General features: G+C 40.3%; 2 protein-coding genes across 4 annotated transcripts; one reads left to right on the forward strand and one right to left on the reverse strand.

Moving 5' to 3' along the window:
- Positions 1-16,770: 16,770 nt before the first annotated feature.
- LOC135749407 (uncharacterized) lies at positions 16,771-20,774 on the forward strand. Its single transcript, XM_065267995.2, has 4 exons — positions 16,771-16,924; positions 17,642-17,890; positions 18,000-18,267; positions 19,939-20,774. The coding sequence occupies exons 1-4, from the start codon at positions 16,827-16,829 to the stop codon at positions 20,140-20,142; spliced, it is 819 nt and encodes a 272-aa protein (XP_065124067.1). The 5' UTR covers positions 16,771-16,826; the 3' UTR covers positions 20,143-20,774.
- A 693-nt stretch (positions 20,775-21,467) lies between these two features.
- LOC135749408 (uncharacterized) lies at positions 21,468-25,251 on the reverse strand. Of its 3 annotated transcripts, none has more exons than XM_065267997.2 (10): positions 24,993-25,251; positions 24,681-24,880; positions 24,465-24,571; positions 23,679-23,923; positions 23,401-23,596; positions 23,124-23,210; positions 22,707-22,960; positions 22,448-22,576; positions 22,132-22,272; positions 21,468-21,533 (listed from the first exon to the last, which is right to left on the reverse strand). In XM_065267997.2, coding segments are annotated over exons 1-7 (885 nt in total). In that variant the 5' UTR covers positions 25,042-25,251; the 3' UTR covers positions 21,468-21,533; positions 22,132-22,272; positions 22,448-22,576; positions 22,707-22,959. The 3 variants fall into 3 exon arrangements, with proteins under 3 accessions (XP_065124069.1, XP_065124068.1, XP_065124070.1); XM_065267996.2 differs by having other exon boundaries at positions 24,651-24,880; positions 24,993-25,250; XM_065267998.2 differs by lacking the exon at positions 23,124-23,210 and having other exon boundaries at positions 24,651-24,880; positions 24,993-25,250.
- Between the last annotated feature and the right edge of the window lie 26,827 nt (positions 25,252-52,078).

Genomic DNA, 52,078 nt, shown 5'->3' on the forward strand with positions numbered 1-52,078 from the left:
AATCTGACTCAGAGACAACTAAATATTATTTCTTTTGTATCCATACTGGCTCGCAGACAGGTGTTATTACATTGGAAATCCACAAATCCACCTAAAGCATCGCACTGGCTTCAGGATCTGATGCTATATTTGCATTTGGAAAATATTAAATATTCAATTAGACGCTCCAATAAATTCTCATATGTTTGGCAACCCTTGCTATCCCATTTTTCTACCATAAATGTACTTCCTGGGGAGTTGTGGGATCTACATTGATACTATAGAATTATTATTTTTTATTATTATGTTTTATCTCTTTAACACACACTTATTTATATGACAAACTCATGGTCTTTGATGCTTTGGCACAAGTTCTCCAGATGTTTTTTTAAGGTTTTTACATGTGTAAAGATGAAGGGTTTGCATTGCTATAGCAGCTTATATAAATAGTAAAATTGATCTAAATATAATTTACAAATAATTGTGTAACACTTTACAACAAGGTTCATTAGCTAACATTAGTTTATTACATTAGTTAACATCACATTAATTTAATTAGTTAAAAGATATATATTTTTAATATTTTTAATATTGATTTAATAAAATCTTGGTGCAGTTTCCCGAACAAGGTTTAGATGAATCCAGGACTATATTAGGTAATTTAAGTGGTTTTTACAAACAAATTAGACTAGTCCTAGACTAAAACATTTTTAAGAGCTGTCCAAACTGAAAACAACTTGCACTTACATATCTTAAAATACATCAGTGCCCTTTGTTTTGCCTCAAAATGCAAACAGGTAATGTTTTTAGTAAGGCATGTTTGTTAAAACTAGTTATATCCTAATTAAACTAAGGCCTAGTCCTGGATTAAGCTAATCCCTGTCTGGGAAACTGCCCCAAAATGAAGTACCTAGGCCTATATTATGCTTTAATTGCCTATAATAACCAAAATGCTATATGTAAACTGAATAAATAATCACACAAAAAAAAAATAAAAAAATAAAATAGCTTAGCTTGCTACATTTCCCAGGGATGTAGCTACAGTGTAGTTGTAACATCCGTCAGGTGCAGTGCCCTCATGCTCCACCTGAGGGCCCTCCCTCTTGGACATTCTACCACATATACTACAGGTGTGTTCCACATCGGCTGCGGCTGGATGTAACCGATCTGTGAGATTAGCCGCGTGTAGGCGGGGAGGAGCTGAAAACGGAGACGTGAGGTCGGACACGCTGTGGTTCCTGTAGTTTGCTGCATTAACGTCAGGCATGGCTGATCACGTGGCGTTTGCTTGATTTATCGCAGTAAACATGATTTGTAAGATGTAAACAACATAAAAAGTGACTTATACTGTTTTGAATGTCCGTGTATGAGCATGAGTGGAACTGAAGAGGCTTACAGCATCTGTTTTTAAAGGAATAAAGTTTAACATAAGCATATATTATTTAAATACCAATGTATTGGGGTCTACGTTTTTTATCCATTTTATTTTGATGAACATGACACAAATAACATTGCGACTGTTATGGAAAAGAGGGACTCAAATGCTGGGATAGCAGAAAATGTACACAGTTTATTAAAGCTGACCACAGGCAAAAATAAACGACATCCACCAAGGACTCAGACGAACAGAAAATATCCATATGGCTGGTAAATGTCAACTAAATAGTCCTCTGTGGCAGAGCAGAACAAAAGTGGCAGCAAGGCTTCACAAGGCAGCCCGTTTAGGGGTTGGCGAGGCAGGAGGCAGACGGAGACCCCTCACAGGTACATCTTAAGCACCACACACACCAGAGTTCTGTAACAGTATATAATAAAGAGTGCAGGGTAATTCCAGTGGTAAATGCAGGCAGCACAAATGACAGTTCACTACGGACAGGACACGACACGACAGGACAGGAAACAATACTTGGTATAATAGCTCAGCTTGGTATACGTGTTCACACGGATTTAACAATCTGACAATAGGACAAAGGCAGGGCACGATAGATAAAGCCAAAGTTAATGAGAGAAGATGAGAGACAGGTGGAGAGAGGAGAGAGTGGAAACAGCTGCGGCTGAGAGTAAAGAGAGCGGCTAATGAGTGTGTGTGTGTGTGTGTGTATGAATGTAGAGAAAGAGAGAGAGAGAGAGAAAGAAACTAAGTCATGACAGTGCTCCCAAGGGGGAAGCCCGACGAGACCGGAGGAAATCATCAATGAGCGAAGGATCCAAGACGTCCCGGGGGGAAACCCAACTCCTCTCCTCAGGACCATATCCCTCCCAATCGACCAAGTACTGATGCCCACGCCCCCGACGACGCATGTCCAAAATTCTGCGGACTCTGTAAACAGGTGACCCCTCAATACGAATGGCGGAAAGCGCGGATCGAGGGGACGAGCGGGTGGCAGGCTTAATGCAAGACACATGAAACACGGGATGAACCCGGTGAAGACTGGATGGGAGACGGAGCTTGACAGCGACAGGATTAATAATCTTAGTGATGGGGAAAGGTCCTATAAATCGAGGAGCCAATTTACGAGATTCAGACTGGAGAGGTAAATTTGCTGTGGATAACCACACTCTCTGACCCGGCGAATACCGGGGGCTTTTAATCCGACACTTATTGGCTGTAATGCACATGCGTTTACGAGAGCGACAAAGAGCGGAACTCACCCTTCTCCAGGTTTGTTTACACCGAGAAATAAATGTCTGAACGCTCGGGCATCTAGAATCAACCTCTTGTGAAGTGAATAAAGGAGGCTGGTACCCGAGGCAACAATGAAACGGAAATAGTCCCGTGGCAGAGGACGGGAGCGAATTATGCACATACTCTGCCCAAGGGAGCTGCTCGGACCAAGACGAAGGATTACGAAATGCAAGACTACGTAAGAGGCGGACAATCATCTGGTTGGCTCGCTCAGCTTGACCACAGGTTTGGTGGTGAAAGCCTGACGAGAGGTTGGTAGTGGCCCCAATGAGGCGACAAAACTCTCTCCAGAATAGAGAGGTAAATTGAGGTCCTCTGTCAGAAACTTCTTCAGAGGGTAGACCATGTAACTTGAATACATGATTGACGACAATCTGGGCGGTCTCCTTGGCAGAGGGGAGTTTAGTGAGCGGGATAAAGTGTGCAGACTTAGAAAACCGATCAACCACCGTCAAAATGACCGTGTTACCATTTGACGGGGGAAGACTGGTGATAAAATCGAGCGCGATGTGAGACCATGGGCGAGTAGGAACAGGTAATGGACGAAGCAGACCTGCTGGCGGGGCATTACCAGCCTTAGTTTGTGCGCAAACAGCACATGAAGCAATAAAACAGCGAGCGTCACGATCTAAGGTGGGCCACCAAAAACGCTGGCGGATAGCCGGCCAATCTGCCACCGCCTGAACCTTTGAAGGGTACATACTAATCCCCTCTGCCGAGATTACTGAACCCAGAAACGTAACCGAAGATACGTAAAACGAACAATTCTCTGCTTTGACAAATAGCCGGTTCTCATGTAAGCGTTGAAGCACACGGCGTACATGCTGGACATGAACCTGGAGAGACGGGGAGAAAATTAGTATGTCGTCAATATAGACAAACACAAAATTATTGAGCATGTCACGGAGAACATCATTGACAAGAGCCTGAAACACGGAGGGGGCGTTGACTAGCCCGAAGGGGAGGACCCGGTATTCAAAATGACCGAGGGGAGTGTTAAAGGCGGTCTTCCACTCGTCTCCTTCTTTAATACGCACTAAATGGTATGCATTGCGGAGATCGAGCTTGGTAAAAACCGTAGCTCCCTGCAAGATCTCGAAGGCTGAAGACATCAATGGCAAGAGGCGTGGTCCCCAGTAAGAGATCGATAGCGCAGTCATATGGACGATGAGGAGGGAGAGAGGTGGCCCGTGAACGACTGAAGACCTCCCGCAGATCGTGATACTCCTCCGGAACTCCAGACAAATCACCAGCCTCTTCCTGAAAAACAGGAGGGACAGCAGATACCAAACACTCAACATGACAAGACAATCCCCAAGACACAACAGAACCCTTAGACCAATCAATATGAGGACTATGACGTTTAAGCCAAGCATGACCCAGAACTATAGGGGTAAATGAAGAATGAAAAATCAAAAAAGAAATTGTCTCTCTGTGGTTACCAGAAACGGTAAGAGTCAATGGAAAAGTCTCCTTCTGTACTTTTGGTAGAGAACTACCATCTAAGGCAAAAAGAGGGGTGGAGTCTTTTAAGTGTGTGAGAGGAATACCTTGTAGTAGAGCCCAATCCTTGTCAATAAAATTTCCCTCTGCCCCAGAGTCGATTAAGGCAGAACTGGCAACCGATGAAGCGGACCAATGAAGCATGATTGGAAGTGAAGTGCAAGACCTGGAAGGAGTTTTCCGTGTGATGGCGCTCGCCAGTAACCCTCCACCTACCGACAAGCACTGGCTTTTACTGGGCACGTAGAAACAAAGTGATTAGCGGCTGCAGAGTACATGCACAAACGGTTAGCGATCCTTCTCTCTCGCTCCTTAGGAGAGATGCGTAGGCCTCCCAACTGCATGGGCTCGGACTCTGCTTCAGCGGAAACGGGGACAGCCGCGACAGAGGAAGTGGAGGGGAAAGTCGTATCCATGCGACGGGCTCTGCGTCATAGATCAAAACGCTTCTCGACCCGAATAGCAAGGGCGATGAGGTCATCAAGTGAAGCGGGAACCTCCCGGATGAAAATATCCTCCCTGATCTCAGGATTAAGACCCTCCAGGAATCGGGCAATGAGAGCTGGCTCATTCCAGCCGCAGGTGGTAGAGAGAGTGCGAAACTCTATGGAGAAATCCGGAACAGAGCTCCTGCCCTGACGAAGGACGGACAGCTGACGCGAAGCCTCGGCGCCATGAGCAGAATGGTCAAAGACCCGGATCATCTCCTCCTTGAACTGTGCGAAGCTGAGGACGCAGTCCAATTCCGCCTGCCAGTTTGCCGTGCCCCATTCACGAGCGCGGCCAGCGAGAAGGGAGATGACGTAGGCGACCCTCGCTTGTTCCCTGGCATAAGTCACCGGCTGAAGGGAGAAAACCACCTCACACTGAGTCAGAAAGGCACGGCACTGAGTGGGCTCACCCGAATAGACAGGAGGGTTGTTAATCCGCGGCTCCGGCGGAACATGAGTGTCCGGTGAAGAGGCCCGCGGCTGGCGGATATGATGAACCTGCTGCGAGAGGTCAGACATCTGGGCAGCAAGCGTCTCGACCGCATGTCTAGCAGCGGTTATGTCCTTCTCGTGCCGTCCTAGAAGAGCACCCTGCTGTTCGACGGCTGCCTGAAAGGGGCCGACTCCCTGGAAGGGGCTGCTACCCGCTGAGTCCATGTCTGGTCAGATTGTTCTGTTATGGAAAAGAGGGACTCAAATGCTGGGATAGCAGAAAATGTACACAGTTTATTAAAGCTGACCACAGGCAAAAATAAACAGCATCAACCAAGGACTCAGATGAACAGAAAATATCCAGATGGCTGGTAAATGTCAACTAAATAGTCTTCTGTGGCAGAGCAGAACAAAAGTGGCAGCAAGGCTTCACAAGGCAGCCCGTTTAGGGGTTGGCGAGGCAGGAGGCAGACGGAGACCCCTCACAGGTACCTCTTAAGCACCACACACGCCAGAGTTCTGTAACAGTATATAATAAAGGGTGCAGGGTAATTCCAGTGGTAAATGCAGGCAGCACAAATGACAGTTCACTACGGACAGGACACGACACGACAGGACAGGACAGGAAACAATACTTGGAATAATAGCTCAGCTTGGTATACGTGTTCACACGGATTTAACAATCTGACAATAGGACAACGGCAGGGCACGATAGATAAAGCCAAAGTTAATGAGAAAAGATGAGAGACAGGTGGAGAGAGGAGAGAGTGGAAACAGCTGCGGCTGAGAGTAATGTGAGCGGCTAATGAGTGTGTGTGTGTGTGTGTGTATGAATGTAGAGAAAGAGAGAGAAAGAAACTAGGTAATGACATGCGACTACATGAAAAGAGCTTTAACTGTAATAAAAATACAGATTTGTGAGCATTCATGGAACTGAGGGCGTGAAAATAAACATGAAACACATGTGTTTGTTGTCATGTAGTGAATCCGACCAATATTGAAACAGCTGTGTCGTCATTAAATGGTAAATGGACTGCATTTATATAGCGCTTTTAACAGACCTATGGCCATCCAAAGCGCTTTACAATTAGCCTCACATTCACCCATTCACTCCCACATTCATACACCGACGGCGGTGTCAGCCATGCAAGGCGCCAGCCAGCTCGTCGGGAGCAAGCTGGGGTTAGGTGTCTTGCTCAAGGACACCTCGACACTTGGTCCAGTGGAGCCGGGGATTGAACCACCAACCTTCCGGTTTGTAGACAACCTACATGAACCACTAGGCCACTGCCGCCCCGTCATTACAGCCCGTGCAGCGCCGCATGAAGTTGAACACACCTTACATCTCCCACAACCCTTTGCATAATGTCATTACCAATCATAAGGTGTGTTTGACTTCATGCGGCACTGCGCAGACCGATTGGTGGCTGAGTTAAAGCAGTGCATGCCGGCTAGTAATTTTGACCGACTTGAGCTGGCACTGAAGGCACGTGACTGTGTCATATGGTTCTAATGAACCGCGAGAACGATTTGAGAGTAGCCTGCTACCTCAGCCGATACAGCCTCTCCAGAGCGGCTGCACGGAGTTGTGATGATGACACAGCTCTTCGTGATTAGTCACCTCACTGATGCCAACGATCATGTGCGTTTCAAGTTTAATCCAACCTTCAGTTCCACTAATAAACATTATAAATTCATGTTTTTATAACAGGAAAAACACATTAATATGCAAAAATATGTTATATTGTGTCGTGTAATAAAATTTAAATTAAAATAACAAACTCTATTGGTATTTTAATAATGTAGGCTTGCTTCCCGTTATTTACAGGGATACAGTATAAGCAGCAATTAAAATATTCGATATAAAATGTTTTTTGGTTGCAACTTTTTATTAAAAGGTATGTTTTTATCAAATTTACCATCTAATTCACTTCATTCGTGAGTAAAAAAAAAGTAATCACAGCACACACATCACTACGGCAAGCAGCAGGGGCACGTTCAAGATCGAAACGGTGCGCAATGCTTCGCTACAGTTTCCGGGTTGAACGACATTTTTCCTGTAAACGGTGTGCACCGATGTGCAACAGGGTTTGAGATGCATTTTCTCTTGTTTGGTGGGTGTGTCAGAACCGCAGTCCAATCAGAAGCAATATGTGAATAAACCACGAGGTACTAAAGAGACAGCTCGCACAATGGGTTTAAGTTGGAATGTTCTCTTTCATTCTGGACGGCACGGACAGTGACTTTAACTTCGAGTGTGTTTTACAGTATTTAACACATATTCATATTGATTTCATTAGCTGCCGGAAACATTAAAAAAAATAACAAAAGTAATGGCCTCTCAGCTACCGTAGTTGCAACTCTTGCGTCTTCACAACAGGGTGTTCAACGCATCACTGTTACTGTTTAATTCGGCGCTGAACGCAGCCCAGGTGTTCGGCTTGACGGCTCCTTCTTCAGCTCCTCCCTCGAGTGCAAGCAGCAAACCTCGCTGATCGGTCTCCGCAGCACCGGATGATCTTGAACACACCTATTGTTTGCACCTGTGACTCATTATAATTGTTAGCTCATCCTATTTATACCCGGTTCATTAATCAGGGCTCAGTATTAGAGTTGTTTACCCTGAAGTCTGTCTATCTGGATCCAGTTCCCGCTCGAGTGGGTTATAAGGCTTCAGCTGGTTCAAAATGCCACTGCAAGAAGTACAATCATATAAACGCAATTTTGGCATCTTTACACTGTTTACCAGGTAAATACCGTATACATTTTAAAATATTACTAATTGACTATAAAGCCTTAAATGGCCTAGTGCCTTTGTACCTTCGGGAATTTCTATCAGAATTCAATCCATCGCGTACACTGCGGTCACAAAATCCTGGTCACTTAAATATCTCTAGAATATCAAAAGTGTCTAAATGTGGTAGATTATTTTCCTACTTAGCCCCTAAACTCTGAAATGATTTACAAAACAATGTTCGAGAATCAGACACACACAACAAAACATTCACATAATTCGTCTTGGAAATATACTTATGCTGCAAAAGTTAGCCTGTCTGGAACTCAGCAGATATTCTACCAATATACTATATGACACTTGCATTACATGCGAGCGGCCCCTACGCTTATAGGATTTTATTTCTCTTTATCTGTCTTGTCCTTTACCTAGTTCCTGCTGCCGTGAATATTTCCCATAAAATTGTATAATATAGTATATAATATAGTAGGTGCTTTTCAATTCTTATTTGTGCATCTTCGTTTCCTTTCCTTGCCTCCTTTCCTCATGTCTTAGCTCCACCCTCGGGGTGGACGGAGGAGACAAAGTATTAAGTGAAATGATATCCTCTTTCCTTACTCTCTTTATAAAGTTTATTCTCTGTTATCAAATTATCAAGTGCATTGAAAAAACCCAAATATTTAATAAAATAAATACATACTTGAGTTATAGTTCATATCCTTACTACATTAAAGTAAAGACATTCTTAAAAGTGTTGTAAAATTAATATATATGTCTATACCACTGATCATTTATATAGATCGGTGGTTTATACATACTGTCTGAAATGAGTCTACATTTACAATAATTTAATGATTAATAGCAAGATTTGTGTGTTTAATGACGTGACGATGTGATAGTGGGAGGAGATTTACAGTATACGTGCTTCAGGTTTAGTTGATAAAACAATTCTGCATAGGATACACTTGTGTATCCTCGCTCATGACTCCTCAGAAAGCCTCCTAACTCCTCGTTCCTCACCTCCTCGCGGTGCAATTAAGGAATTGAGATGTCCTACATCAGGGGTGTCCAAAGTCGGTCCTGGATGGCCGGTGTCCTGCAGAGTTTAGCTAAAACTTCCCTCAACACACCTGCCTCAAAGTGTCTAGTCTGCTAAGAAAGACCTTGATTAGCTTGATCAGGTGTCTTTGATTAGGGTTGGAATAAAACTCTGCAGAGACACTGGCCCTCCAGAAGCAGGATTGGACACCCCTGTCCTACATGATGGCGGAGCTCGATCAGTTTCCGGGTCGTAGGATGTAGGAGAAGCACCCATAGTATATCCTCTATAGAATCAGCTAGACTCTCTCTCAAAGATTTTTTTCTTGGATCTTTTCCCCCAAATAAAATAAAGTTTTTTTCTTCAGTCAGTTGAAATTGGCTTAACTTAGAACTCTCTTTTATACATTACATTATTACTAGGCTCGCTAGGTTTAATCTTAGCCACTGTACTCTGCAATTTTAGCTGTCCACCGATTTTTCTGTGTTTTCTCCTGATTTTGTTAATGTAAAACTGCTTTGAAACAATTAAACAATTGTGAAAAGAGCTTTATAAATAAAATGTACTTGACTTGTGTCACGGAATCACCAGGTTTAACACTCACTCTCCTCCAAAGCTGGTCACCGTCCAGTCTCATTAAGACATACAGTACTGTACAAAAGGCTTAGGCCACCATCCCCAGCTTTGTTGTATCAGCAAAGTTTTAATGTCCATCTATATTTCTTTTTCTTTTTTTTAAGATACAGACAGAAAATACAGGAAATATGTACAAAAAATTTAAAACAAAACAATTCTCAGAACTAAATGTCTTCTTCAGGCATCAGTCAGTATTTAGTGTGACCTCTCTTGGCACAAAACACATCTTGGGCTTTATTAGGAGACTGAAGTCATTGATTAAAATTAGAAATTAGGATCTATTTTTATTAAAGGTGCCCTTCCTCTGTCGTTTTTATTGCTTTATACTGTTATCTGAGGTCTACTCATGATGTTTGCATGGTTTTTACATCCAAAAACATCAAAAGCAATAAGTAATAGGCCATTTTGTACCCTGATTTTGAGCTGGTTAGAGAAATGATCCGTTTTAATGGGCGGGCTGCATTGACGACTTGGAAGTAAACGCCCACTGCTATGATTGGATAACAGTTTTTCGTTCAAACTAACTTTCAATTTAATCTCATGTGTAATCAGTTTAATGTTAAGTTAGTCTCTTAATTCAATTCAATTCAATTCAATTTTATTTATATAGCGCTTTTCACAAAAGTCAATTGTTTCAAAGCAGCTTTACATAAATAGAAGCAGTGGAAAGCACAGCAAACGACAGATAGCACAAAAAAATACATGATAGCATGAGCAGTTAAATTTGCTGCGGCTATGACTCAATATTATAATTGCACGTATTACTAAAGCAACGTATAGAAGAGGAAGCTAGGTAAAGCCCAAAAAGGCTGCCTCCCCGGGGTGAAAAACCCCCTAGGAGAAAAAAAAAACCCCGGGCTTTTATCCGAGGAAAAATAAGTCCTAGGAGGGAAAAACCCTTGGGAGAACGGAAATGGAGATTTAGCGGAGATTAAGCGGTTCTGCCGGTGATCGTTGGTCAGGTAACAGCTGGGCATAACGTTGAAGGACAGCCAGTAGATCAGAGGTGTGCCGACTTTCACATCTACCGGGACTGGGTCTGTTTGTCTCGTCCTCGGGTCGAGGACGAGACAGGGAGAGAAAAACAAAATCGTATTAGCGTAGCGGCCGTTCATATGTATTGAAGTGTCACACAGTGATGTGGTTTAACTCAGCTTAGTTCCAGACAGACTAAATATTGCGGCATAATTATGTTATCCACAGTTGAGGATTTAGCAAATTGGCGGGCCCAATGCGAGGGTATATATGATAAATAAGGGTCACCTTCCGATCTTTAAGAGAAAATGAAACCTGACGACCCGTTTGACTAAGGCCTAAAGCCCCACTGTCGTCGTTAATGCAGGTTCAGTGGCAAACGGGTCTATATTGTATACCATTTACAGGACCAGGAGAAAACGCCAAAAAAAAAAAAAAAAAAAAAAAACACAGTGATTAAGACAGTGTCTTTCTTACACACATAATCATAAACCCTTTTGACACACACACACACACACACACACACACACACACACACACACACACACACACACACACACACACACACGTGTCTTTTATCGTCAGTTTAATGTTAAGTGAGTGTCTTAAGACACAGTGGCTGCGTCCCAAAAAGCATACTTCCATACTATTTAGTAGGCAAAAAGCACTACTTCTCGTACTCTTTGCCTACTATATAGTATGGAAGTAGGCGGTTTGGGACGCAGCGAGTGTCTTTCTTACACACATTATCATAAACCCTTTTGACACACACACGCGTGTCTTTTATCGTAAACCCACGCACAAAAACACACACACAAACACACACACACACACACACACACGTGTCTTTTATCGTAAACCCACGCACAAAAAAACACACACAAACACACACACACAAACACAAGCGTATTTTACATAAACCCTTCGACGCACATGTAACGAACGCACAAACTTTTATTACATTCGATGCGTGTGCATCATGAATTCGCGTGAATCGCGTCCCTCTGAAGAGAAATCCTGGCCGCAACTGATAACACATAGTACTAAAGTGTTTTAGTTTTACTCACACAAACACGCTGACAGAGGAGGTGGAAGTTAATTTTCACATTCACGACACAACACAAACACATATGGACCTAAACACATATCAAAAAATACAAGTAAAAACGGTTTTATGTGGAAGGGCCTCTTTAAGGTTTAAGAGATCCTGCAGCTGCCTGCTGTTGCTCAAGTGTAGGGTAGTTATCCCTAAATACTTGATATTTCAGCTTAAACTTTTATATTGTTTTTAATACTACATACACATTTCATGTATTTTCTGGTTGTATTATAATAAAGAGACTGAGAAATAATTATATATATATGATCACTATACAATTGCAAAAACAATAAATCTAAGTGGCATGGTGGCCTAAGACTTTTGCCCAGTACTGTATATTTCATTTGAGTGTATCGTTGCTACTTACCTGACTCTCCTACCCTGTTGTGAAGTTCATCATTGTATTCTCTCCAGTTGTCTTTATCATCAGCATTGTCATTGTGGTCCTCGTCCTCTGTTACCTGTTCAGTTAAGGAAAGTGATTGTTTGTTATTCTGTGATTGTCAAGACGTTTTTGTGTTGAGTTGCTTGTTATACCGTCTCCTACCTGCTATCAATCATCCTATCTACTTGTGTTCTGTTGCTTGTTTAATAAATATCATATCTGTTTACTCCGTTGTCATCTCCCTCTGTCTACAATAACAATTTGGCTTGACTATAGCATCCGAGACGCATAATTTTCGGTATTATGATTGGTCTGATCGCCTGTCAATAAAACCTCCATGAAGGGTCAATTGACTTAATTTATATAATTGAGTAAATTTATGAAATTATAAAATTATAAATACCCTTTTCCTTATTTTATTTTACTGCATATACTGTATACTGTAATCTTGTTTTTAATAGATGTTCCTAATGTCTATCGTATTACGTCTATCACCTTAAAGGGAATTTAATGGAGAACATACATTGAAGAAGTTGCTGGTTTAATTGTCTTGCAGTATCTAATGGACACATTTTGTTATTGGACCCTCCTGCAATAGTACAATTGTAAGTGATTATTGTCTTTAGGTCTGAATGTTTCTGTTTGCAAGACCAAACATATTTACTTATGTGCACTGTAGGATGAAGATGAACAGATTACATCTGCTGTGACAGAAAATAAACATTTTAGGATGCCCACAGAGGTATGATGCATGTCATGTATTCCCTTTTAAACATAACTGAATAAAACATTTAATTTGGGGTTTCGTTTTGATGGTGGTCCATCTACCTCCACAGATAATCTTACCAGTGTAAGAAATTGTCTGCACTTGTCCTTCCTAATTAAAGTATTTAATGTGTATGTATGTTGAATCATCAATCTGTCATAGATGCCTGCAAAGGAACTGTATAAGGTTAATCTTCAAATATGACATGGAGATGGATCTTACAAAGCTTCAAATAGAGAAAAAAGGCTGAATTTAGGTGGTATACTAGATTTGCCTTGTGTCTGTAATGCCTACTTTACATTTAAATCAATAAATACAAATGTTTTTTTTACAGGAAATGAAAAAACACTTGACTGTGAAGTAATTTAAATAGTGATTATGGCATAATGGCTCATACCACCCTACCATCTCCTTGGTCTAGGGCAAACGAAGTACACTGTTGATAGCACAAATCTATTTGTAGCGGTCAATTTTGATTTTATGGCAGATCAACACTAATTTATATGTTCTCATGTTGTATTTGTTTGTTTCGCATTTATAATGATGTCATGGCAAACGCAGTGCAACTGTAACAAAAAATCTATTATCCCACCCATTCTGAAGCAATACTAAACTGTAGTGGAGGAGCAAACCAAAGCAAGCAGAGACGCATCTTCCCAAGCCACGTTGTACCACGCAATGGAAAAGCGCCATTACTTATTTTTAAACGTCACATAACCTGCTTTTTGGAATACCCTCAGGAGTTTGGCTTCATTGTTTTTGGAATGAATCAGAATTTGTCTTTTATAAATATGATTAGATGATAGACTCTTCAGTGATATAATGCAATACTACTCTTTAGGGCTTTTCACAATGGATATAGTTAACCGTGGTTTATTGTAAACCCCAGGTTAACTGAATCCTGGGTTATCTGTTTCAGGTTTTTACACTGTTCATCCTTAACCAGGGGTTAAAGATAACCCTGGGTATTCATAATCTGTCGTTTCACATTGTGCATTCCTAAACCCTGGGTCAGGAGTCTACCTGGCCCCGGCTCTGAAGCAAGGTTAGCACCGCTTTTTTTGTGGGGTTAACCCCGCATTATGGTGCCAAACAAAACGGAGTGTAGCTAACTCCTCCCATCCCCCTCCCTTCCGTGCTTTCTGAACGAGTCATGAACGCGCCCAACCCCCACTAATAAATCCTTCTTGTTGTTTATTGGCTGGAACACTTTTTTATTTTTAGTGGTGGTAGGTTTGACCACTATGTTTTTGTTGCAGTTTGCGAAACCTGGGCTGTCTGCAGAGACCACATTTTTTTTACAGTGTGTTCAGGGGACAGGCAGCTAGCAGATAGGGAGGAGATGTTTACTGTATGAAACAAAAAAAGTTTTATGGCCTAAAACGTGTGAATTCGCTTAGAGCACCTTTAACCCAGGGCTAAAAGTGGGGTTTACAACGAAGATCACCCAGGGTTAAGCGCAGTGTTAAAAGCCCTTTTAGGTACTTAAAATTAACATGAGATTGTTCAGTTCAGTTTTATTTGTCCCTGTAGAGAAAGTTTGTGGCATAGTCACATAGTCATTGATAGAAAGACTCAAGTGCAGACATCCCAACCTGCAAAAAGTCATTTTAGGGAGGTATCCCGAAGCCCCCTATACCCCCCCCCCCCCAAAAAAGTAGGACAAGGATACGACATTTCAAGATATAAAAGCATAATATTAATTTCTATAGGCCTATGCAATTATTTGTAACACTTTATTATAAGGTCTCGTTTGTTAATGTAAACGGCGTGCAGTCTATAACAGTTTATTTCAAGTCAAATGCACGTCCATTAACCCTTGTATATTCTGCGTTGTGTTCTTGTTGAGATTAATTGTAGAAAAGACCCAAACCACAACCGACTGCTGGTTACTCTTTTAATGAAGATGGAACAGCGGATTTGTCTGTACAAATCAACAAACAAAAATAAATAAATAAGGCTCTGTCACATGCAGTCTCCTCCACATAGCACACAGATCTCAAGCTCCTCCTCTCTATGGAAGGTTTTTTTGGTCTTTTTTAAATTAATTAATTAAATTATAAAATAATTAATTAAATTATAAAATAAAAAATAAAATCGCAAAATATGTCCCAAATTTGAAAATGAAATGCTAAAATAAAAATTAAAACATTATATTAAATTATTTCATTTTCATTTTTAACGTGATGAAGCATCATTCCGGCCAAATTGAAAAATTTAATTAAATTGATGATTTGACATTTCATTTTCAATATAATCTTGAGTCAAGACTGACAATATTAAAATAAAAAGGCAAGCTTGAAAAGGAATCTTTAAATACATTTTTTAAAAGGCTTTTTATTCATGCCCAAGCAATAATAGGGACAAAATTAAAATGTAAAGTTCATTTTTAATTTTATGTTCTTTTTCATTTATTGGTCGTCTTTTTCATTTTCATTTTCGTTTTCATTTTCAACTTGTATGCAAATTCAATGCTAAGCAGTGGGCGGGGCTGAACGACACTGGTTCAGCAATGGCGGTGATCAACGGTGTAGCAGCTGAATTAAATGAGCTAGCAAATATCACCGATAATGACGAGTTTATTTTGCTTCGAGTTGAAGCTATTTTGGATACTCTTGGAAACTTTGCGGCTGTCACAAACTCTGTTGTAGATCCAGTGGTTCTTAGTAAGTTGCAGGACGTTGTGGAGTGCATTCAGGCAGCAAACTGTCTAGGGGATCGCCTTGGCCCTGGTCGTCCAAAGTACGAGATACCCTTAGAGACGATACGGATGCATCTTTTGAGTGGTTTTACTGTTCAGGAGATAGCAGACTTATTTGAAGTAAGCAACAAAACCATCAGACGGAGGATGGAACAGCATCATATGAGGTAAGACAAAGTTAGTAGTGATTTGGGCTAAGTAAGCATGCACGTAGATTTACAATGAAACTTATTTACGTCAATCTATAACCATTGCCATTGTTAGTGTTGACGTATTGTATTATAACCGTTATTGTTATGTGCTTGTTCGCTGTGCATGATCTGGCAGTAAGTTGTGATCGTACCTAATTTTGTGATTTCATGCACCGTGAATAGAGAAGACATGTATGTATATTGTAGGTTATGTCATCAGAAACGAATGGATATGTGAATATGTGAAAAGGGTTATTATAGAAATGTCTTGGTGTTAATGTACTTTGAAAGAATGATATATGAAGGTAAGCATTCAAATTTATGAATGCTGAAATGAATTTACTAAAACCATGGTTACTACATTTATACATTGTAGTAATCAAAATAAGCTATGGTTTTGCTACAGTAACCATAACCGTAGACATTAGTGTATTAAATGGCAACATTTGTAATGTAAGATGTTTGATCACTTTAAATAGTCTTAACACCGTCTATCATTGTATCTAGGGTATCTGATCTGTATTCAACTATAAGTGATGCAGAACTTGACAGCACCATTGAAGACATACAAAGATTGTATCCAAACTCGGGGTACAGAATAATTCATGGTCATCTCCATTCACGAGGTCTCCATGTTCAAAGTAAGAACCCTTGCATTTTCAACAAGATTTTTACCATTCACAGTTATAAAAATATGTACTAGTATGAGGCTGTTGAGATGTTGTTTATAATTAGATTTGAAGAGTTTATATGCATTAAATGCCACCTCTGCCAAAAATTTGATCATGATTGTAATTGAATGCTCTGAACATGTTAGCCTACTACATGTTCATCAAATAATTTGATGCCAAATCCACTTTAGCCCCTAAGGTCATTCAGAAATACAGTTTTTTTTTTTAGGCAGGATCCATTAAGAGTATAATAAAAAGCCTCATTAACAAAAAATTATGCCAGACACGCACAGTTGGTTTTGCATCTGAGCTCTTTATTTACTTATAGCTTATCTATACAATATAAAGGTTGATGTTACCATGCCATGCCCTATAACTTACATTGCCATTGTAAGGATGATTCTAAATAAAAAATAGTTAAATATACAGTTTACCTTTCTAACCAGTATTTTATTTGATATTATACTCTTCTGTTTTTCCCTCACAAGCTTTGAGAGTACGAGAAGCAGTAGGGAGAGTAGATCCACATGGAACACTGATGCGAGCAATGTCGATGCGAACCATAAGGCGACGTCAGTATACTGTTCCTTGTCCCAATGCTATGTGGCATATTGACGGCAATCATAAACTCATCAGGTACATACAACAGAAAAGGTTCATATTGTTGGAGAAAAACCTGCACAAAGATATATATTTAATTCAAAAATGCTGAATATCCACAGGGTAAATTCCAAAAAAAGGAGTAACAATTAAACACAACATAACATGTACAAGACCAGACAACAGTGGGTTAAACAAAGTGAGTTTAAATTGAGTAGAGATGATGACATTGATTGCTAGCTTGATTGTAGACATGAAACAGCTGAGGGAGCGTGGAGGATGATAGGCAATACTGAGGCTGAATCCCAAACCGCCTACTTCCAAATATATAGTATGTAAAAAGCGCTACTTTGCGTACTATATAGTATGGAAGTAGGCGGTTTGGGATTCAGCCTGAGAGAGACAAATGGTGAAACAGACAGGCAGACAAACTGGGTGCATGGCATTATAACAAGCATATCATGTCCATGTGCAGACACTTATTTTTTTTTTTCAATTAAACACCTTAACTTAAGCAGATTTAGATTTTTTTAAGTTTATACTGCATTTTAATTAAACAGATGGTACTTTGATTAGTAATTATTACTAGACGTGTTAATATTATTACATTCACATGTGTGAAATATCTGGAAATATTCATCAAATGTTATTTTTCACTTTTATGGGTTCTATATGCTTTTGATGTGACGCATGTCCACATAATTCTAATATGATGTTTGAACTTATTTACAAATATTTTTGTTTATTCTGTAGATGGAGATTGGTGATTCACGGCGGTATTGATGGTTTCAGCCGACTAGTAGTTTATCTGTCTGCATCCTCAAATAACCGAGCATGCACTGTTCTCAGGAACTTCATGGCTGCTGTGAATGAGTATGGTTTACCATCAAGGGTCCGGTCTGATAAAGGTGGGGAGAATATTGCAGTTGCTGAGTACATGGTGGCACACAGAGGAGAAAACAGGAATTCTCACATTACAGGGAGAAGCGTACACAATCAGAGGTAAATATTATATAGCCTACATTATATAGGATAAATGCTATTATTACATCAGGCTTTATATAATCAACATAATTATGTTTTGTTTCTAATATTATTTCTCTCCCCTAAGAATTGAGAGGCTTTGGAGAGATGTGTATGAACATGTTTTAAGCATGTTTTATCACATCTTCTACAACATGGAGACAGAGGGAATACTCAATCCAGATTCAGAGACCGACATTTTTGCTCTTCACTGGAGTTTTGCGCCTCATTTGCAGAGGCATCTCGCTTTCTTTAAAGATGCCTGGAATAACCACCGCATCAGAACTGCTGGGAGCCAGTCACCCGTCCAGCTTTGGTTGAGATACAGTGCCAACAATACTGATGACCCAATTCAAGTAAGATATCAGATTATATACCCTTAAAGGTGCAGTAAACCAGTGGTTCTTAACGTTATTCCTGGAGGCCCACTGCCCTGCACATTTTGTATGTCTCCCTTATTTAACACACCTGATTCAAATCATCAGCTCATTAGAAGAGCTCTCCATGAACTGAACTGAGGCTGCGTCCGAAACCGCATACTGTATAGTAGGTACTGAATTAGATGAAGTGCCTACTTACTTGGCGTTAAAACAGTAGGTACTGTATAGTATGAATCCGGGTAGTATGAATGAGATTCGGACGTACTACATCCGCCATGTTGCTACATCACGTGACATACATCGTCATCACGTCATGTCATTTCAGCGCGAAAACAGCCGCGTGCCTCTTCTTCTTCGTTGGATAACTCCTCGTCCGGGGCATCATGGGATAGTGAAGCGTCCATCGTATGCACACTGCAAAATCTAACCGGAAGTAGTAGGTCATCCGGGTACTTTTCGCATACTGTTTTTCGAATACTATGTATTCGGACATACTACTCGCCTCGCCTACTGCTTTTCGCGTACTATATAGTATGTAGTAGGCGGTTTCGGACGCAGCATGAGTCTTTCAGATAAAAGAGACATACAAAATGTGCAGGGCAGTGGGCCTCCAGGAATAACGTTAAGGACCACTGCAGTAAACAATTTATGAGAAGCATTGTCGATATTTCAATTATTGATACTTCATTGATCTGCCAACCAGTAAAGGTAAAGACTGTTTGCAGCACAAGTATGAATGAATCAGATGTGAATTACAACAACATTGGACACTATTCAAGAGGAGTATGGTACATTTTTGCAAATTATTATTGCTGTGGTTAGTTCAGAATGGACAACTGGACAATTCACAGACAATTCACAGTTCAAAAAAGAACACTACATGATGACAGTTGCATTTGTATAAAACAGCGCTGCTAATGATGTGAATATACCGTCTATAAATTCAACTACTGACTAATCAGAGTTACGTTTAATAGAGAACCAATGCCATAAGTTGTTAATTTGATCATCATGCCTAATTTATTTTTCCACAGTCATAACCAGGGGTGTGACGAGACACTCCACGAGAACAAGATTTTTACACTTCAAAAAAATCCTCAATGATAAAATGAACGGGAAACAGAAATCACATAACTCTGAAATGCTGTAACTAATCTAGGACTGTCCATAACAATTATTTTGGTAATTGATAATATGTATTATGACAGATGCCTGCAGAGGGCACTAGCAGACCCACAGATGTTATCATTACTTTGGATTTTAACTCTAATCTAAAGTTATTTAAATCTTTAATATTTGTCCAATTACAGTAGAAATGCTACAGCCACTGTTATTGTTGAGCAAAAACATGCAGAGATTTAATCGTGTAAGTTAGACTCATGTAATTTAAGACTTTATACGAGTTCCCAAATGAACATTATTGGAAATCCAAACAAAAAACCACACGCTGTACAAGACAGACTATTGCATGCTCTGTACTCAACTTTATGCTGATATCAAGAGACAGATTTCATCTCCATGATAAATCTTGACATAATTAATCTTGTGACACATTTTAATCATATTGATCTCGTTGCACAAGATCTTGTCACACCCCTAGTCATAACTGTTATAACTACATCCACATTGACTGATTTTCATAAACAGGTGGATGAAAATTATGGGATTGACTGGGATGGTCCCCCAAGTCATGACAGCGATGGAGTGTCAGTTCCAGAAGTGGCTCTTCCTCGACAACTTACTGAACAGGAATTGAGTACCCTGCCAAATCCTAATGTGCCCTTTTCAGATGCCATTGACATATACTACAACACAGTTACTAAACTTCATCAACTACTGGACAACGTTTAAGCAGTACTGTATTTTACAGCATTTGAAATGTTGATATAAACTCTCCAGCCACGGTTTTTTAAGTTTATTCAAGAACCCAGGCAAAGCACTGTTTGCGTTTTATTAAACTTGAATAAGACACATTTGTCTAACATTGCTTACTTTTTTTTTTTAACAAAACAGTTAATGCAGTGAACTGTTGTAAACGAGACATAACCTCATATTTTCTATGTAATAAATGACTTTGACAAACTACGTTGCAAAACTGTTTTTCGTAATTGTGAACAAAATAGTGCAGAAACATGCACTAATGCTGTTGTTGAGTAATTGGCACATTCCAAAATGAGCTAACATGCGGTTTAAACTGTGACCTGTATGTAGTTTAACTTAAACTTTAGAATTGATTTGAAGTCACATGTTTGTTCACTGAACAGTAATTACACCAAACCAAACCCACTGTCTGTGGATGATACAGCAGCTTTCAGGTCCTTCTGGAAACTCTCATAAGTGCTGTATTTCACTGGGAGCTTGATTGTTTCTCTGCAAGTGGATGCAGTTGGCATTGCAACATCAGAGGACACCTCTACATATAGATTCTGAGGAAGAACACCCCAACCCACCCAGAACTGAATGAGTTGTATCAGCTCTTCTGGTGTGCCTGAAAATAAAAAATAAATGACCCTGAAGTAAAATAAAATGTCAAGTTGCATGCATAATTGAAAAGTGAATAATTAAAAGCCTGTTTACAAAAAAAAAACATGTATAGTTTCAGAAGACGTAAATATGGTGTACAAATTACATGTAATATTTTTATAGAGCTTAAATACTTTATAGACAAGTTTCCCGGGTGAAGTAGGCGGGCCGCCATTAGCCTTTCACTCTGCCAACGACTTCCAGTTGTGTCTGCCAAGCACTTCCGGTTAGCGTCTTTTACTGTCTTTGGTTAGCGTGCAGAAAAAAGTAAACAATGGATGGTGTTACATGCCGACACAGCTCTGGGACATATTGTGCTGTTCGCGGTTGCAACAACTCGTGGCGAAAACAAACTCGCTAACCGGAAGTGCTTGGCATAGTGAAAGGCTAATGGCGGCCCGCCTATTTCACCCAGGAAACTTGTCTATGGAGTCTTTTAAAAATTACCAAAATCATTTAATGGAACACCGAATTTTCAAAATAAAATCAAACAAGTGGAATAAAGCATTAAGAAAAATAAAATTTGTTCGTTTACGTTAGGGTAAACATGTTTCATAATTGCGCATGGTGCAGTGTTTTCTTTTTACCTACCCTTTTCGATGTACTCTCGAAAAAAATTAGTCATTTTGCATGTGTCCTCCAGAGTATAGTATAGTATAGTCACCATACTCTTCATCATCACTGTCAACTCTTGGCCATATAGTTCTGTCGAGGATCATCTAAAATACCAAGTAATATATATATATATATATATATATATATATATATATTAGACTAGACAGTAATTATCTAGTACAGAAGTTTTCAAACTTCATAATGGCAGGGAGCCCCACATTTTAAGAACGTGTGGACACTTTCTCAAATTATAAATGTACTACATATATACCACTACCATATATCCATTTATTCTACGGGGCTGTTGAATGCTGATAGGTTGAGAAACATGACTTGTCAAATGTCCTAAAATAACCACCAGAGCAATGTTTGTGGTAACTGTGGTATAAACGGAATAATTGACGACAGGCCGTTGAATTATTTGAAAATAATGCATAATGGCCCGTCATCAATTATTTTATATAAAGAAACCGTCTTATATAAAAAGTTATTGTTAACAAACTGTTAACAAACTTTCTTTGGCTACATATTAGACTTTTTGGCTTTTTCTTTTTACTCTTTTTTTTGTAAGCGGCCCCTTAAAACCTCATGGGGGACCCCAGTTTGAAAACCCCTGATCTAGTACACACATTACAATTCTCTATTTAAATGGCACAATGCAATTTATCAAATAAACAGTCAATTATGTAAATTCACCAATACCTCTGAAGTGATCCTTTTCGCTGATGATCTTGGAAAAAGAACATCAATCAGATCACGCCGTTCTTTTATCATACACAAGACTCCTGTGTCTTTTAACCCCTGTCTGATCTGACGAATTTGCTTCTCCCTTCGAACAATGACCTATATAAATGTAGGATTGGTGCAATGAATGATGTGAAAGAGAGTAGTGCATGAAGTCAACTCCTGAACATAAATGAGCACAGTGATAAAGCACCACAGTAAATTACCAGGAATAATAGGTAATAATTATTACAGCATGTAAAGACTAGTAAAACAAATAGAGTATGACACTTACTGCATGGTAAAGGATACTTTGTGCCAACCACTTTCTGTTGTTCTCATTAACTGGTGGGAGATCCCAGCTGATTGCCAAATGATTTACTTGGTCACGTTCATCTTCTGTCAGATTACCAGACCCTTGAAGCTATCACAGCAGGGTTTTAACAGAGAATTATTAGTAGAATGTTCTTCAAGACGCATCTAAAGCATGCAATACATAACGCATATTCTTGTCAAACAAGATATTATAGATGATGATGATGCACTAAACTTACAAGTGAAACAATATCAGTCACATCAGTGTCAGGGCAGTCTTCTAGTTCTACAACAGCTACCTCATCCTTCTGTCCAATCAGCAGATTGAACAAAGACTGACTCAAACCAGTGAGAAAGGGACCACCGTGTAAGAAGGAATGTCCAATCATGCGTCCAATGACACGGAAAAGGTCACTATCAAGTAATAGCCGAGAAGTGGAAGGCACCAAATGGTCTTCTTGTCCATTAAAGAACAATGTTTTACCACAGTTTTCTAAAATATAGGGTGATAAAAACAATATCTATAGAAATGTTCAGATGCTAAATAAACAATGTTAACTCTACACAATGTTACTTTACACAACCCTAAACATTTACTTCTGTTACATTAAATTGAAATAGGCCAAAAAATACTTCATACTGTATTTCAAACGTACCAAGATTCAGCCCAAATCCATACTGCACTCTTGACATAACAAAGGAAAAAAAATGGCGTTTTACGCCATCTCCAAAGGCAGCATCCCCTGTGTATAAGATTAAAAATATTAAACCAAGGAAAAAGGAATACAGAAATGAAATTCCACTATACCTCACTATCACATTGTTTATAATTGCTTTATATTTTTATTTGCAACAAAGATAATCAAATATATAACATAATGGCGAGTAGATCACTGACAGGGATCTACAGTAGTTGTCTAAATTAAACCTTACCCCCAAGTACAACAGACAATGGACGTGCAGTTGGTCAAAGGGTTTTTGTAAAATGTCAGTATTTCTCTTTCTCTCTCTTCAGGACTTTTAAGTAGATTCATCTTTGCCACAAGATCTGGTTGATTCTCCATTTCTTGCAGTGCAGAACGTCGAAATATAAAAGCAGCACGGTTTAAGTCAGGCTCAGTTCTCCAGTCTGCAAAAATGTGCATATGGTTATATGTATATGAAAACAATGTTTATTTGAAAGTTGAGAAATTGATATTTAAAAAAGTGACCTTCAGTATCCTCACTGCCCATTTTCGAATCCGGTCCCTTGTTACTCCTCCCATCAAGTGCAAGATCATGACACAGCTCTCTGCTGCTATGACTCCTTTCTGAAACCTGCTCCTCATGCTCTTGCCTGCTGCTACAGCCCTCTTCTAAAACCTCGTCAATGTCTTCAAGGTCAATAATCTCCTGGCAGTCAAAGTTTTTGCCGTTTTTGTTTTCGTGTTCTTCAGCACTCTTCTCTTTCGCTGACCTAATATTTTTACAAGAAAATATCTGTTATATGACAGTTACAAATAGTACATAAAAATGTGACAACACATGTGACTTAACACAACAATCTACTACAACTGAGATCAAGAAAACATGACTAATAATACTTAAAGGAACAGTATGTAAGAAATTTATATCAATTAATCATAAAATGGCCCTGATATGTCACTAGACATTAAGAAATCATTTTCATTTCAAATACTTATATCAATGACAACAGTGGTCCGGCCAGGATATTGTCATTTAAAAAGTGGAGTTGCAGCCCTCAACTGATGTTTATGTTGTCATGTTGTGTATTGGCCACCAGTTGTGAGATTGCAGTACCAGTTTTAGCCACAAGTTTTGTAATTGCAGTACCAGTTTTGGCCACAATCCTACATACTGTTCCTTTAAGTCTGTTTATTATTTAGATAGTTTCTTATGTATTGTAATTTGCTTTAATAAAGCTTTACAAAAAGGTAGCAATACTAACATAGGTAGCAATACAACACATTAAAATACATGGGTCATAATTTACTCACAAGATACATTTGTCCACATGGTCCTGTATTTCTGCATGGCTAAATGTTTCATCACAGTAAATGCACTGTATAGGGGGGCCAGATTCACAATTTGGTTCAGCTGGTTCCTAAAACAAGCAGTGAAAAACTGTCAACACAATTTTCAAACTCATTTACTGCATGCTTGTGGTCTTTATTGTTACATACCATGTCAAGGTCTTTCTGAAGAGGCCTTACATATACAGTCGCTGAATTTATTCCAATGGTGTCTTGAAGATAATGTGGTGTATACCCTTCTGATGGACAGGGAATGACTTGTAGAGTTTTTGTCCTTGTTGCCCCATGTGGTCTGAGCAATTCAAAACCCCCACCATCTTTCAGTTTTGGAAACTCCGCAAACAACGTGGACTTGAATTCATCAGATGTGCAGAACTTATCTGTGACAAAATTGTTACATTTCAAAGTAGTACTTGACATTAACCATTTAGCTGGCTACATTAACATGTAACCCAAAGTACTAAAATGGTTCCATAAGAAAAAGAAGTATACCTGGGAAAATTATCCTTTTTTCTCCCAAACCTGAGCATTCAAGTTCCATTCTTTCCCACTGCTGAGGTACTTTGCAGTCACGTCGTCCACTCAAACAGTAAAACTTATGAGTGTAACTCTTTTTGGTGCATGGCTTTATTAAAGTCTGTCGTCTGCGCGTGACAGAGGACACTGTATTGCTGCGAGGGTATGGTGAAAAAAGTCTTGACACCTCACCTGTGGAGACGTGAAAAGCAGGGTTATATACTTTATATTTACATATTTCAAGCACATGAAACCATGTGTCACGGTCCTGTCAGACATCTGTGCTAGATGTAGGTCTGAGTGCATCTGGCAGGACCGTGATAGTATTATGTTCTGTGTGGGGACATGTGGAATCACATTGTGTGTGTGGCTTCCACATGTTCCCGGTGTCTTGTTGCTGTCGTGATCTTGCCAGACCTAAGTATAGGTTCAGGTCTGTGTTATAGGGCAAGATCAGGGCAGCATTGTGTTTACGTGGGAACACGTTTGTTTCACATCATGTCTGTGTGACACGTGTTCCCAGTGTTTGGTGGCTGTCATGGTCTTGCCTGATCCTGGTTATTATCCAGGTGGGATGTTAGAGGGCAAGACTGTGACAGCATTGTGTTATGTGGGAACACGTGTGTTTTCACATCATGTATGTGTGACACGTGTTCCCAGTGTCTTGTCACTTTTACCCTACTCCCTTATGTACTCGTGTCTTAAGTGATTAATTATGTTCACCTGTTCCCCATTGATGTGCTGTCTTTATAATGCCCTCGTGTCCTCTGTGTTGTGCGCGTGCGTTGTCTAATGTTGATTATCAGAGTCTCCTCGTTTCTCGTGTGCTCTGTTTTCAAGTCCCTGTTTAGTTTGTGTTCTACCACAGTCCTTTATATCATCCTCTGGTTTACCCCCACGTGGGTGTTTCTGTTTATATTTAATAAATCATAGTTTATTTTTGTACTTTGAGTCTGCGTTTGGGTTCTCCTTTAGTTTTCTTATCCGGTGTGTAACCGATCGTGACAGTACGCACGCGCCAATACTGAACCCAGCGGATCAACTATGCAATGTGCATCGGACCCGGAGTGGTGGTCCTCCATTGCAGCACAGACGCTCTCCGGGGGTAGCCCCTTCCCACCGCAGAGGGACCTTCCACTCCGGGAGTATGCCTTGGCGGTGGAGGACAGTAAGGGTTGTTACCCGGAGGTTCTTGCCAGCGCTTACCTGGTGGCCGGGATGAACGACCCTCCGCCGATTCGGGAGCGAGCGGAGCTTCTTCTTCTGCCGTATTGGGACTTGGTTGACCGTCTCGACCGCCGACAGCAACCACCGAGATCGGCCGAGACGGTCGTATCCATCGTTCCCTCATCCAACCTGAGAGGCATCAGGACCGGGGCTGTCAGACTGGGGAGGTCGACTCCCGTCCCTCCTGTGCTGGAGACCTTTTCTTCGCCGACCTCACCCACTCATGCGCTTGATCTCCGTCCCGCATCCTCCGCATCCAGACGGAGGAGGAGAAGGACGAAAGACGCTCCGGATCACCCGCCGGTGCAGCCGGGGACACGTCACCCGCCGGTGCAGCCGGGGACACGTCACCCGCCGGTGCAGCCGGAGACACGTCACCCGCCGGTGCAGCCGGAGACACGTCACCCGCCGGTGCAGCCGGAGACACGTCACCCGCCGGTGCAGCCGGAGACACGTCACCCGCCGGTGCTGCCGGAGACACGTCACCCGCCGGTGCAGCCGGAGACACGTCACCCGCCGGTGCAGCCGGAGACACGTCACCCGCCGGTGCAGCCGCCTGCGCAGGCGCAACCCGGACTATGTCACGCCTCATCAAGGCAACTGAACTCTGGGACTTATATTCCTAACTTTGGACATTTAGTTCCCCCTGTTTTTTCCCCACCTCCCCTTCATCATGTATTGTTTTTGTTACACCACCCTAACCCATTTGTCACATATGTTTGTCTCCCATTGTTGTTTATTGTTATGTTGTCGTGGGTGTTGTCTATTGTACAGTCTCTCGTTCCTCGTGTTTGATGGTTTTTTTTGTTTTCATGGCGTCTGGTATCCGCCTTTAAAGAGGGGGGTACTGTCACGGTCCTGTCAGACATCTGTGCTAGATGTAGGTCTGAGTGCATCTGGCAGGACCGTGATAGTATTATGTTCTGTGTGGGGACATGTGGAATCACATTGTGTGTGTGGCTTCCACATGTTCCCAGTGTCTTGTTGCTGTCGTGATCTTGCCAGACCTTAGTATAGGTTCAGGTCTGTGTTATAGGGCAAGATCAGGGCAGCATTGTGTTTACGTGGGAACACGTGTGTTTCACATCATGTCTGTGTGACACGTGTTCCCAGTGTTTGGTGGCTGTCATGGTCTTGCCTGATCCTGGTTATTATCCAGGTGGGATGTTAGAGGGCAAGACTGTGACAGCATTGTGTTATGTGGGAACACGTGTGTTTTCACATCATGTATGTGTGACACGTGTTCCCAGTGTCTTGTCACTTTTACCCTACTCCCTTATGTACTCGTGTCTTAAGTGATTAATTATGTTCACCTGTTCCCCATTGATGTGCTGTCTTTATAATGCCCTCGTGTCCTCTGTGTAGTGCGCGTGCGTTGTCTAATGTTGATTATCAGAGTCTCCTCGTTTCTCGTGTGCTCTGTTTTCAAGTCCCTGTTTAGTTTGTGTTCTACCACAGTCCTTTATATCATCCTCTGGTTTACCCCCACGTGGGTGTTTCTGTTTATATTTAATAAATCATAGTTTATTTTTGTACTTTGAGTCTGCGTTTGGGTTCTCCTTTAGTTTTCTTATCCGGTGTGTAACCGATCGTGACACCATGGTTTTAAAATTTGTGAGAATTTCACAATAATTACTAGTGACAAACACAGTTGTTGGCAAACTATTTACCACATTTAATAACTCTTTTAGCTGTTGACAGATACTAAACAGAAATGCAGAGCATCCTACAGGAAGTCACTCACCGAAATGGCGTCAAGTGGGGAGAAAACTTATACTACACTAGTGTGGTGTGCTTGTTTTTCGAAACTTTCTTACAAGTATTTTAAGTTACTAACATACTAACCACATTGCTTTTGTCTTAATTAATTCAGTTATTCCAGTAATAGTCCATCTGTGCACTGTGTACATCTTTTTCCAGATTAGTTTAAGTGCCAACTGAACTAAGTTATGATAAATGTTGGGTGGTACGGGCTGCCCCCACCCGCAAAAGAAACTACCGTAAATAATAACAGCAAACGTTAACGGATCTCAACAACATGAAGTCACTAAAACAGAACTTCAACACGGATATAGTGTTAGGTTAAAGTCTTGGCTATAAATGTTTCATCCCTGCTGAAAAAAAACAGCATCAAACCAGCATGGGAATTATGCTGGTCTATGCTGATTTAGCTGGTGGTCACAGCATACCAGCACCAAAACACAACATATGCTGGTATGACCAGCATGGGATGCTGTTGCTAATGCTGGTTTAGCTGGTGCTAATGCTGGTTTGGTGCTGGTTTAGCTGGTGCTGATGCTTGTTTGATGCTGGTTTGGCTGGTGTTCACTAGCAAACCAGCACCAAAACACAACATATGCTGGTCTTGCTGGTATGCTGTTTTTTTCAGCAGGTATGACTTTGTAAAAGATTTTAGAACACACACTGCGTTGACATGACAGGGTAACACGTGAATCAACTCATCTATTGTGATCTTTAACCTACTTACGCTGAACAGTTTCTCTGGCAACTACAGATGCCCGCGACTCAGCCTGGGGAATTGCAGTGGGACGTGGGTTTGATGAGTTGACATTATGCGAGGCAATCGGAGTCTGGCTTGTTATGCTCTGTTGTGTGTTCTGTTGTTGTTGTTCCAGGGCTGCGGCAGCTTCCCGCAAAAGTTGACTAACAGATTTTGCCATCGTGTAAATGTGCACGACGACGCAGCAGTTCCAACTGAGCACGCACTCACACGGGTCAATCACTCTCAGATCCCTCGGTTCTGGCTAGAGGGGATACAGCAACTGTGACATCTCGCGAGATGTTGGGTTTACGGTTATGTTTGGGGTAGGATTAGGCCGAGAAACAGCGGTTCTGGATTGAAATTATACGGCTAGGACATAAATCCCGTGAAAAGTTGGGTTTAGGGTTAAATTTGAGTGGAAGATTAGGATGAAAACAGTACTCATCCGGCGAAATTTCACGAGAGCTTGTCCGTAGCTGTATCCATTCTAGCCGCTACTTGAGCTCGTTCAGCCCCGCCCACTGCTTAGCATTGAATTTGCATACAAGTTGAAAATGAAAACGAAAATGAAAATGAAAAAGACGACCAATAAATAAAAAAGAACATAAAATTAAAAATGAACTTTACATTTTAATTTTGTCCCTATTATTGCTTGGGCATGAATAAAAAGCCTTTTAAAAAATGTATTTAAAGATTCCTTTTCAAGCTTGCCTTTTTATTTTAATATTGTCAGTCTTGACTCAAGATTATATTGAAAATGAAATGTCAAATCATCAATTTAATTAAATTTTTCAATTTGGCCAGAATGATGCTTCATCACGTTAAAAATGAAAATGAAATAATTTAATATAATGTTTTAATTTTTATTTTAGCATTTCATTTTCAATTTTTTGACATATTTTGCGATTTTATTTTTTATTTTATAATTTAATTAATTATTTTATAATTTAATTAATTAATTTAAAAAAGACCAAAAAAACCTTCCATACCTCTCAGCCTGCCTGGCGCAAACTGCATATACATACAAAAATACTTTTATATAAAAATGTGAAAATAAACTAAATAAATTATAAAATGCTCAATGTAATTGACATCATGAATTTCTTTTACATACTTAATACAACAAATATAAACACTATGCCAGATTAATTATAATGAACACATACCTGTACAAATTAACAAACAAAAATAAATAAATAAGGCTCTGTCACATGCAGTCTTCTCCACATAGCACACAGATCTCAAGCTCCTGTTAGCAGTTAAACATATAGAAAACCCTATAAACTAGCATGTGGAAACATGTCTATTTTAAAGCTTGTAAAAAGTCTGTTTACAAGGTTTATAATCAATTGACATATTAACTGAATGTTCACAGCCTCAAAACTAACATTTATACAGGCATAAAACAAAGTTTGCATCGTCCAAAAACTGAAATAAGTGTGTAAAACTGACGAGCAAAATAATACATTACCTCCTCTCAGCCTGCCTGGCGCAAACTGAGAGAAGCACGTGAATGACGACAGAAAGACTGCAACCTCTTAAAGTGACAGTACAGGTATTAACACCATGGTCTGAATACAGCATACAATAAAACACATTAAAAACATAAAGAAAACAATGTTCATCAGGATTTGGTGACATTTTAACCGTAAAAGAAAAAATATAATTTCAACCTGGTCACATTCACCCCTCCTAAAATTCACCAACATCCTGAAGTGGAGTCTCAGGACTGTATACAACACATATGTCATCTGACACTGACACCAACTGGCCCAAATGGAAAAAACCTAGACCTAGTCCACAGTCAACTTAGAAGTCACCTCACATACAAGGTTAAGGGAAGAAAGAGATTGATCAGGTCCCTGAATCCCCCAAGCTCAATGCGACGCCTGATATGCCACACAACACTTGGGCCGAAAAAATCTTCCACCGACATCTGTAAGTATCAATGCTCATATCAAAACTAATTTTTGCAAAACAAAGAGAGACTAGGGATGGCTCCCAAACAAAATGTTTGAACTCCTTAGAAATGGTTTCTGAACCATAGATTCTATTAGTCTGTTCACTGATTTCACTTATCTTCCTGCACGTGTTCTAAAAAAACCATCGCAGCAGTGTGTGTGTGCGGGTCAGCGCAAACCAATGCATCAACATGTGGTGAGTGTGAAATATCTGATTGTGGTGCAAGTGAAATGGTTGGGTAATCCGCAATGGCATCAACAGGACTGTGCACTGGTCTAGACTGATCCAGCTCTTCTGAATCGGCTGACTCAGATTCGGGTGGGACTACAGGTGGCAAAACTGCAAGACTCTCACCATCTCTGGAATTTGACAAATTCTGTGCACTGTCATCTTGAGTCAACAACTCAGACTCTGAGGCTGTATCATCACCACAATCTTCCTGATCAGACTCCTCACTGGCCAAAGACGGGTCATTTGCATGGGTATCCTGACTCTTGTCCATCCCAAAAAGTGGCAAGAAGTTGACCTCCAACAAAAGATTCCTGTGCACAACTCTTGTGTGTTCCTTAGCATCTAGTATTTTGTAGACATGGATATTTGGATTTGCACCAACAAATTTGTACACTCCATCCTCCCATTTGTCGTCCAACTTCCTCCTCCCTCGTTCACCTTTATTTGCCACCAAAACACGATCTCCCACAGAGAGGTAAGTACCCCTGACACGTTTGTTGCATTGCTGGGCCTGATGCTGTTGCTCAGTGGAGGAATGTTTCTGAGCGATTTCCATCGCACTTTTGAGGCAAGAGAGCAGGGACTTGGCATATGAGTCATAGTCAACAATCCCTGGGTCATTTCAAAACCCCCTTAAAAAGAATATTCACCGGCAATCTAGGTACACGCCCAAACATGAAAAAGAAGGGAGCGTAGCCTGTAGTCTCATGAATGGTGGCGTTGTAAGCAAACGTGAGGGTCTGAATTTGTTGCGGCCACTGTTGTTTTTCCCTAGGGGAAGGGTACGGAGCATGTTACCCAAAGTGCGATTGAATCACTCTGTTCCCCCATTGCCCATGGGATGGTAGGCTGTCGTATGAGATTTTGTAACACCAGCTAGACAAAGGAGCTCTGCAATCAAGTTGCTCTCAAAATTGGTGCCCTGATCGGAATGTATTCTCTTAGGGAACCCGTAAACACAGAACACATTGTCCCAGAGCTTTTTAGCGACTTGCTTTCCCGTCTGATTGGGACAAGGGAATGCATGGGCAAGTTTGGTGAAGTGGGACATCCACTGAACGCTGCTTACTGTCCTCCGCCGACCAAAAATCCATGCACACTAACTCCATTGGAGCAGAGCTCTTGATGCTTTCTAATGGCGCACGAGCAGCAGGTTCCGGCGATTTCCCAAACACACACCTCTGACAGCATCTGACATGTGCCCTCACATCCCTCTCTATATCAGGCCAATAAAATCGCTGTCTTGCCAGTGAGAGAGTGCGGTCCTGACCTTAATGACCTGCCAGATCGTGTATGCCTAACAATGTCCTTTCCTTTAGACTCAAATGCAACACATATTGGGATCTTTTTTGCTTGGACATGGGATCTCTCGTCACCCAGTACAACATCCCGTCATGGACTTCCAGCTTGTCCCATTGCTTGAACAATCGGAGGACCTTCGAATCAGCGCCATTCCTTTCCCGCCTAGATGGTCGCTTCTTGGCTGCAACGAAAGGCAACACCTTAGAGATGCAGGGGTCTTGCTCTTTACCGAGCTGCAGGTCCTGAACAGATAACATGGGCATAACATCCTGACCACTTGACAGCTGTTGGACGTGTTCGGCCAGATAAAGTGCCCTGGATTCTGTTGCATCAATCCAGTCACAGTGTCCTTGACAAAGAGCTCTGATCTCAGCTGAATCACACGCCACCTCAAACGTTATATGGTCCTCAGATCCGTAGATTTGAGACTGACAGCTGACCCTGAAAGCATCCTGCACAGAATCTTCCTCTATCCTATTAGCTTCATGAATCAGTGTGGAATATGGTTCCTTCAGCAGCCTCTGACAAATGGGCTTCACGAAGAGGTTAAGACTCAAGGCATCAGCCACCACATTCCTTTTTCCAGGCAGGTGTTTGAGATCAAAAGAGTAAGACGCAAGCTTAGAGACCCAGCGGATTTCACAAGCGTCAAGCTTTGGCTTTGTTAAAAGGTAAGTCAGCGGATTATTATCCGTCCAAACTGTGAAGCTACGGCCTTTTAGCCAGTGGCTAAACTTTTCACAGACACTCCACTTCAGAGCCATGAACTCTAGTCTGTGAGCTGGATACTTTCGTTGTGACGCATTGAGTGTCTTGCTTGCAAAAGCAACAGGTCTGGCCTTGGACTCTCCTTGTGCACTGCTCCAAGTCTGTCTAATGAAGCATCGACTGACAGAATAAATGGCTCGTCAAAGTTCGGATGGGCCAGCACAACACACTCCAACAGCATGGTCTTCAACCGGTCAAAAGCAGTTCTGCATTCCGCCGACCAGTCTGTAGGAGTAAGCTTACGATAGGCTTCTTATCTCTAGCTGACCATCCCTGTCTCTTCTGCCCAGCCGTAAGTGCGAATAATGGCTTCACAATGGAGGAACAATTTGGGATGAAATGCTGGTAGTAAAAGACCATGCCAAGGAAAGATTTGATTCTCCAGATAGAAGGCGTGCACTCATCTCCCTCCATGAGGTCTAGCACTGTCATCTTGGTGATGACCTCCACTTTGGCAGGGTCGACGGCCACACCCTCGCCATTAATGATATGTCCAATTAATCTGACTTGTTCTCTGAGCAGATAGCACTTCTTCTGAGCCAGTTTTAAGTTGTTCTCCCCACAGTCTCTGGAACACTGTGCGATGTCTGGAAAGGGCCTCATCCTCCATCGACGCAAAGACAAGAAGATCGTCAAGATAACACAGGAGTTTTGTAAAGTTTATGTCCCCAAAGATCCCAATCATCATCCTCATGAAGGACGCTGGACTGTTACAAAGTCCCTGTGGCTTGCGATTATTTTCATGCAGTCCAAAGGGAGTTGTGAAAGCAGTGTACTTCTTGTCGTCTTGCATTGGGATGTTGAAGAAGCCAGAAGTGAGGTCCATTGTACTAAAGAGACACTGTCCCACAGCAGCCAGACAGTCAGACTGGTGTGGCAAGGGATGGGCATCCTTTAAGGTTCGGGCCACCTGAAATCGGTGCAAATCCGCAACCCACCGTCTTTCTTCCATATTATCACCAGTGGTGAAGCATACTCGCTCGAAGACTTCCTCATAATCCCCTTTTCCTCCATATCAGTGAGAACCTGCCTCAACCTCTGATAGTGGGCAGGAGGGACCCTCCTATACGTCAGGCGAAAAGGGCGATTGTCAGTGAGATGAATGCGGTGTGTATATCCCTTGACCTCACCACAGTCCAATGGGTGCTTCGAGAAGATGTCGTGATATTCAATCAATAGCTGTGTGTACCTAGACTTGCAGTCTTTACTGGCCTGGCATACGTCTATGTCAACATCACTTAGGCCCAACTCTGATAGGCTTTTTTCCAGCTGAAAGCTAAAAGACACTGGGCCATGTGTCATGTTGCTGTTGCGCTATGTCATGTACTTGTTTCTCCATATGAGATTGCTGTATCTCATAAGTCAGTTTCTTTGTTGTCTGCATCTGGTTGTTTCTCTGAAGCCACCCTGAGAAGCAGCTAGATTCTCGATTGCCAAACTATGAGATCATCATGCTGACCAGGCACAACCAAAGTAGGTACAACACAGCGAGCACCGTAAAGCTGCATCTCCAAGTCATAAAAACCCTCAGGTCGAGTCTGAAGACCACCACAGCCAATCAAAACAATATTTTCTTCAGGGTGCTGCTTCTCAGGCAAAACACCAGCAGAGCTGAGTTTCACTACTGCATGTTCACTGATGCTACATGCCATAGAGCCAGAGTCCAACATTCCTTTAAGCTGTACACCAGGGCTATTAAAATCTTAGTAGTCATGGGCACTGGAGATGGCACCAACGGCACAGTGGTGTTTGGAGCTGGTGTATTAGCAGCCATAGGCACATGACACTGGGAATGGACTTTGTGCTCTACTGTGCTTAGCTTAACTGGCCTAACAGATGAAGCTTGAGTTTTCTGTTCTTGCATGTGCTCGTCAAGCCTCTCTTGGATCTCACATGCCGACCATTTTTCTGCAGTCTTGAACTTGAAAACACTTGTAAGAGATTGGTCTGGGCAGTGTTTGATAAACATCATACTGACTTCATGGCCCGGGTCATCAATGCATCGACCTTGTCTTTTCAGATATTCATCCACTACATCAACTGTTTTCTTTAGCCTTATCCAATATTCCATAGCATCTTTACTTGGCATGGGCAGTGTTTTGTAAAAATCTGCCAAAGGCTTGCTTGAGTAAGTCAGTTTACTAAAGTGTTGTTTCAGGATATCAAAAATCACATGGGGATTTTCAGCATGGTTAATTGATGTGTTGTTACGCAGCTTAATCTTCACTACATCCCCTGCTTTGCCCATAAGTTTTGCCAGGACTTCCTGTGAATATTCATGAACTGGAATAGCTTTCTTCTTTAAATATAAAGTCATAAGATTTTCCCACTCATGAACAGTGAATTTGTCTGAGCTATCACCCCTGAATATAGGAGGCACCCTTACAAGCAGACTGGTAATTGGTTCAGTTAGGAAAATGGTAATCCAGCCTGTGCTGTTTTTGTGGTCTCTGTGCTAAGGATAGAATTCTACCAATGCATTAGGGGACCACAATAACTGCACAGACAGTTAGAAACTCAGTAGAGATTCAAACTAGATGTTTGTTGAGAGCAGTAGTAAGATTATTGCTTATTTAACAGCAGTTTTAAGGGAACCTGTATAGAAGGGCAGATTAACATACTAGTTTATAAGCCCACATCATCTTAAAGACCACTTTAGTACTTTTTAACAGGAGTGATTTAAAACGCAACCTAATCAGCACTGAACTGAACACCCGAACAGCAGTGATTTACAAAGTCAGCCCAGTTTGCCTTGAAATTCAAAATGGATCAATCTACTTGCTCTGGTCTTGAACAAAGCATGGGTTTTCATTTAATCCATCAATGCTTCCTTACAAGTATGCTGCTATAAGCTTCCCCTTAACTTGTCAAATGATTAGGTTGTTGAAAACACTATGAGAACACTTCCCAAAGTTCTTTGAAATTGGATACAGAACAAAAGAGTTTTTAAAATGTAGATTTTAATTAAGACAAGTAAACATACTGCATGTACAAGCAGAGCAAAGCAGCTGAAGACACAGTTCTCAGAGACCAAAACAACTTTAAATAAAACTTAACTTAAAAAACTCATGAAAGAATCAATCTACTTGCTTTGTGAAGATAAGAGAAATTGCATGCCAGAGGCCTGCCATGAAAACATTGGAGAACAAAATGAAGTGTAGAAGCTACCATGTTTAACTTGCCCGTGCTCACTGGCCCTACCGGGATTCAAAGCCCTGGTCTACCGCATGGGAAGAGGATGTTCTACCACTGAGCCACAGAGGCCTTACTACTAGCCAGCCCACAAACATAGAGTTGAGGCTAGTAGAATCAGCCCAATGTGGTTCATTACAAAGACAGATTAAACAGCCATTCTAATGTCTGTGATTTACTGAAACATTTGCACTACCTGGTAATTGGATCCAGGAGCTAGCAGTTTGTTACTTTGTTCAGTAACAAGGTTGTCAAAGCTCCCTTTGTGAAACTGGCATCTTGGTTATGGCAATACAAGCAGACTGGTCATTGGTTCAGTAAGGAAAATGGTAATCAAGCCTGTGCTGTTTTTGTGGTCTCTGTGCTAAGGATAGAATTCTACCAATGCATTAGGGGACCACAATAACTGCACAGACAGTTAGAAACTCAGTAGATATTCAAACTAGATGTTTGTTGAGAGCAGTAGTAAGATTATTGCTTATTTAACAGCAGTTTTAAGGGAACCTGTATAGAAGGGTAGATTAACATACTAGTTTATAAGCCCACATCATCTTTAAGACCACTTTAGTACTTTTTAACAGGAGTGATTTAAAACGCAACCTAATCAGCACTGAACTGAACACCTGAACAGCAGTGATTTACAAAGTCATCCCAGTTGGCCTTGACAGTCACAAGGGATCAATCTACTTGGTCTGGTCTTGAACAAGGCATGGGTTTCCATTTAATCCATCAATGCTTCCTTACAAGTATGCTGCTATAAGCTTCCCCTTAACTTGTCAAATGATTAGGTTGTTGAAAACACTATGAGAACACTTCCCAAAGTTCTTTGAAATTGGATACAGAACAAAATAGTTTTTTAAAATGTAGATTTTAATTAAGACAAGTAAACATATTGCATGTACAAGCAGAGCAAAGCAGCTGAAGACACAGTTCTCGGAGACCAAAACAACTTTAAATAAAATTTAAAAAACTCATGAAGGAATCAATCTACTTGCTTTGTGAAGATAAGAGAAATTGCATGCCAGAGGCCTGCCATGAAAACATTGGAGAACAAAATGAAGTGTAGAAGCTACAATGTTTAACTTGCCAATGCTCACTGGCCCTACCGGGATTGAAATCCCAGGTCTACTGCATGGGAAGCGGATGTTCTACCACTGAGCCACAGAGGCCTTACCGCCAGCCAGCCCACAAACATAGAGTTGAGGCGAGTAGAATCAGGCAATGTGGTTCATTACAAAAATACAGATTAAACACCCATTCTAAAGTCTGTGATTTACTGAAGCGTTTGCAATACCTGGTAATTGGACCCAGGAGCTGGCAGTTTGTTACTTTGTTCAGTAACAGGGTTGTCAAAGCTCCCTGTGTGAAACTGGCTTCTTGGTTATGGCATTACAAGCAGACTGGTCATTGGTTCAGTAAGGAAAATGGTAATCAAGCCTGTGCTGTTTTTGTGGTCTCTGTGCTAAGGATAGAATTCTACCAATGCATTAGGGGACCACAATAACTGCACAGACAGTTAGATACTCAGTAGATATTCAAACTAGATGTTTGTTGAGAGCAGTAATAAAATTATTGCTTATTTAACAGCAGTTTTAAGGGAACCTGTATAGAAGGGTAGATTAACATACTAGTTTATAAGCCCACATCATCTTTAAGACCACTTTAGTACTTTTTAACAGGAGTGATTTAAAACGCAACCTAATCAGCACTGAACTGAACACCTGAACAGCAGTGATTTACAAAGTCATCCCAGTTGGCCTTGACAGTCACAAGGAATCAATCTACTTGCTCTGGTCTTGAACAAGGCATGGGTTTCCATTAAATCCATCAATGCTTCCTTACAAGTATGCTGCTATAAGCTTCCCCTTAACTTGTCAAATGATTAGGTTGTTGAAAACACTATGAGAACACTTCCCAAAGTTCTTTGAAATTTGATACAGAACAAAATAGTTTTTTAAAATGTAGATTTTAATTAAGACAAGTAAACATATTGCATGTACAAGCAGAGCAAAGCAGCTGAAGACACAGTTCTCGGAGACCAAAACAACTTTAAATAAAATTTAAAAAACTCATGAAGGAATCAATCTACTTGCTTTGTGAAGATAAGAGAAATTGCATGCCAGAGGCCTGCCATGAAAACATTGGAGAACAAAATGAAGTGTAAAAGCTACCATGTTTAATTTGCCAATGCTCACTGGCCCTACCGGGATTGAAAGCCCAGGTCTACTGCATGGGAGCCACAGAGGCCTTACCGCCAGCCAGCCTACAAACATAGCGTTGAGGCTAGTAGAATCAGCACAATGTGGTTCATTACAAAGACAGATTAAACAGCCATTCTGAAGTCTGTGATTTACTGAAACATTTGCAACTACCTGGTAATTGGACCCAGGAGCTAGCAGTTTGTTACTTTGTTCAGTAACATGGTTGTCAAAGCTCCCTGTGTGAAACTGGCATCTTGGTTATGGCATTACATCTGATTGCATGACAACCTTGATGTTAGGCAATGTCATCTCTGAGGGCTGTACAGGAGTACTGGTGTTGTGTGTGCACCGGTCAGATTGTAGCTTAGCTGTGATGGACTCATCTAGCTTCGCAGCTAACTGTGTAATGAGTGAGCCCAAGTCTGTATTCTGCTTGACTTGGCTCGGCATGGCACGATCTACTTAACGTGTAAAGGTAAGCTGTGGGGTGTGTAATGCTGTGACACTAGGCCCTGGTGTTCTGGACTCTAAGGGTTGAAAGAACAAACCCCTCCCCACACCAAACTGGTCCTCAATAGAGTCACGCTCAGAATTGTTAACTTCACCCTCAACAAAATATGAGTAACCCTCTGCCTTTTTTAAGTCACTCCATACACAGAAAGCACATGAGATAAAAAAAAATCAATAAAATAAAATCTTAATGGTCAAACTGTAAGAGTACAAAAAAAACACATATAGATAATCACATCAATCAGCAATCAATGGCACATCATTAAAGCACTCTCTTAAATGTTGTTATATTGAAAAAGACAAAAAAAATTAAACATCAGGTTGCAGTCCAATGGAATACCTGACGACGGTAAAAGGCAAGGGAATGCTGCTACCCACGGTGAACGAGCTGACGTCGATCTTCAGACCAATCCTTGAAAGGTCACGCCACCATTGTAACGGGCGTGCAGTCTATAACAGTTCAATTTAGGTCAAATGCACGTCCATTAACCCTTGTATATTCTGCATTGTGTTCTTGTTGCGATGAATGAAGAAAAGACCTAAACCACAACCGACTGCTGGTTACTCTTTTAATGAAGATGGAACAGCGGATTTGTCTGTACAAATCAACAAACAAAAATAAATAATTAAGGATCTGTCACATGCAGTCTCCTCCACATAGCACACAGATCTCAAGCTCCTCCTCTCAGCCTGCTTGGGGCAAACTGCATATACATGCACAACTGATAAAACTTAGTTTTATCAGCAAAAATACTTTTAAATAAAAATGTGAAAATGAACTAAATAAATTATAAAATGCTCAATGTAATTGACATCATGAATTTATTTTACATACTTACTACAACAAATGTGAACACTATGCTAGATTAATTACAATGAACACATACCTGTGCAAATCAACAAACAAAAATAAATAAATAAGGCTCTGTCACATGCAGTCTCCTCCACATAGCACACAGATCTCAAGCTTCTGTTAGCAGATAAACATATAGAAAACCCTATAAACTAGCACGTGGAAACATGTCTATTTTAAAGCTTGTAAAAAGTCTGTTTACAAGGTTTATAATCAATTGACATTTAACTGAATGTTCACAGCCTCAAAACTAACATTTATACAGGCATAAAACAAAGTTTGCATCGTCCAAAATAGGGATGGGCATTTTCCAGTAATTTACTATTAGAATATTTAAGCTCATAAAGAACGAATATTCGAATATTCGTTTATTTAAATTATGTTAATTAAGACATGTTAACACATGTTTTGTATTTTTCATTTTGTCATAATTATACAGAAGGCTCATAATTAGGAAATATCCACAACAAGCTAAACTTATATTCTGTATGTATATATATGTATGTATTTTTAAGTTGAAAACATTGTAAAAAAAATATTTTTAAATTCTTCTTTAAAAATATCCTACAGAAAAAAGGCGTTAAAACCCCACGCGGAGCTAAGTCTGAGTCAAATCCTTAGTTTCAAGTCGTCAGTATGAATTCATTACTGTTTGATCTTACATACATTATATTATACCAAATATTATATACTAACCCCAAATCTAAGCGAAATTTGAGGACTTGCGAAGATTAAAGTTTGAGGACTTGACAAAGTAGGCTATCATCATTTAAACAGACTCAAAACACCAAATAAGAGCCCGGAGCAAACGAAAAAACACATCAACATAACCGACTGCTTAGTTGCCATATAAATATCTTCTCAGTTTATTTTGACATGTATTTGTGAATAAAGAAAACCATATTTATCCTACCTGCTTCGGTGAAAGCCCGTTCTTCTGACTAGATACAATAATGCCGGTGCGGAGAAAACTCTTCCTCGTGATGATGGTTATACGATAAAAACAACAGATGGATTGAACAAGATTGAATATCTGTATTTAACATTATTTTACAAATAACGTAAGCGGCTTGATACCTAATTGTTGACTGTGCAAAGTAACTAAGGTTATCTTAATTTAACAACATTTCACAAAGACGGAGCTTTGCTTTAAAACTGCCATGTGCAGTTATCCGGTTCATTTTCGAAAGAGCACCGCATATAATAAATGTTCTCCGTTTCATTTCGTTCTCCGTGTCTGTCTCGTTATTAACAAAATAAAGTAGACTTTATAACAGAAAGCTTACAAATCTCTCATGATGTGTTGACACGGGCGGCGGAGAAGCAAGTTTAATAACACGTGAGCCCTCACGGAGCCAGTGGCCAAACACGGCGCGCCGCGGACAAACCCGGAGATAAAAGGAAAAACTTAAATTCGTCTGCAATCTGAATTGCCAAACAATCAGAAATACATACAAATTAAAGTTCATGTATATTTTACATTTAAGTCCGTAAAAGACAGTAAAGATGAAGTGAAAAAGCATTAAATAAGTCGTAACCCTTTGGTGGCACATTAAAAAGAAACAAACATTCGAATAGCATTTTTTAAATTGGAATTATTATTGCCGATCGAATATTCAAAAATCCGTGCCAATCCCTAGTCCAAAAACCGAAATAAGTGTGTAAAACTGACGAGCAAAATAATACATTACCTCCACTCAGCCTGCCTGGCGCAAACTGAGAAAAGCACATGAATGACTTCAGAAAGACGGCAACCTCTTAGGGGCTGTCCACACGGAGACGCGTATCACTGTATACGTATACATTTTTTATCGTATTGGCGTTTCTTCCACACGGATCCAGCGTTTTGGGAGACTGGAACCGCTATTTTTTGAAACCGGGTCCTAAAGTGGATAAATCTAAAATCGACACCCTTGCGGTTTCATGTGTACAGCCAATCCGTATATTTTGTGAAGCGAAAACGTCATTACATCACGTGTCGGCAGCGTCACTTGTAACAGCAACAACAATAATGGCGCACTACATGATTGTGTTCGTGCTACAGAAGCCTACTAGCTTTATTACAGCTAAATCTATTGCTTCTATGCAATTGTGGTGAGCAACAAGCGATAATGGACAACACCATACGCCACATGCTCTTAGATCTACCGCGGAAGACAACCAGGAGAAAGACTCCGCTCTTGCTCTTGTAGTTGTTGTGTTCGCCATCACTTCTTCTTCTTGGTTCGTATACAGCGCGCAAGGTTATGCGCATGCTCAAAGTCTTCTTCTCCGTGTATAGTGTATATCTGTGGCAGAATTACAGCGCCCCATACTGGTCTGGAATATATACTACACTGCTTTCGGTCAGTTTCGGTGGTTTCGTGTGTGTGCAGATATTTCTTGAGACGACGCCGTGTTTACGGATTATTTTTTTAGAACGAGGAAAAAAAATAGGATAGGATAGGAAAGGGAATGCACCGGCTTCGTGTGGACAAAGCCTTAAAGTGACAGTACAGGTATTAACACCATGGTCTGAATAAAACACATCTCAAACATAAAGAAAACAATGTTCATCAGGATTTGGTGACATTTCAACCGTAAAAGAAAAGATATAATTTCAACCTGGTTACATTAACATTAGTTAATGTATTAACTAACATGAACTTGTCACGGTAAAAATAAAGGAGAGAACCCAAACGCAGACAACTGTAAAATAAACCGAAGGTTTATTTAAACCACAAAACACAAAAACCCATGAGGGGGTAAAACAGGTGATAAATGACGATGTAGATAACAAAACAAGGAAACAACACTGAATACAAATAACAAAGACTCTGAGGACTAGATTCAGGCAACACGGAATAAAGTGAATAAGCACACTGAATCTTAGACGAACGAACGAGCACAAGACAGAGGACGAGAGGGCATTATAAAGACACAACTCAAATGGGGAACAGGTGCAAATCATTACGTTATAAGGACGAGAGCACATAAGGTAGTAGGGTAAAAGTGACAAGACACTGGGAACACGTGACACCAACACATGATGCGACTACACGTGTCCCCACACAAAACACAGTACTGCCATGATCTTGCCATCTGAAATCAGACCTGAATACAGTACAAGGTCTGGCAAGACCATGACAGTGACAAGACACTGGGAACACGTGGAAGCCACACACACAATATGACTCCACGTGTCCCCACACAGAACACAGTACTGTCATGGTCTTGCCAAATGAACTCAGACCTGAATCTAGCACAAGGTCTGGCAAGACCATGCCAGTACCCCCTCCTTAAAAAGCGGATATAAGACGCTAACAAGGGAAACACTAAACACGAGGGACGAGAGACTGTACAACAGAGAACACCCATGAAAATATAACAATAAACATTAAAGGTAAACAAGCTTACATTACAAACGGGTTGGGGTGGTTCAACAAAAATAACAAACAAGGGAGGGGGGGCGGGGAAACAACAGGGTGGGAATAATGTCTGCGGGAAAACAGTGAGTCCCAAAATTATAATGTCCAGGCGGTGCGAAAAACCGCCGTGGTTCAGTCCCTGCAGGAGGCTGACGAGGTTTAGGTCGCGCAGACGACTGACGTGGCTCCGGTCGTGCAGACGGCTGACGTAACTCCGGTCGTGCAGACGGCTGACGTAGCTCCGGTCGTGCAGATGGCTGACGTAGCTCTGGTCGTGCAGACGGCTGACGTAGCTCCGGTCGTGCAGACGGCTGACGTAGCTCCGGTCGTGCAGACGGCTGACGTAGCTCCCGTCGTGCAGACAGTTGATGTAGCTCCGGTCGTGCAGACGGCTGACGTAGCTCTGGTTGCGCAGACGGCTGACGTAGCACTAGTTGCGCAGATTGCAGCGGCTGTTCCGGAGCGTCCTTCGTCCTTCTCCTCCTCCGTTTGGATGCGGAGGATGCGGGACGGAGATCAGGGGCAGGAGTGGGTGAGGTCGGTGAGGAAGAGGTTTCTGGAGCCGGAGGGATGAGAACCATCTTCCCCAGCTTGACCGCCCCCGAGTGAAGACCCTTAGGGTTAGAGGAGGGTGAACGGGGTCCGGCAGTCTCGGCTGGTTTCCGTTGTTGCTGTCGTTGGGCAAGACAGTCTATTAAGTCCCAATAGGACAGATGGAGCAAACTCCCTCGCTCCTGAATAGGTGGAGGGTCATTCAGACCAGCCACAAGGTAAGCGCTGGCCAGAAACTCCGGGTAACTTCCCCTACTCCTCTCCACTGCCAGGGCATAGTCTCTGAGAGGTAGCCCCCTCTGCGGTGGGAAGGGCCCACTGCCGGAGAGCGTCTGGGTGGAAATGGAGGACCACCACTATGGGTATGACGCACACTGCATGACGGACTGTCCGCTGGGTTCAGTTAGGCTCGTTCGTTCTGTCACGGTAGAAATAAAGGAGAGAACCCAAACGCAGACAACTGTAAAATAAACCAAAGGTTTATTTAAACCACAAAACACAAAAACCCATGAGGGGGTAAAACAGGTGATAAATGACAATGTAGATAACAAAACCAGGAAACAACACTGAATACAAAATAACAAAGACTCTGAGGACTAGATTCAGGCAACACGGAATAACGTGAATAAGCACACTGAATCTTAGACGAACGAACGAGCACAAGACAGAGGATGAGAGGGCATTATAAAGACACAACTCAAATGGGGAACAGGTGCAAATCATTACGTAATAAGGATAGGGCTGGGTATTGTTTAAAATCTTTCGATCCGGTGCCATTTTCGATACCTCCGTTTCGTTGCCGGTTCCTAAAGATACTTTTTTCGATACCATGTTTTAAAATCCATTGAAACATTAACAAAAATACATTAAACACACAACTTTTATTTTCACCTTAATTAAGTTCATCAGTTTTTTTTATGAAAATAAGGAAACAAAAATAAAGAAATTAAGAATATAATTAAGACTGCTTTATGTTATGAAATGTAAAATGGTATTTAGCTTTGACTAACAGTATTTGTGGGTTCATTATAGCTGCAACTTTGACAAAAAGTTAAAATATTTAAATGGGGGACTGGGTTTTACTGGGAAGATTTGTATGCATGTTTGTTTTTTGTAAACAATACTCAACTTCATAATTATCAAAATATTAAATACATTTAGGATTTTTAAAATGAGTAGAAAATGCGATCAATGTCATTTCATTCAAGTCAAATTAGCAAACCAGTTAAATGGAATTTTAGTTGGTTTTAAATAACGAGCCAGGCTTTGGGCGGTGCGTGTGCGTCAAGTTTAAACCATAGACTGTAAAAAATAGGTTTAAATGCATCAGCCATTTTGCGAGACGAGGGCATGAAGGCTTTGCGATGCGGAGAGACAGGCGCGAGTAATTCATAAGCATTGAGAGACACAAGCTGCGCGCGTGGGTCAAGTTTAAACACCTTGTCGAGACTGCTGTGGGAGACGCGCGCGCAAAGCCTTGCCATGTTTAAATTAACATTAACAAAGATAAAAAAAATGCTTTATAAGTGCAGTTCATTATTAGTTCATGTACCCATTATTTTTATTGTACTTGCTATCTCATATTCTTAAGTAAATTATTACAAATTTTCATGGGTTACATTTAACACCCTCCAGAGTAATTTATTACAGTTCACCCGATTAAAAAAAAGGACTTGTTCCCCACTGCCAATGGCATACCCATGATTCTACCATCCAGGTACTACCAGATCGAACCCTGCTTAGCTTCCAAGATCGGACGTTACCTGGCGTACTCAGGGTGGTTTGGCCTGAATGTTATAACAGAGAAATGGAAAAAAATAATAGGCATTAGCCATGCACTTGTGGAAAAAACACTCCTCCAAATGTTTGAAAAGCAAGATTATTTCCCCCCGGACGACTGGTAAAGACAAGTTTAAAGAAGCCCCTATAAATTTTAAAATAAAGAAAAGGGGTTTTATTCCTCTAAGCAAGGTGACATTTAATATTTCCTGCTAAACAACAATGCTGTGAATGTGATATACCCCAATTCGCTTTATAAGGCCTTAATAAATCTTACTCGTTCTAAGTTCCGTGGTATTGGGTATTAGCATAATGCTACTATCAGTTGCCTTGGATTCAATATGTATAGAATCCGCTTCATATAGAATTTATATAAATTCATTTATTCATACAGATTAATAAAAATTTTTACATTTAAGTCTGATTTTACCATATTTATTTATGTGAAGTTTTCTAGTCATGTTTTTACATTGTTAAAAACAAATATTAAGAGAATATTACCGTACATTGCAAATACATTATTTCAGGGAAAGAGTGTCCCAGCAAACAATTTCTGGTTTCTGGGAACGTTTGTTTTTGTTCCCGGAATGTTCTTAGAATGTTCCTAAGAACTTCCCTGCTGGTTAGCCAGGAAAGTTTTCTTAACGTAAATAGAACGTTCCCTTTAAGTTCCGGGAACGTTCTTGGTAGGTTCCGGGAATGTTTACAGAACGTTCTTGGTAGGTTCCCAGAATGCTCTTGGAAAGTTCCCAGAATGTGCTTGAAACCTAAAGGGAACGTTCTATTTACAGTAAGAAAACTTTCCTGGCTAACCAGCAGGGAACATTCCCAAAAGGTTCCCAGAAAGTTCTCGGTAGGTTACCAGAACGTTCCTGGAACCTAAAGGCAACGTTTATTTACGTTAAGAAAACTTTCTAACCAGCAGGGAACGTTCCCAGTAGTTTTTCTTCTAACCTCTACATTCTGATGCCTGTGCATAATCGATCAACTTTTCTCTACATTGTTTTAATTGTTCTTAAAACATTAGAATGGAATAAACCATGAATTGAATTATATTAAAAACAAATATAAATCACAAAAAATACTTAATGATATCTGAAATATAACATTAACATGTTTTTTTAAAAACATCTAATATGATTTACATTAATTTACATTAATACAATTTATACCGTTTATTGATCAATAATTAATTATACGGCATAACAGAAGTGTGATGTTCAGTCCAAATTCACAGCATTAAAACTAATGTTAGATTTACACGTTCCCCATGAAAAATACAGTAGGCTATCAAAAATTTCTTTATGACTTCAACAGACTGTCCATACAGGAACATTTTAAAACAAAATCAGTGTGCTGTAACTTAATCCAAACAACATTTAAACATGTTTTAGACATACACTTTTCCCATGAAATCTCCAAATTACAAAGGGCCACGTTTGTCTATGCCAGTCAGTTAGAAAACACACAAGTGCTATTTTTATACTGATAAAACTGTGGTGTACTCGCAGCATAATGAGTAAATGTCCACTTGTAGTAACATTTCTTTAGTTTTTGTTGAGATAATGACGGTCGATGGTGGAAAATAGTCAGTCAGCTTCCTCAATCGAAAACTGCCCTGGACGCGTTCGCTACTTACCTGGGAGAAAACTCAAAGATATTCATAAATTTTTGGTCAGCTGTTTAATGAAGAACTTCCAAAGCATCCACAGCCAAACTCATTAATTGTCCTTGCACGTTTGCTTTGATTCATCGCTGCCGACCGGAAACTTGCCCCGTAGTATTACATTAGGTTACACTTTATTTTGATAGTCCACTTTAGACATTCTACTTACTATAAATAACTTTGCAACTACATGTCAACTAACTTTCAATAATTTGCAACTATACGTCAACTAACTGTCATTAGTGTATTAGTAGACCTTAAGGGTTGGGGTTAGGGAAGAGGTTTGGGTTAATGGAATAAGTTAACATGCACCTGCAGTTAAAGACAGTTAAATGTTTGTTGAGATATCATCACAATAAAGTGTTAGTAGATATTAAGCAGACAGTTTACTAATTCTCCAAAGATTGGTAGTTGATAAGTAGTTGCAACGTTACTTATAGTTAGTAAAATGTCTAAAGTGGACTATCGAAATAAAGTGTTACCTTACATTATCTAAAAACAAAAGTGTATCCTTGCCCCTGGGCGGAGAATCTTGTTGTTTAAATGTTTATAATCTGCCTATTTTCAGCAAACGTTATGTGAAATATAATATTATATTTTGTAAAGAAATTCGCAATTAAAGCAGGATTACTTTATGAAGCGTAATGTGTCGTAGCAGTGAGCAGGTCATAAGGATATCTCATATGAAACACCTGACTCAGAAAGTTCATCAGTTGGTTAATTAAACGTTTCAAACATTCTGGAAAGAACCTGATTAGTGCACTAATCAGGCTCTTTCCAGAATGTTTGAAACGTTTAATTAAACAACTGATGAACTTTCTGACATTTCTTATTTTCTCTCATTTTCAGCTGGGCAAGTTGATTTAAATTAATATTTTGCTGTCATTGAACAGCACTGGCTCTGCGCTTGAACTGACGTCATCCGCCGAACAATCTGCGCATGAAGTCTCCCTGATTCTGATTGGCCAGTGCGACATGCACGCGTCATCAGCAGGCGCAGATTTGTCAAATGGCCTGGCTTCCGCAAAGACCTTCGCTTACGGTCAAACCACCCTGAGTACGCCAGGTAGCGTCCGACCTCGGAAGCTAAGCAGGGTTCGGCCTGGATAGTACCTGGATAGTAGACCCGTGGGAAAGCCATTGGCAGTGGCGCACGAGTACTTTTTTTGTTTTTTTTTGTAATCGGTTGGCCAATGCATAGTCCAGGAAAGAAAAGGATGTGTAACCATGAAATCATGAATGAATCTTATGATTGCTGATTCGTCTTCCCTCACATTAGCCCACATTAGATTGATATTCCTAGCTGCATGCATTAGGTGTCAAATTAGGTGAATTTTAAACTTGTCTATTTCTCACATCTGATTTACTGTCTGTTAATGAACCAAAACATCTATTGTTAACTGCACTAACTTTCGCAAAACCTTAAAATTACTCTAAATAGCAGAGCTCAACACAAAGGATTTCTGGCGACCAAAAAAAGGTAGTTTATTTAAAAGTAAATACAGATTCATCTTTTTCTACGAAGTTGCAGAATGTACTTAGTCAGGAGCAGTGGGTGATTTTCTCTTCTTCTTTTGTTATTTCATTAACTTTATTGACAGAGACTTCAACAGGTAGGCTTATTATGAGCCCGGATGCAATAAAACGTTTATTTATTTAAAACGTAAAAGTGACCAAGTGTTTACTGTGGCACTCACTAACTGTGCATTCAGACCGCCACCGGCGAGAGCGTCAAAGTGGCCGGAAGTCATTCATTTTCAATGCGAGCAGCGGCGCGGCGCGTCATGTACAGCGTGAGCGTCGAGGAGAGTTGAAATCAGCTCAACTTTATGGTAATGAGATATGACGCGGTTCGGCGGCCAACCAATCAGAAGGCGGAAATGTTCACCGGCAACCAATCGGAAGGCGGAAACCTCCGCCTGAGAGGAGTTCAGAGAATGCATTCGAGCGTCAGAGCGTCCACTACAACTTTTCTTTAGCGTCGTTGTCAGGGCAGCCAGAGCTTTTATTGACGCTCTCGCCGGTGGCGGTCTGAATGCACAGTAAGACAGCTATTTTGACATATGAGCAGGGCCGGGTCTACAGGGGGGCTGGGGGGGCATTGCCCCCCCAGATTTTCCTTGTGCCCCCCCAAAAATGTCCAGCCAACCTTAAAATAACGGAGTCTCTTTACACAAAAAACATCTTCTTTAGGCAAGCGCTAGCGATTACAGCTCCCGCCCACTAAAGTCTGATTAGCTTATTCAAGCCTTGGAAGTCTTTTCAGCAGTATTTAAGTCACAGGAAAAGTACTACTGTTCTCTATGATGGTAACTAAAAAAAAACCCATCTTTAAAATATATATCAAAAACAATGCAATTTAGTATTACATAAACGTAATAACCCAACACATATTAATTTAAAACTTTTTTTATAGTAAAACATGCCCAAAATAGCCCCTTATCCTTTCTTAGACTCACCTCATTATTTATTCATTCAAATACAACAGCCAATGGCAAGTCTCCAGCAGCATTTAATGTGTTTGTTTTAGACGTAGTTCTGTTTATTAAAATTAGAATATGCAGTTTGGTTGTGGCATACTATATAGTAGATATAAATGATATAAGATGGTTATACAGTAAATATAAAGTATTGTAACAGCTGAGCATCGCGTGCAGTTTTAAATTCAAATTTTAGCGGTTTTGTCATCGTCATTCATCATCTCATTCAGCTTGCATTTGAGAAAAACTTCACACGCAAAAATCTACAGACTTTTAAGTTCAGGAGGAGCTTTCACTCCGCAAGGTCATCGTAAGGTAAAACGTTGTATTTTATAATGTTGCGTTGTATTATAATATCTACTTTGCTGTGTTATGTACAAAGCAGTGTGATTTATCTTTGGTCTCGTCGCAAATCACACTTACAGTATTTTAGGGCTTGTGCTTTTGTCTGGTGCTGTTATAGGCAAACAGGATAACCTTTGACGAATTTTTCATGCATGTCAAATTGCTTACATGATGCAACAATATATTATTTAAAGCGTTGTGCTTTGTTGTGATATTTGAGGTTGCTGCAGCAGCAATGATAGGGTCAGGAATTAATGACAATACAGCTTATCACATTGAAAATACATTATTTTACATGAAGAAAATGTTTGAGAAGTGGAAATAAAGTTCCTAACAAGTGTTTATTTAGAATAAAGGCATATGTTGGGTAGGGTTGGTATAAGAATGGCTTTAATTTATCTATAAGTAAAATAATAGATTAAATGCAGTGTAAACATTAATAAAATATAGCTATATGTACAGCTTTATATTTATATCACCTGCTTGCCTGATTTCATTAACTGTGACTTAATGTGTAAAACTAGTGTAATCATTATAACATTATAAATCATTAATCTAATTGCATCTACTTTTAAAATGTGAACGTGCAAAATGACATATTATTATAAGACATGCAAAGTAATATTGGATTGAAACATCCATAATTTTAGTGTATGAATCATTTTAGCCGAGAAATGGCTGCCCACCCAAAAATCCTGACTGCCCCCCCAGTCCAGCAAGCCTACGAGCATATGAGCATATGAACATTTAAGCCAAAAAGACGTGAAGTTTAACTCTTTTAAACTGTGCACGCACGCTATCCGTGGAGGGACTGGACTGCCGCCATGAACTTGAAATCGCGCCGCAAATCATACCACAGCTAGAGCTTAAAAGAATTCATATTCGTGTCTTTTTGGCTTAAATGCTCATATTTTAAAATAGCTGTCGTAGTGAGTGCCACAGTAAACACTTTAAATGGGGGCTTTGTCATGATCAGGTCCTTGTGTTCCCCTGTCTTGTACTTTTATTTTGAAGTCATGTCTCTGTCTGCCATGTTTGTAGTGCCTTGTAGTTCTTTTGTTTGTTTGATACTTATCTGATTGTTTCACATGTGTTCAAGAGGAGTATATATAAGGGGACCAAGTAAGAAATGATGTATAGGCAGCAAGTTGTTATCGTAGAAATAAGCCCCAACAGTGTGATCAAGACTCGACACAAAGTGTATGGAATTATTTTTGTGCCAATAAAAATTTATGCAATTCTAAGAAACAAACAAATATATGAAATAAAAATAAATAAAAACACTCTGTAAATAAAAATAATAAACTCAAAAGCAAAAATTATTCATGGATTTCAAATAAAATAAATGTATTCTTAATGGTTTAAGCATCTGTTTAAGCAAACAAGCGCTTTAAAGTTTTAATTTAGGATTCATTGGTTTACGTTCCCCATTCTGGCACAAACCTCTCATGGGCAAGGCTTAATGGGGCTTTACTCTCACTGGCTAGTTAGATTTGGATTGACAACTCCCTGATCAGGAAGTTTACTGTACTGGAGCAGATTTTGGACAGCGATCTGTGGTTATCTATGTAGTTCTAGTGTTTGTGTAGTGTATTAATTAGTATTTGATAATTGAGGTTTGGGTATGCAGGTAAGATTTAAGTTCTCACGTGCGACACAAAGCGTCCACATTATCCATACCCTCAGGTAATTAATGTAATTCAGATTATCAAGAAAATCAAGAAAAGTTTTGTTCTTCTACATTACCAGTTTTTTCTTTGCTCCGCTTGTTCATAACGTCTTTTGATTTTTTTTGGTATTTTTTATTTAGGTATTGTTTTATATGGACAATCAGAAAGATACATAAGAAGATAAGCTATTAAAAATTATATTAAGAAATACCAAGTCAGTGAGGAATGAACGGGCTAAACAAAGACATATTGCATATACTGTATATACTGTACGGAAATAAAACTTTTAGCAATTAATGATTATCTCAATTAGTTTACCTGAGGAAGAGGATGAGGACGCTGAAATAGCTTTAATGCATTCAAATGACTTCAGTGATAAACTCAAAAAGGTATTGTTTTTTTTGCCTTTTGACA

This window comes from Paramisgurnus dabryanus, chromosome 16 (genome assembly GCF_030506205.2).
Source record: "Paramisgurnus dabryanus chromosome 16, PD_genome_1.1, whole genome shotgun sequence".
In the NCBI taxonomy this organism is placed as follows: Eukaryota; Metazoa; Chordata; class Actinopteri; order Cypriniformes; family Cobitidae; genus Paramisgurnus; species Paramisgurnus dabryanus.

What these genes read in the sequence shown, in the direction of transcription:
- LOC135749408 (XM_065267996.2), bottom strand. Translation starts at nt 25,041, where the DNA reads ATGGAACTTGAATGCTCAGGTTTGGGAGAAAAAAGGATAATTTTCCCA. An exon ending in TTCAGAAAGACCTTGACATG is followed by an intron (nt 24,572 to 24,650) that starts GTATGTAACAAT and finishes TGCTTGTTTTAG; the next exon opens with GAACCAGCTGAACCAAATTG. An exon ending in ATTGTCTGTTGTACTTGGGG is followed by an intron (nt 23,211 to 23,400) that starts GTAAGGTTTAAT and finishes TCTTATACACAG; the next exon opens with GGGATGCTGCCTTTGGAGAT.
- LOC135749407 (XM_065267995.2), top strand. Translation starts at nt 16,827, where the DNA reads ATGCGAGCAATGTCGATGCGAACCATAAGGCGACGTCAGTATACTGTT. An exon ending in AGAAGCGTACACAATCAGAG is followed by an intron (nt 17,891 to 17,999) that starts GTAAATATTATA and finishes CTCTCCCCTAAG; the next exon opens with AATTGAGAGGCTTTGGAGAG. An exon ending in ATACTGATGACCCAATTCAA is followed by an intron (nt 18,268 to 19,938) that starts GTAAGATATCAG and finishes TTTCATAAACAG; the next exon opens with GTGGATGAAAATTATGGGAT.